The sequence below is a fragment of the Lactuca sativa genome, chromosome 4 (genome assembly GCF_002870075.4).
Source record: "Lactuca sativa cultivar Salinas chromosome 4, Lsat_Salinas_v11, whole genome shotgun sequence".
NCBI lineage: Eukaryota > Viridiplantae > Streptophyta > Magnoliopsida > Asterales > Asteraceae > Lactuca > Lactuca sativa.
Window position 1 is genome coordinate 69754851 of NC_056626.2, and position 72089 is coordinate 69826939.

General features: G+C 37.5%; 1 protein-coding gene and 1 non-coding gene across 2 annotated transcripts; one reads left to right on the forward strand and one right to left on the reverse strand.

The window, feature by feature from the left end:
• The first annotated feature begins 20314 nt into the window (after nucleotides 1–20314).
• Nucleotides 20315–20421, forward strand: LOC111896039 (small nucleolar RNA R71). Its single transcript, XR_002851791.1, has one exon. It is a non-coding gene; the product is annotated as a small nucleolar RNA R71 (small nucleolar RNA).
• Nucleotides 20422–27439: 7018 nt separating this feature from the next.
• On the reverse strand, nucleotides 27440–43472 carry LOC111896002 (zinc transporter 5). Its single transcript, XM_023892034.3, has 3 exons — nucleotides 42852–43472; nucleotides 28041–28190; nucleotides 27440–27842 (listed from the first exon to the last, which is right to left on the reverse strand). The coding sequence occupies exons 1-3, from the start codon at nucleotides 43437–43439 to the stop codon at nucleotides 27537–27539; spliced, it is 1044 nt and encodes a 347-aa protein (XP_023747802.1). The 5' UTR covers nucleotides 43440–43472; the 3' UTR covers nucleotides 27440–27536.
• Between the last annotated feature and the right edge of the window lie 28617 nt (nucleotides 43473–72089).

The following is a 72089-nucleotide window of genomic DNA, read 5'->3' on the forward strand; positions in this document are numbered from 1 at the left end:
ATGATCCCTTATCTTAAATGGCGTACCATCATCTTCTCAGTTCCGAGAGACCTTGAAAGAGCTACGATTGCCGGTCGGTTCCTGAAGTACTGGAGTTATAGTTATTAGACTTATCCAAGTGGGAGACTGTTGGATAAGGTGTCTAAGTCCATAACTATTTCGGGTCAGTACTTGACGCGACCCGGCATGGTCCATTTGGGTTGCATGGCACCATGCAATTGGAAAGACTAAATGAGAGTAATAACACTTGGAGATTATTAATATATTATAAGTTCTAATATATTAATAATATTATTTGATTAGTTTGATCAAGAATTAATTTAGAATTAATTAAGTGATCAAAGGATAACTAATTAAATATATGGGTTGATTATGTAAATCATTCATATCTTGTATAGTGGGCTAAGAGGCTCCATGGATTATCAAGTTGGGTTCCACCCATAGGATGCTCAATGGATGCTCCATGGGAGTTACAAACCCATGGGTCATGGAAATGAAGAGTCATGACACATTAGGGTTTACATGGTGTAACCCTAGATGTGTCAACACTATATAAGAGTCCCATTCTCCACCAAAATCGGTTACACATAAGAAACTAGAGGGCTTGGCCGATTTTAAGAAGTGTGTATTCTCTCAAAAGTCTTTCCAAGAGCATTTGGTGTTGTGTGAAGCATTTGAGGCATCACACTTGGGGTGCTAGGCTCACAAGGTTTCAAGGAACATAAGCAACAACAAGGTAAGTTATTCTATCTTTCATTCAAGTTAAAATTGTTCCCCATGTATGCTAGATAAGAATATAACCTTGGAAATTCAACTTTGCATGATAATTAGACAAACATAGATCCAAGGTTATTAGGGTTGCATGTAAACTTAGGAAGTGTTAGAATGCTCAAAACCCATCAGTGTCGGCTAAAAATTGCTCGATCTAAAATTCGAGTTTTTAGTTGTCTACTGCTAAGCTGAAACTTCGAAAAATCATAACTTCCTCATACGAAGTCAGATTTGGGCGTTCTTTTTATCGAACTTCTCGGTTTAACGAATACTACGACTTTCGTTTAGATTAATAAGGCTAAAAAGTAGTTTATCAAAAACTCACTTTTTACGACATTCAGCACCATGTCGGTTTTGTCGCGAAACTTCGACAAGTCATAACTTCTTCGTTAATACTCGGATTTTGGTATTCTTTATATCCCCGAAATCCTTGTTTCGACCACTACAACTTTATGTAAAGATATCGGGCTTATCTCACACTTAAATTTTGACGCTTATTTTTATTTCTTAATTAATTAAGCCCTAATAATTAAGCATAAAGCACATAATTCACATAATATTCACAAAATTCATTTTCATTTCTTCAAAATGAGTTACAAAGGTTAACCTAGACTATCAACTCAATATAAATTCCTAGGCTAGAAACACGAGTGTTACACCTGTTGGGTCAAAATATGGTTTATACTTTACTTTTCTGGGCATTGTATTTTTGTGTAATAATTGTTGAGTTTTCGGTCTAGTTTACGGCTGAGTTTACGGCCGTAAACACCTTACGGCCGTAAACTCATTTACGGCCCATATGTTTCCGGCCCATATCTAACATGTATAAATAGAGGTGTTAGGGTGAGGAGTAAAGATTGATGATTGATGAACACTAGTAGTTTACGGCCAGAGAGAAACTGGAGCTTATGTGTGTGTGAATCTCTTGTATCCGGATCATAATTCTAATCATATCATACGAAGATTCATATTATTCTTCTCCTTCTTCTCTTCTATTTTATTTTGCATCATCCGTTTGATTGGGATTCCGCACCATCAAACGGATTTGACTGATACACGGGCAGATTAGGGACTTACAATTGGTATCAGAGCCAAGTTGTATCAGTCAAAAGGTTTATTGTTTCATCAAAAAATCAAATATTCAGTGTTTACGATCCAAGTTTACGGCCGTAAACACCGAGTTCTTGGGCCGTAAACTCTATTTGGGGCATTATTTGATCTTATTTTCTAGATATTTTTACGTTTTTGGATAGATCTCGCAAAATAAGGAGGGTTTGTTCTTTGTGTTTTTCATAAAAAAGGGTTTTTGATCGAGTTTTAGAGCTTCAAAGTCGAATTTTCACGTAACCGGAAACTGTTTACGGCCGGAGCTTACGGCCGGCGGCGGCATTGCGTTTACGGCTAGGGTTTCCGGAGATCTCGGTTCGGCAGCGGCTTGCGACTCGGACGTGGCGGCGCAGAGTTTGCGGCCCGGATTGGAAGTACACGGCTCGGCTAGGGAAGCCGGCTAAACAGTAGCAAGCAGCTCACATAGCAGCTTGGAAGTACACGGCTCGGCTAGGGAAGCCGGCTAAACAGCAGCAAGCAGCTCGCATAGCAGCTTCAATTAAAAATTCAAGACGCAACATTGGAGGCGCTGGGGATCGAACCCGCGACCTTCAATTCCCAAACAAGGCGCCTAACCATCTCAGCTAACCAAACTCTTGTGCTTTTACTTCGAAAATTTAAACTTAAACACTACCTGTTGCTTTCAAGTTTCGCCAATTTGACACTTTCTGCCCAAAAACTAAATTTCTTTTATTTTTAAATTCCTTTTTCTTCCAAAATAAAAAAAAAATTAATTAATTTTAATTTTTGAATTTTATTTTTGACTTTTTATTTCAAGTTTGACCTTTGACTTTAAACCTTGACTTTTTCGTTTAACTTTTAAAATTTCAAATTTAGCTTTTCGGTTTGACTTTTCAAGTTTAATTTTTTTAAAAATTTGACTTTTAAGGTTGTTTTTAAAAAATAAAAAATAATAATATAAAAAAAGGGGGCATTTTAAATTTGACGTTTAATTTTTATTTTAGCTTCTAGTTGTATTTTTTTTAATCGATTTTAAGGTCTACGAGGGAACTTTAAAACATGAAAGAGAATCGTCAGGAGATTTTAAGACAAAATTTCAACATGTTCGATTATGTCCCTGGAGAAACCCTCGAAACTCAGTTGCAACGATTTACCACACTCACTACTGAGATGAATATTGTTGGGATCTTTTTGACCAAATCTGAGATAAACAATAGGCTATTGAATTCACTTCCAAAATCGTGGGATATGAACGTGGCCATCATCAAGAAGACAAAAGATCTCAATCGTCTTAGTATTGCTGAAGTAATTGAAGAGCTTGACACTTTAAAGAGTTCTTTAAACCTTCCGGTCAATGAAGTGTCGTGTTCTCATGCATGTGAAGTTTCATGTTCTCAATCATGTGAAGATACGTTTAAATTTCTTCGGGAACAAATTGATTTATTAAAAGGGGAAGTTAAGGACCTGAGATATAAAGGATATCAACTCAGGAAAGGACAGAAACCCCTGAAGGCTGAGTTAGAAGCTAAAACCAAGGACTTTAGGAAACTTCAGGAAGACTACAGTAACAAATGTGAAAACTATGATTATGTAGTCAAACAAAATGCTGAGCTACTGGCTGAAGTTGAATCTTTGAAAGGAAAGTTTGAAACCGCCAAACTTGATGTTAGAAAATATGATTTCTCAAGTGAGGTGGTTGCAAATATGATAGACCAAAGCATGCAGTTTAAAAGGAATCAACACAATGGTCTAGGGTATGATAGTGTACCTCCTCCTTACAATCATAACTACATATCCATCCCTATGAAACAAGAAGAAATTGACAGGGAGGCACATCTTAAATACGGAAAACCAGCTGGATTTGTGTCAAGAGGAGTTATTAATGTTGAAAATATTGATGTTTCCGTTACATGTGCAGGTAAAGTAGCAGAGGATGAGAACAAGGAGAACACTATTGAACAAACAAATGTCTCTTTGAGCTCTGAGTCTGTTGCTTCGAACTCAGCTGCTTCTGATAGACCTGTCGTTGAGAAATACAGGCCTCCAATTCCAGCGCAACAAAGTGCCTGTTGTAAGTGTACATATGGGAAAAGCAAGAGACAAGGCAAGGATACACCACCAGGGGCAGGAAGAGATAACTTCACAGTGAAGAAAAAGGCTTGCTTTCACTGTGGAACACCTGGACACATTGCCAGAAATTGTCCTAATCGCGCATACGTTCCCTACTATGCACAAAGGTGGCAGAACGCACGAAGAGGGAGATACTCCAAAAGAAACCCCTCAAGGTCACGTTCAGACAATGTTGATTGGAACGCACAGAAGGCCAAGAATCAGTCTTCCAAGGCCAAAAATCAAAATCCCTAGGGCAAGGAGGGAATGCCGACCAAGAAGTCCAATCCAAGAGATGCCCCAACAAAACCAAGACCGGCTAGGTCAAAGTCATCTCGAAGATCGGCTTCAAGTGCCAAATCAAGTGCCGAGGCACCCATCGGATCGAAAAAGAAATGGGTTAAACCCAACTACAAATGGGTTCCGAAGGCCCAAACTCCCAAAATTCCTAATCCTTCTAACGTTTCTACATCTTCTGTTTGTGATAAACAGGATATGTCATGGGAGAGAGTATCGTGCGTTGATGACAAAGGTCGACCCAGTTTTAAAATGGATTGGGTTCCAAAGACCAACTAATCCCGCTCTGTGTCGGAGCATCTATGGAGGCATATCATCAGACTTCGGTTTGTTGGTAGTGGCTGCTCCTGGCATATGATTGGGGACATCTCTCAATTGTACAACATTCAGATCTTTGTTTGAGAGTATGTGTCCTTTTGCGGGAAAGGAAGAGATCACACGGGGTTAGTGCTTAACGATGTGAAGAATTTTCGGATCTATTCTGAGATTACGTGTGCTGTTCTCAGACCTTCTGGATGCAGATTCAATCGATGAATTACGGTTTGCGTTTTCTTCTCTATACTCCTAAGTTTTTCTTAATCTGATTCGCTTTAAAGACTAATGTTTGTTTTAGGATAGTTTAAATTTGCGCCTTTACTTTCGTTTCTCTCCTATGCACAAATTTAGGGGGAGAAATAAAAACAAAACAAAAAATTAGAAATTTAAAAAAAAAATCCAAAAAAAAATCCAAAAACATTAGAAAATCAGAAAAAGAAAATGTTGGTTATGAAATCTGCTTGAGGGAGTTGTTTTGGGAAGTGATATTATTAAGTGATAATAGGCATCCTGAGTCTGCGTAACGTACCCGAAGTTGAAGGGTCTATGCTCTGACTTGATGCGTCGGTAGACACGAAAAATTTAAAATGGACTTGACTAGGGAGAGTTGAACTTAGGAAATTTATAGACTTGACAAATCTTGACCTAGTTAGATACATTCAGCCTGACAATACGACGCTTGGATAGGTTGAGCAGGGAGATATATATGGGAATCTACTTGTCACATTAATTGAACCCGTACTTGGAACCGTGGTTTAACTTTTCCTCGATGTGCAGATTTTGTCCTTAATTCTGGTTAGATGGAGCGACTGGTAAATTCCGATAAATTAGGTCTGTAGAATATCATTTTCTTTCTGTATGTCTGTTAGTCATATGTTGTCTCCTTTGCATGACTCCCAATCCGACCTGGTACACAACATATGCAACTCTATTTCTCTGCAGGATATATATATATGTGTGTGAAATATATGTGTGAAATACTTCTCATCTGTTAGCCATATGCTGTCTCCTTTGCGCGACTTCTAATCCGACCTGGTACACAGCATATGCAACCTTCTTCTTCTCAACCCCTCTGAAGTAGTTAGCAATAGAATTCTTTATCTCTTCTCTCTCTGAATGATTGTCTGCTCACCCGGTGTAAGGAGTACTCTGGAAGTTCTTGATGGCTGGGGCATATCAGGAAGCGGGAAACACGTTCCAGTACACTTAAAAATTGAACACATACAGATTGTCTATAGATCTCGCTGCTCAATTTAGGTGGACAACAATATCCCTGGTCGTCGTCAGATGAATGGTCCTTAAGATATAGTATCTAAGGAATTAGGATCAGATATAATTTTTAGGAACTTAAGTTCACTTTGTCTTGTAACAAGTAGTATGTCCTAAATAAGTCACAAATTTTTCGTGTTTAAGTGGACGATAATACCGACGATCGACCAGACAAAGATGTGAATATGGAAGGTACTGACAAGTGGATAAAGGTTGTCTAAAAACTTTGATCCCAAATCTCTCTTAAAGTTAGATATCATTTTATTTTTTTTAATTTGTCATAGTTTCTTCTAATGTAAATATTAGAGGAGAATTAAAAATTAAAAAAAAACAAAAAAAAAATTAAAATCCAAAAATAGTGTTATTTCTGTTTTATTTCTTGTTCAGAAAAATCAAAAATCCAAAAATATTTTTGTTTCTGTTTTAATTTGTGTGCTAAGTTTTCTTTTAGTTTTGTTTTTGTCTTGAATAGTGATTTCAGGTATTGGTAAAGCTCATGAAGTTTGTGTTGAAGATTTCTGAGCAAAAGCCTCGTCCGTGAGCATCGAAGAATTCTCATTCGAAGGAGCAAGAAATGAAGATCATTCTTTCAACATTCAATCCTTCAACCCCAGAAGCAAGGTGAAGCTGTAATTGAAGATTATGTGACGGATTGCATTGAAGCCTCCTCAATCAGTCTGCTACTATTTATGAACTTGCTGAAGTGATCTAGAAGATTTGTTCTCTCTGATGTTCTCTCTGAAGATTCTCAAGCTGAAAGCGCTATTTTTCAAGAATCAGTACGTCAAGCCTCCTCACCCAATGTGCGTTCAATGCCAAATTCTGAAGAAAACCTCAAGTGCTCAAGATGAAGTCAATTATTGAAGATTCATATGTTCATCCTGATGCTGTGAAGAAATCGAAGGTTAATGCTGAAGCCAAGTTCCTAATGAAGATTATCAAGAAAGTCAGCTACTTTTTAGGGGGAGCTTGTTGGGTCATTAAGAAAAGAAAGTTATAAACCAAGGGGGAGATTGTTGGGTCAAAATATGGTTTATACTTTACTTTTCTGGGCATTGTATTTTTGTGTAATAATTGTTGAGTTTTCGGTCTAGTTTACGGCTGAGTTTACGGCCGTAAACACCTTACGGCCGTAAACTCATTTACGGCCCATATGTTTCCGGCCCATATCCAACATGTATAAATAGAGGTGTTAGGGTGAGGAGTAAAGATTGATGATTGATGAACACTAGTAGTTTACGGCCAGAGAGAAACTGGAGCTTATGTGTGTGTGAATCTCTTGTATCCGGATCATAATTCTAATCATATCATACGAAGATTCATATTATTCTTCTCCTTCTTCTCTTCTATTTTTATTTAACATCATCCGTTTGATTGGGATTCCGCACCATCAAACGGATCTGACTGATACACGGGCAAATTAGGGACTTACAACACCAACACCAAAACACTGAACGAAAACACAATTGCCAATAATTACCAAAATGCCCCTGAAAGTCAACTGGTCAACCCTTGGTCAAAGTCAACCTCCTGACTGACTCTACTCACTAAGTCAACCCGCTGACTCGTCGAGTCCCCATGCTCAGAACTTCCTAATCCGCGACTCAACTCGCCGAGTCACCCCGAGACTCGCCGAGTCCCACAACTTTGAGTCCCCTCGCACTCAACTCACCGAGTCCTCCCTTGACTCACCGATTCACGGCTCAACCAGAAGAAGGTTAGGACCTCACGACCAGACTCGCCGAGTCCAAGAACAGAATCGCTGAGTCCAAGGATATCTTCAACCAACTCGTCGAGTTGTTCGACCAACTCGTCGAGTTCCTGCCCATCTTCAAGCAACTCGTCGAGTACACCCTTGTGACTCGCCAAGTTCCCCTAGATCTTAATCCATACAGAAGCTTTCCAGGCCATGCAGATGATCCAAACCATATATCTACCCTTCTAAAACCCATCCATCATGTAAATTGGAAAACTTTACATGAATCCAAAGAGATCTAAGCATATAACACTCTAGGGTTAGGGTTTGGGACAAGATGGGTTCACCAACCACTCAAGAACATGGACTTTAATGCACTCTAGACCTTCTCCATTCCATATCTGAGGTAGCAACCTCAGATCTAACCTCCAAACTCAAAATATCACAAGCTATGCTTTCCAAAAACTCCAAAATGATGAATCTAGAAGAATAATGTAACGCTCTAAAAATTTCAACCAATTTAAACTTTTCAAAAACAACCCAGTTTCATTAAGTTATTACAAAAACGTTTTCAATAAAATTATTATCAGAGTCTTCCCAGAACCACATCATAAAACATAATCATGAGGAGCGGTACGATCACGCCTTTGCCACGGTCTCCTGAAGATCCTGAAAAACATTAAACCACAACTGTAAGCCCGAAAGCTTAGTGAGATACCCCCAAAATACCAACCACATATACCATACACGCACACATGCCATATCATAACAGAACACTAACAGCCATGCACTTCGGGTCTACTGTGTGACTGGTCCACCGCACCGGCCTTCAGTCCACCTGGTCCACCCTCCGAGTCTAGCCATATACATCGAGTCTACAGTGTGATTGGTCCGCCCGCACCGGGCCTTCAATTCACTTGGTCCACTCTCTGAGTCTACAGTATGACTGGTCCGCCTGCACTGGGCCTTCAGTCGGCCTGGTCCACTCTCCGTGCCTCGGCACGTCTGGTCTGCCCTCTTGGGGCCTAGACCCTATCCGGACCGCTCGCTGGGCCTTCGGGATAACCGGTCCGCCTGGGTATGTTGGCCTACAGCAAAAAGCAGCACCCGCCTCAACCCAACCCTAGTCCATCAACCATGTGCACATAAGCATTCAATCGTATCACAAATCGCATCCAATCAAACCGATCTAGCAGATCACATAGCGTAACATCATCCTAATCAGGATACCGACCTAACCGGTCACTTGCATAAACCATCCTAACTACCAGGATGCAACGTAGAAAAGCAATAACATAACAACGATACCTGGATCACAATCCGATAAAGGGCCGGCCTTGGTGCCGTAGACCCTGTCGATATAGTGAGGATAACTCACCTGCAACTGTTGACTGAAGAGATAAGACCAAGCTGCTCTGACCACTGACACGATCTCCACCACTAGCCAACACCAAAACACGGAACTCAAAAAAAATTACCAATAATTACCAAAATGCCCCTGAAAGTCAACTGGTCAACCCTTGGTCAAAGTCAAAGTCAAAGTCAAAGCCAAAGTCAAAGTCAACCTCCTGACTAACTCTACTCGCCGAGTCAACCCACTGACTCGTCGAGTCTCCATGCTCAGAACTTCCCAATCCGCGACTCAACTCGCCGAGTCCCACAACTCTGAGTCCCCTCGCACTCAACTCACCGAGTCCTCCCTTGACTCACCGATTCACGGCTCAACCAGAAGAAGGTTAGGACCTCATGACCAGACTCGTCGAGTCCAAGAACAGGCTCGCTGAGTCCAAGGCTATCTTCAACCAACTCGCCGAGTTGTTCTACCAACTCGTCGAGTTCCTGCCCATCTTCAAGCAACTCGCCGAGTACACCCTTGTGACTCGCCGAGTTCCCCTAAATCTTAATCCATACAGAAGCTTTCCAGGCCATGCAGATGATCCAAACCATAGATCTACCCTTCTAAAACCCATCCATCATGTAAAGTGGCAAACTTTACGTGAATCCAAAGAGATCTAAGCATATAACACTCTAGGGTTAGGGTTTGGGACAAGATGGGTTCACCAACCACCCAAGAACAGGGACTTTAATGCACTCTAGACCTTCTCCATTCCAGATCTGAGTTAGCAACCTCAGATCTAACCTCCAAACTCAAAATATCACAAGCTATGCTTTCTAAAAACTCCAAAATGATGAATCTAGAAGAATAACAGCCCAAGCAACGAAATAATACCTCAAAAGAAAGCTCCAACAGAAGAGAAATCCGAATCCTTCCAAAGCCCCTTGCTCCAAGCCTCTTAACTCTCCAAGATCCCTTCCAAAATCTCTTCTCCAAGGTTCAAATGCTCTCAAATCACTCACAAACACGCATTAGGGTTTTCTAGACTTCAAGAGAGGGTAAAGAGGCTGGGGAGAGGGTATAATGTCCTTTATATAGGGCTCATCCCCCGAAATTAGGGTTTTCTCCACAAAGCACCAACTCGCCAAGTCCAGCCGCCGACTCGCCAAGTTGGCCACTTAACACGCGACCCTACTCGCCGAGTCCACCCATGGACTCGTCGAGTTTCCCGTTCACATTTTCACTTTGAACCCTGAACTTGCACTCCTGAACTCGGGATGTTACAGTTAGATACTATTTTGAGAAAACATAGAAGTTACGGTAATTCCCTAGGATGAAGAGATAACGTATGGAATCATTATGCAAGTCCTATTTTGTTGAGGATTCTGGGACGTAATCATCCTAAGGGGGAGATAATTGTAATGCCCATAAATCCGGTCTTGTCAATTTAGAGACGATAAGCATCAAAAATGACTTTCTGATGGAAGATTATTTATATGGAGTAATATTAACTAAGTTGTAGTATATGTTACAAGGATTATGTACATATAAATAATGCCGAAATCCGAGTTATAACGAAGAATTTATGACCTGTCGAAGTTTCGCAACAGAACTAGCACGACACAGCGCGACGTAAATAGTGAATTTACGTTAGAGCGATAGTTGGCCTTAGAGATCTAAATGAAAGTTGTAGAATATGTTAAACCGAGAGCATGCATAAAAATAACATCCAAGTCTGACTTCGTATGAGGAAGTTATGATTTTTCTAAGTTTCAGCTTAGCAGTATGCAACCCGAATTTCGAATATGAGATCGAGTGATTTCTAGCCGAAACGATCTGAACGAGAATCGAAGATCTCGTCGATAGTAGCCCAACGGTGAAAAGACAGACGAAAATGGATGTCTGATGAAGAAGATATGATTTTCTAACGGAGTTTTCCTGTCCCGACCTACTAAAATAATACAATAAAAGTTAACGTCAAAATTAGCTGACGGAGTCTAAATGAGAGTTGTAGAGCATAACCTCACCTACGTGTGGATATAAAGAATATTGAAAACAGATTTGATGTTATACATGTTTTAAATGATTAAAACTGTATGTGTATTTTATATCTACAAGATAAATGTTGGGTAGAACATGGGTAGATGAAATAGTTGATGTGAGACGAAATAATAAGTGTTTTTGAACTCAACGTGTTCATTAGGTGTTTGGAACTCTATGTGTTCACTTGGTGTATTTGAACTCTATGTGTTCGTTAGGTATTTTTGAACTCCACGTGTTCACTTGGAGTTTGAACTCAACGTGTTCATTAGGTATTTTGAACTCAAGGTGTTCATTAAGTATTTTAGAACTAGAGGTGTTCACTTGGAGTTGTTGAATTAAGTATGTTCACTAAGTTTTTTAGAACTAAGTATTCACCAGATGTTTTGAATTAAGTGTTCACTAGGAGTGTTAGAAATAGGTGTTCGTTAAGTATGTTGAACTAAGTGTTTACCAGTTGTAATTTGAGGACCTTGGCAGTGGTGGACTTTGTGTCAATTCCTTAGGTCAATCCTTAGGAATAAATGAATAATGGATAATTGATTCTTAGGGTAAATCCTTAAGAAATAAAGGAGATAATGGCGATGGGTAATTGGGTTGATTGCTGGATGATTGAATATAATAATTGTATTATTGTGGGTTGAAAACCCTATATGCTCACCAGGCTCCCAAGCCTGACCCACTCAGTTTTATTTGCATTACAGGTAATGGCACAAGAGTATAAGTTGGTGGACTTGACGAGAGAATTTGGATAATAGACCAGCAGTTGTAAATAACTGGTGTAAGGTCGAATTGTTCTGTTTATGCATTTGGTCTGTATCGGAACACGACATCCCGAGGTTTTATTATTTAATGAAAACACATTCTCTTTGAGAAATGTTTTGATAAATTTTATCGTATTTTGTTTTGGGAACGAATTCCGCAACTCTTTTAATCAAAGGATTTCTCTGATTTTATAAAACAAAACATAAATAAATAGGTCTTTTGTAACATCCCAAATTTCGAGTCTAAAAATTTTGTTTTAATTAACTGATTATAAAAACATTCATAAGAAAACTTCGTAACAATATATCATTTTGTAAATCAATGTATCATGTTTGAAAACCCAAATCATATAATAGCAACATGTCAGAGTACAATCCCAGAATATCTCAAGTGCGGAAGTTCAATGCGTGTGTGTATGATGTGTTGCTACCGCGCCAACTCCTTCCCCTTTGCTGAAGAGGTACTTGAAACCAAAACTATAAACTGTAAGCACGAAGCTTAGTGAGTTCCCCCATCGTACCACATACCATACGATCACATTGCATACGTACTGCCGGGAAATTCTGGGGTGCCCGACCTACCCGGTACGACCATTCTGGGGTCCCGACCTACTCATGTCAAGCCATTCTGGGGTGCTGACCTACCTGGTACGGCCATTGTGGGGTGCTGACCTACCCGTCAGTCCTAACAACCGAACTTGGGGACTATTCCCCTCCTACTACCACTATCACCTATAACATATCATGCTAGCATATAAACAAAACATCACATACTGCCAGACATATCTGGGGTGTCTGACCTACCCTTCGGTCCTAACAACCGAACTCTACTACAATCACATATAACATATCATGCTAACATTTAACATATCAGGTAGTAGCAAACCTAGATGATATCACAAAGACAATCATCTAACATACAACTCCTACTGGTGGGCCGACATTGTGGCCATAGACCCACCGCTACTGGAAGGCAACTCACCTCGTACGAGTAGCTGCTGATAATCTGTGCGGGAAACCTCTCTCTGCTGTTGCTCCGGAAATCCTCTGGCTATCATCCCCACAAAACACTCAGTCAGAATCTGATATCTACTCTTAGGGTAAAATGACTATTTTGCCCCTAACCAAGTCCAAGTCAAAGTCAACTTCCAGTTGACCCGACTCGCCGAGTTGGGCCGTCAACTCGTCGAGTCCCTAACCCTTTACCCGTCCTTATCCACAACTCTACTCTTCGATTTTGGCAATGACTCGACGATTTCCTCTTCTATATAAACATCGAATGAACCTTCATCTGACTCGCTGAGTTCTATGAACAACTCGTCGAGTTCACCTTCATCTGATAAACAGGTCATGTCTTCACTCGCCGAGTTGTATGAACAACTCGTCGAGTTCATCTTCTATTATTAGGAGATTGCCTTGGACTCGCCGAGTCTATTCTAGCACTCATCGAGTCCCATGAACTCCAGGTCTAAGGCTAAGTCCAATACGTTGGTTCACTCCTTTGGATCCTCTAACACCCCTCTAACACTCAAATAGGTTCCCTCGAACCCAAACAGAAAAAGGGGAGTCAAACCTTGGACTCGCCGAGTCCAAAGAACAATTCGCCAAGTCGAGGTTGTCCAAGTCTCATTTCTCGATTTCTAATGTACAACACTTGTCCAAAAGATATATCTAGGCTCCTACAATCGATCTAGCACGTAAAGTTACAAACTTTACGTGCATGCATGGGACTTTGAGCTCCAAAAAGGTTACAAAGAAGCTCTTAGGTTGCATGGATCCTTCCATGGGTGCAAAAGCAACCCAAATCTGCCTTGTGACCCCTCCTAGGTCCTAGATCCGAAGTCTTGACCCCCAACCATGCTTGCAATCATGGTTGGTTACCTCATATGGCTTAAAAGCCCTAAATCTTCCCCCAAAAAGGGATCTAACAAATGAGCAAGCAAGGTATAGACTTTATACCTTTCAAAGACTGCAAATGATGTACCAAACTCGAATCCTTCAGTCTCCTCTTGATCCTTCTATGCTCTTCCTTCTTCCTTGTAAACGAAACTACCAACATCACCACAAATGCCTTTAGATCTTCACACACAAGCTCAAGAATGAAGTTGGGTGGCTAGGGTTTTGTCTCTGGACAATGGAGGCTATAAATTAAACCCTAGAAATGAGAATGAGATGCTTAAATAGGGTGCCAAGTCCTGAAATTAGGCTTTCTCAACCCAGACCAGACTCGCCGAGTCAATCTCTCCGACTCGCCGAGTCGGTCACTTAATCCGCGACACAGGTCACGATCCGACTCGTCGAGTTCCTCCTTAGACTCAACAAGTTGACTCCTTTAACTAAGGGCTTTTCTTTCCTTTCTTGGTCTTTCGGATTCTGGGTGTTACATCTTTTCTGGCCGTGATTTTGGGGATGTCACACATTCTCGGACCAACTATTTAAAACAAAAAAAGGGATTAGCTTACTAATGTATGCCAGCTCAAAGTAATCCACCATGTAAACATGCAATACCTAACATATCTCCATAAGGTTCACATCACTAGGGTCAAACCCTACACACACTCTTCTTCTCCTCTCCCTCTCTCTACTTACGGCCATAAGAGCCAAACCACCATCATCCTTCTTCATTTTAAAACACATTATCCTCTCAACTCTCCAAAGAAAGTTCCTTATTTTTCCTCTTAAAAATCATGAATTCGTGTGCTTCAAGAGGTTCACTTCAAGCTTCTCATCAACTTGGTAAGTTATTGTGAAGCCCTATAACTTTTAATCCTAGTTTACATTGGTAATCTCTCCTTAAACCACTCTTATTTCATGATCTATGCTCCTAGAACTTCATAGATCTTGAAAATCTCCTCAAGAACACATCAAGGGCCGAGATCTCCTCATTTCCTCACCAAAAACTCAAAACTTCAAAGCAAAGTGAGTTCATATCCCTTATTTTCGATTTTTACTTTGTTTTGGGGGAGAATACAAGTTGTTTTGTGTAGATCTATGTGTGTATGCATGATTTTGTGTGTTTTCTTTAGTAACATATGTGTTTAAGTGTTGTAAACTTCATGAACTTAAAGATATACTAAAAGATGATGATATTGGTATAACATAACACTTATTTCAACTTATCTTACAAGAAAATGGTTCAAAATACATTTAGGTCACTTGAATCTAAGAAAAACTTCATGAAAGGGGCTAAACTCGACAAAATGACAAAGTATGGGTTATTTATGTAGCTCACGGCTAGTAAGGGGTTCAAAAGGAAATTTTTACTAAACATGGCTAATCTCGACATTTGAGACCTTAAAGGGACCAAAAATGTTAATATTTTCATAAATAGGCCTTATTTGGGCTTCTCACGATTTTGGGCCCAAAAATTATAAATTTTGATCTTTTGTGGGCTTAATTGTCATTTTCGAGAAAGTTGTTAAAAATGTAAATTTTTGATAAAAAGGGTTAAAGTTGTGAAATTATGAAAATTTAGGCCAAAAAGATGAAATTTTCTATAATGGGCCGAAAATGTATATTTTTACAAAAATCAAGCCAAAAATGATATTTTTGACAAAAGTGAGTTAAAAATGTTATTTTCACAAAAACTAGCCTTAAATACAAGTTTTGTCCAAAAAGGGGTCCAAAATGTTATTTTTACTAAAGTTGGGCCTTAATTGTAAATTTTGGCTTAATGAGCCAATAATGTCGTTTTTACAAAAAGTGGGCCTATTATGCCATTTTAGTATATAATTGAACTATTGCTAGCAAAATTATAACAAACAGGCTAATTTTTGTCATTCTCATGTTATTGGGCCTTAGTGGCCTATTTATATGCTTGATAGGTCTTGAATACTATTTATATGTTTATTGGGCCTCATAGACCCTTTAACATGCTCGGTGGACCTTGGATACTCTTTGCGTGCTATTTGGGCCTGTAAATACTTTAAATGTGAAATGGGCCTTAGTTGTCCTTTTACATATATTTTGGGCCCACGTTATAATCTCATTCCTTTCAGGCCTGAGAATGACTTACATGTTTAGCGAGTCTCAGTTGTTCACTTACATGGTTCATTGGGTCTGGAATGTGTTTTATATGTTTCTCTTCGTGTAAATTTGATTAAGGATCTAATGAGACATGTTGGTTGACACCTATTGAGTGTACGATTGTAGCCTGTAGTTATAACCAGAGTCTCTTATAGTGAGAGCGGGGGTTTTGTGTATAAATCTATACAGGGATGACACCCCACACCTAAGCTATTCGCTACAGTTAGACTACACCAGTCTAGGGTGATGAAAACCTTATTCTATTTTTCATCGGCGTCCATAAACGCCAAGACATGAGAAATTGTCATTATCTAGAATGGTTATAACGACTCACTTAGAGGAATTAGCATTATGAAATTTACGGGAGACCATTCTCTTTTCTCTTTGGATTACTCGGTAACATACTCGCCCCGGTACTCAATCTCAGGGGTAGAAATACCAGCATTCTCTTTTACAGGCAACATAGGGTTGTCTGAGAGCATTCTCTTTACACTCTCTTCATTTACTTTTGGAATTCTATTTAACAAAACACGCATGCATTAATACAAGATCGGAAACAAACATACTAAACTATTTTAAGAAAATACAAGATTTTCTTGTGATTACAAAGTTATACAAATAATTTTCTCAAACATGCTTAAGAACTCACCAACATTTTATGTTGACCTTTTTAAATTAAATTGTATTCTCATGAAACCGTTGAAGCAGGTTGGACTGAACAATCTAATGGATGTTTTGATATATTTTGTTTCATCATACTTTAATTATTTTGGCATGTAATATATAAACACAATACTCGATGTAAAAAATGTATGTTGTTATATTACATGTGTGATGATGATGATGTTATGTTTCAATTATATACTATGTGATGATACTACAAAGATGAAGTCACGCACAAGCCCCCGGACGTTTCCGCCATCTGGTTCGGGGGTGTGACAGTGAGTGGGCCTCAACATCTGTAATACTTAGGAAATCGTAGGCTAGGTTGGGGCCAAATGTGATGTGCGTACTCGATTCAGTTTGTAGCCTTCACTGGGGTTAACCGGACTTAGTGATCGTTCGAGCATTGGTTGGTTGAGTTGTCTTTCATTGGGAGTGAATGACTAATGGAGTCGTGTTGGCGGATAGACTATGATTTTGTTATATTCAGTTTTTGAGTCTAAAGCTGATTTTGTTTTCGATGAGGATTTTTTGGTACCGGTAAGTGGTCGGGGCGTATATGTTATGAGTATCTGTGAATGGAACACGACAGATAGATTTGTGCAGTTCAAGTTGTGAAGTCAAGTCATAGTGGGAACGGTTTGGAATGGTTCTGTCTATTTAGGATTCAGACATTGATCAAGGTTTTTCAGTTTTAGGCAAAATGGTTGGACACTCGTTGGGGCTTGTGATTTCTGCTCATTTGAGTTCAACAGCCGTAAGGGTGGGCGGTCGTGCGAGTGGGATGACTTCTCTGATCATATTTGGGATTCAAGAAGTTCAGTCAGGATCGTTTGGTTTGGTAGAGGAGATATTAAGGAATGATTTCGAGGATAAAATCTAATTTAAGTAGGGGAGAGTTGTAATACCTTGTTTCGATTCGTTTCATAATTCGAGGCCGTGACCCGAAGATCAAGTAGCATAAGGATTCGGGGTTTAGGGAAATATAGGTTTAGACCCATTTGGATGTGGGCAATGTAGATATGTGATCCAATTATTCGGGTTTTTGCTTTGGAGTCAAAGGGTAAAATAGGAAAAGTGGTGTTTCTAGCTTCTTTTATGAATTATGGATTTTAGTTCGATGTGTTTTAAGTCAAAAGTAATTATATAGGGTTGTAGATCTTCAACACCTTTCCATGGATATAAAGATTGTCGAAATCAGATTTGAAACGAAGAAGTTATGACTGTTTGAAGTTTGGATAGTTTTGGGTTAAGCCGCGTACACTAGGCGTACATGGGGAAGTGCGTTGGTTGTACTAGGGCACCCCTGAGTACGATGGGAATACCAGGCGTACGTTCGGCGGATATGATCAGTTCCTAAATCCTATTTTCATGGTTTGAGACCTATTTAAGCTCCTTAACTTCCCCAAACCCATTCCATTTTTAGCCTCCACCTCTCCAACACCATCCCATGAAAACCCTAACACTAGTTTGAGCCTTTTGAGCAAAAGAAGGTGTTTTTAAGTGTTCTTGCTGCATCTTGGAGAAGAAGGAGCTTATTGGAGAAGTGTTGTTTACATTGGAGCTAGTAGATCCAGACTTTGTTCACCTTGATCTCTCTTCTAGAGGTATAAAGTTTGAATCTTGATGATGCATTTGTTAGATCTAGCTAGTTCTAGATGTTATGAGCTTTTGGTCATTTTAGTGCATATATAAAGTTTAAATGTTGAATGTTTGTGACCTTGTTATGCATAAAGTTGGAAACTTTATCCATATAAACATCATTGTGATTCAGATCTGAGGGTTGGAGACTTGGAATTTAATGGATTAATTTGAAAAAGATGCACTTTTGGTCCCTTTGATACTTAAAGGCTAGATCTTGGTGGTTTGCACCATTCTAATGGATAAAGTTGGAAACTTTATCCATTATGGAGCTTTTTGGATCCATAAAATGTGATCTTGGTTATTATATCCCATCCATGCAAGAGTTATGATGTCTTAATGGATTAATAAGTTAGGGTTTTGGCTTTTGGACCTTTTCTAGACATGGAAAGTGATAAAGGTGGGAACTTCATGACTTAGAATGATGCTATGGTTCTAGATCTGAGTGTTGGATGAAATAACTTAAGAGATTAAGCACTAAATAGAAAAGTGTCATCTGGCCGAGTACGATGAGCATAAGTTTGAGTACACTGCGCGTACTCGTATGAGGTCCCGTTTCTAAATCGTGAGTATACCATGCGTACGAGTTGAGTACGTTGGGTGTACTCATCCTAAAGTTTGAATTGTTACCTTTGACTTCTATTGACCGTTAACTTTTTACCAAGTTTGACCTGAGGTCAAACATGAGGATTTTGGGCTTATAATTAAGATTTTATCTAGTTATGGTGTTAATGGATTCGTAGGTGCAAGTTGTGCAGAAAATGGATCGTATCATAGTGTTTCAGATTTCTTCGATTTAGGTGAGTCTTCTTATTGTGCTTATGGGTGGAAGGCACCAATGTCGGCCCATTAACTTGTGTATGTAGGATGTTTTTTGTCTTTATGACTCTTGCATGATTGTCTGTGTATATACATGTTGACTAGGTGGGTTTTAGTTGTTGTTATTATTATATGTGATACTATGTATGCTGAGACCTTGAGCAGTCTCCATGATTGCTGATAACCCACAAGGTGTGTTGTTAGCCCAATAAGACTTTGGGTAGTCTCCAGGGTTGCTGATAACCCACATGGCATGCTGTTTGCCACTGAGACTTTAAGTAGTCTCCAGGGTTGCTGATAACCCATACTTGTTTATTTGTGTTGTGCTCTGTGTGGTATTCTGGGGAACTTACTAAGCTTTGTGCTTATGATTTATGGTTTACATGTTTCAGGTTTTCTTATATTGAATGAGGGGCACAACTCGATTACATCGCATCAATGGGGGACTTGTGCACATGATAACTTTTAAATGATACTATGATAAATGTTTTAAGATCTTGGAGTTGTGATTTGAATAAACACTTAATGTTTTAATTGAAATTTTGGGTTGAAAATTGGGGCATTACAAGTTGGTATCAGAGCCTTGGTTTGAGGGATTCAGGCATACACTTGGGTGTGTCTGAACTCAAACTGAAGAATTGGTAAAAAAATTAAAAGAAATTGATTTTTTGAAAAAGGTTTATAAAATAAAAGGGGGTGTGATGCGTGAAATCTGTCGATCTCAAGTAAGTAATTCCCAAAATACCCATACGTGTTTTATGATTGATGTTTGATGTGAGTGTTGGATTAGAGTGAGTATATGAGAATTGCATGCTAGATTAGGGCTAAGGCTTGTTGATTTTTTTATTAGAGCCTGCTGTTCTACCATCATTGCATGATGATTCTTTATCAAAGTTCTTTGTTCATCAATAGCAGAATCAGTAGCCTCGTGTCTCTTTTCTGAAGCTTCCATAAACTTAACTAACATGGTCTCTAGATCGGGTTTTTTCTCAGCTGGTGGCTGCTCCTTTTGGTAGAAGCCTCGGCTTGTTTGCCTATACTTCTCTTCCTTTTTCTTCTTATATTCTTCATATGCCAGCTACTCTTTCTTCGTTTTCCTCCAGTCTTCATCGTACTTGTCCCCACTCGAGTAGCATACTTGAGCCTTTTTATTCCCATACTCATCCAAATTGCAGTCCTTGGTCAAGTGTGGACCATTACACCGCTCGCAACCAACTCTTATAGCTTGAATTGATTGGTCCATTTGTGTTAACCTCCGGTCCATATTATTCAGCATAGCCATCATAGCTACTATTTCTTCAGTTTGTGCACCTCCACCGCCTTTGATTCCATCTTAATTGCCTAGGGTTGTGGTACTCACGAGAGTGCTTCGCGAATTCTTCAATCAGCTCCTTGACCTCCCTTGGATTTTTCTTTGTCAAAGGTCCTTGAGAATCAAGGAGTTGCCTTGTCATAACGTTGACCCCATCATAGAAGATTGACATCTCTTGTTGAACATTAAGATCATGTTGAGGGCAATTTCTGAGCAAGGCTTTCGAAGGCTCCCATGCTTCGTATAATGACTCCCCCGACTGTTGTTCAAAGATGGCTATTGCCTTCTTGAGTTTAGCTATCTTGAATGGTGGGCAAAATTGGTCAAGAAACTGCTCACACATTTGAGCCCAAGTGGTGATCGTACTCGGTGGAAGTGATTTTAACCACTCTTTAGCAGCTCCCTTGAAAGTAATGGGAAGCATCCTAAGCAAGACGATGTTTCTATTGACATTTGGGACATTGAAGTAATCCGCAATGTCATTGACTTCATCTAGATGCTTAAAAGCATCCTCATGATCCTTCCCATAAAATGGGATGTCCTTTAGTGCAGTCAAGATGTGTCCCTTCAGCTCGAATGTGGCAGTGGCAGGTATTGCGGGTTGGACTAAACCGGGACCCAAATCCTCTCGGATCCGTTTCTTGTAATCTCCCATGGACATCTCCTCAATGTTTGCCATTTTGTCCTCTTGCTTGTCTTCAGGCTCACTGGCGAATATTTCAAATTTTGGGTCTGATTCGTATTCGGATTCGCGTGGATTAGAAACTGGACCAAGTTCTTCAACTTTGCTTTTCTCCTTTGGGGTTGAACTTGACTCTTCTGTCTTCTTTCCCGACTTCCTTGAAAAAGCTGATTTTAGTTCTTGCAATGGCTTCTTCTTTGGCGTGTGATCTTCCTTCGCGTTCTTATTCTTATTCTTGTGAAGGGTTGACTTCGGATCCTCAAGTGGTGGCACCAAAGGTGTGTTAGAGCCTCTGGTCATGAACTCCTACAAATTAAACAAAATAACAACGTAAAAACGAACTAAAATAGAAAAATAAACTAAAAACTAAAGAAAACTAAAAACCACAGTTCTCACGTCATGAGGCTATAAACTCATGTCGTGAGTTCTGTAATCAGAAAATTAATCAAACCTTCCTAGAAACTAAAAACAAAATGAATAAAAACCGATAACTACTGAATTCACGTCGTGAAAGGTGCCCTCACGTCGTGAAAACTGAACAAACAGAAAAAAAACTAATACTAATTAAAAAATTTGCTGGATATTAACTTTTTGCAGGTTTTATCCCACAAAAAAGATCGATTAACCTAAAGCAAATAAATAAATAATAAACTAAGTCGTTCCCCGGGCAACGGCGCCAAAAACTTGATGTGCACGATAGTACTGACTAATTTTATAATTTATAACCTAACTAACTAATCAACTAAAATGCACCTAGGCAGTGTACCTAGTCAAATTATAGAATAGTTTGGTAAGTTGGGTGTCGATCACAGGGAACGGTGTTATTAATTAATCTATTTACTACTAAATTAATCTAACTATTAATAAACTAAAATGGGGGGTTTTTATCTAATTTTCCAAGTTTAGATGAACTTAATCTTTTAACAAAAACTCAATCAATAAACAAAGCACTTCTGTTAGTTCGAATCCGCTTTCACTCAATGGTTATACATTAGCTATGACTATTACTGTTGGTGGCCAATTAAGGAAGTATTAGCAATTTAGTTCTATATCTACTAATTATTAATCAATTCATGTAAATCTATTTATGGTCACACAATAGTTAACACAGAATCAATTATTAAATAAGATTGGAGCCATGAAAGATTGATTAATCAAAACATAATTACAGTCATAATATGAGTTCTCTAACACAGCTTAATTTAATGATTCAATTACTAATCTAAGATTGGTTTGATCTTAGCTCCAATAAATTAGTGTTCACTATATTATTAGGTATTTAAGTTCATGCATATTTGTGTTCACTAAATACACAGAACAAGAATTCAAAGCAATCAAATAATTAATTCAAGCATGCTAGGTAAAATCGATCAACACAAGCATATCACCAACAAGTAAAGTTAAGTCTAATGCATTAAAACCATGAGTTCCAGCTTCATCTAGCTAACAGAAGCAGCTAGATTTAGCTGGACATGTTAACAGCTAAACAAACAAACACTATAATCAAAAACATGTTTAAATGTACCAATCTATAAAGACAAATTATGAATTCCTTCTTCCTTGGTGTTAAAACCAACTTCCAGAGCTTCTTTTCCTCTTAATTTCGTCTCCAGGAATCCTCCTCTACCAGCAAAAAGTCTCCCCAAATCGTAATGGAGAAGGGTATATATATCTTCTGGAAAATCATCGTTCACGTCGTGAGCATTTAAACCTCACGTCGTGAACTCGAGGTAATCGTGATCGTCAAGGATTCCTGCACCCGGATGCTTATCTTCTAATTCTTTCCACTCACGTCGTGAGCCATCAACTGTTCACGTCGTGAGTACGTATTTTTTGGGTGTTTTTCTTCTCTTTCAATGCTTCAACCTCCAAAGTTCCATCCTTTAACGCTTTTAGTCCCTTTCTTCAAAATGTCTACTTTTTTGCTGCAAAATATAATTTAACCTTATAAGTATCATTATTCTATGAAAATGACCAAAAAATATATAAAAATGTACTTAAATATTGCCTAAAAATATGTATAAATATAGCAATATCAGTATCATTATGAGGTAGTGACATATAGGATTCAGGATGATTCTAAGGAAAGTACAGATAAGTGTGGAAGGTAGTATTACGCTCGCACTACTGGAAGCATAGGATCCATACTTGAATCAAGCAAAGTCCCGGAAAATTCTAAGGAGCTGGTTGAGGGTAAGAACATGGTTTGGCGCCATGAATCTGTTATAGCATTTTAGGTATTATGAGCTTTTCGGTTATGGCTGTCCGGGAAGAACACAGGTCGGGTGATTGTTTGGGCCTTAGTGGCCATGTCAATTGGGGTTGAATGGTGCAAACCTAGATGAGTAGGTTATTTTAAGGTCTTGGGGGCCTTACTTGAGGGAGTGTCATTCGTAGTCACGGGACTCAAGAAGGGAACGATTGGGATGAATGGCTTGAGGATTCGCCGAGTGCTTATGATGTCATTTTCTATGACGAGGATTTTTTTCTTCCAGTTTTTTGTGTTGGGGGGGGGGGGAGAGAGAGAGAGAGAGAGAGAGAGAGAGAGAGAGAGCATATGATTTTAGAGATTGAAGGACGACCTAGTGGGGGAAATCGGATGGTTGCGGTATCTGTGACAAAGGTGGAAAAGCATGAGAGGATTCTTGGGTTTGATAGCCTCGAGAAAAGTTCATGTGTGGAACGAGAGTCATTTTCGTGGAGACTATACAAGATAAGGACCAAGGTTATGCTTTCCTTGAGTTCAGTTAGAGCGTGTTCTGGCAGGTTGTTCCAGGTGATTACGAGAAGTGAATCGGGAACGATAACTTTCGTTGTCTATGTTACATAACGACTACCGTTGGTCGGTCAATAAACTTCAGAATTTGGTATGTGTAGTTCCACATGGGTTAGTTCAGTAGAAAATTAGATTGTTGGGTAGTTACCATTTCATCCTCGATCGCTGAATGTTCCCGTTTATTGTTAATGAGTGGGAATGCGTAGAAGGTTTTGAGTTGTATAATTGGAGTTCAGTGATCGTGCCAACTTATCAGCATGTTCTGTTTATGATATATCATGGCTTCTGGATACGTTACCCTAAATTGTTGGAATGTGAAATTATGGTCTATAGTAGACTCGGGTTTGTTTCGGTAGTAGGTAGAACATTGAAGTGATTCTCTATCTATTCCAATTGTTGGTTCTTTGGGCTCCTTGTCGTTAGTTGGGATTGTAGAAGGATGTGGAATTATATCAAGGGAAGGTACTTTGGATACGATAATCTTTGTCGATAGTAGTAAAGTGCTTCATCTGGTTTGGGGTGTGAGCACCCGATAATGTTTGGTCATGGGATCTTAGTTCAGCAAGCTCAGTATGGAAGTGGTTGGATAAGGAGAGTGTAGGATGGCTTGGTAATTCAATGATTACGAGTTTATCAGAATGTAGATGAATCCAAGTGAGGGATGGTCACTTGGGACCTCCGGGAGATAATTCCAAGTGCAAGGTATTTTAGAAGTTGTACCCATGTCAGAGATTTGGATTGGTATATCTGGAGGGAGCGCCAAGGTTCCTTGAGGTTGGGAAGAATCCAAGATAGGTTAGGATCGTGAGTGTGGAGCAGACTCCCGTTTGGCCGGTGGGGCTTTGAATGGCTAATCTGGTGGTGCGAATAAGATATTGTTTGATTAAGGATTAACTGGGAATGTCGGTCAACATGGTATCATCCTAAGTCAACTAGGGAGCCAGTTTTGGTTGCGATAGGGTTCAAGGTTAACCAAGGAATAGTGTTCTTTGGTCAGCGATAAGCATCAGAGCAAATGATATGGATTCATAGCTAGGTTCAGGTAGAGGGTTGTGTTAGGATCTCTCTGTTTGTTGTTGTCTGATGAAGGCTTTAGGGTCGGAGGCATGACCCGAACACCTGATAGAGTCCGGTAGGAGGAGTTTTGACTCGCAGTGTTTTCTTTGGTTAATGTACGATTTTGAGAGTGATGTATGACTGCAGAGCAGCGGTAGCATTCACCAGGTTAGTGTGCGTTAGTAGGAGTGATGTAAAACTGCGGAGCAGACGCAGAAAATCAAGAAAATTACATAGAAAAAAATACTTTAAGATATCTAATTTTTTTTTTTTGACTTTTTAGGGTTAAAAATCGTAGGTTTTGGGACACATTCGCTGAAAAATCTTTTGAAAAAAAAATATATAAAAAAATTATTTTTTTCCAACGATTTTATATAAAAAAAGTAGCGATTTTAATTTTTAAAGTCAAAAACAAAAAAGATATCTCAAAGTATTTTTTTATATGCTTTTAGGGTTTTTAAAATTCCTTTTAGTTTTATGCATTTTCTATTAATTTTTCATATATATATATATATATATATATATATATATATATATATATATATATATATATATATATATATATATATATATATATATATTTCAGAATTTAACTGTTTTTGTAACACTTGATTTTTAAAATGTAAGTTGTGTTATGAGTACTAACTATATCCGAATCGCCCCATATACGATTGATATTAATAGCTAAAACATTTTTATATAGAGTAAATTACACGAATGGTCCTTATGGTTTGGGGTAATTTATGCGCTTGACCAATAATTATTTAATATTAAAGGTCTCTCTCTCTCTCTCTCTCTCTCTAGGATAAACACCCCTTTTAGACTACCCCACCCTATTCTTCATATTCTTCACCAACAGCCTCCCTTCCCTTATGTCTATGTATATCATAGAACTTGGAAAAATTGTTTGATTTCAACATATTAATAATCGAGAACATCTTGTCTTTATCTTGGAATTGGAACTGGAAAAACCATTTCAGAGAAGTGAGAAATCACAACAATTTGTGTCTCTTATAGACAAAAGGGGAATAAGTATCTATCTTCGTTCCTTCAACAAATTAGGAAGGGGAAACGAATGGAAGCATGAATCGAAGGGCTCCGATGATGGTTGACCAAATCGCAAGGAGAGGTGGGGAGATCAATCTTCGGCTACCTTCTGTGGGTTTAATTTGCATCATTGTCGGTTGAGAACCAAGGGAACATGTCTCTGTATTCATCTGATCGGGTAATGAAAAAGAGATTGTGGGAGGTTAAAGGTTGCTGAACCCGATGGAAGGAAGCACTTTTGGTGCTTGACTGGACCGAAGAAGGAAAGGGGAACGGTAGCAACGGGGTTGCTGGTGGTCTCAGTGGGTGCAGCGCGGGGTTGCTCAAGCAGCTTCTCGACTACTTGCTTTTGCTCCGACAATGGATCACGAAGGGAAAGAGGAAGGTTGGTCTGAGAGGATCAAGGAAGCAGCAACAAGTCAGGTGCAAGGGAGATGCGAATGAGGTTGTTGCCTTCTTGACTGTCGGAAAACTGCACCTCCGGTGGAGATTTATTAACTAAATCTAAAGAAAAGAGGAAGGGTGAAATAGATCTGCATAATGCTTTTAGGGGGTGTTCTTGGCAGCTTCATCAGCGGACATAAAAGAGAGAGAGAGAGAGAGAGAGAGAGAGAGAGAGAGAGACTTTACTTAACGGCCAAAAGCTAACGGAGTTAGCGAAAATGACCATTTATTAAAAGTTTTGAAACCATAGGGACCATCTGTGAGGTTTTTTAAACTTAGGGACTAAACTTGATATTTTTAAAAACCACGGGGGCCATTTTTGAAGTTTTGTCTTTTTTTTATTATGCTCTTGATCCCTACTATTTGTTTTTGTTACGCGTTTAGTCACTGCCTTACCTAAAAAGACTATTATTTAAATAGGGAAAAATGATGATGTATGTAAGTTAATGTGAGGAGGTGGGGTTAGGGGTGTGTTTATTTAAATAAATTAAAAAAGTTAAGGGCAAAATAGTCTTTTTAGGTAAGACAGGACCAAACACGTAACAAAAACAATCAATAGAGACCTTCCGAGTTAAAAAAACAAGTTAGGGACCTAACACACAAATTATGCTAAACCATAGGGACCATTCGTGTAATTTACTCTTTTATATATCATCTTGTTGAGTGAATAAACAATTTATATATGTACTAAGTAAGGTGATAATAATTCTCAATACGACTCGCGACACGACACGAACCCGATATGAAAATAAACTGATTTGGATTAAGCTTTTCTGACAAACCAACACACGAAATCGCAACCTGCCAACCCGTTTATTATACTGGTCATGTTCGGATGCGCAAATAATCCGCGAGTTGACACGTGAACATGTTTATTTTATTAGATTAGGAAAATAAAATATTAATTAATTAAATGAATGAGAGAGAGAGAGAGAGAGAGAGAGTAAGCACTGATAAGTAATATGTGATATTTAGACTTTTCTCCATTACTCACAAACCTGATTATGACCAATAATCTGAATCTGATTCACAAACCCGAATATAATTCATAAACCTACGAACCTATAAAACTAAACATATTACGCAGGCTAATCCAAGTTAGAGTTTAGCAAGTACCTTTCGGCCATAAACTTTTCTAAATGATAACTAGAAAATAAAGAAAATACAAATGCTTTAAATAAATTAAATGCCATGTTTTACTTTCCCTTATCAAATCTTTTTATTAATACGGAGCTTATTCACCTTCTATTCTTTTTTTTTTTTAATATACATATGTTTTTTATAATTCAACCATTGGCCAAGGAGAACTAATCCAATAACATTTGATGTAGCCTACCCATCATATAAGTATCAAATATGAAATAACTATTCCAAATTACCATGTTATATAAATTATATACATTGTTTATGCCCATTTGGCTAGCATAGACATAAGTCCTGCACCAAGAAGAAGAGAAATATAGGAACCAAATAGAAGGATCTTGTTGTTTTGCATCTTATGATTCTTAAAATCGGGTGAAAGAAGGTCAACAAGTGCCATATAGATTAAGATTCCAGCCGCTGCTGCCATTAATATCCCTTCCACGATAAGAGCAGTGGCACTGTTTTCATTATACGTGTTGCTTACCAATATTCCCATCACAATTCCACTTGGAGTCGTAAGGGCAAAACACACTGCCATAACTGTGGTAGCCAATGACTTAATTTTTGCCTACAAAAATTACACATACTATTTAGGTTTTTCATTTATTGATCAGTTTTTTCCTAGTGAAAACAGTATGAAAATCAGATGTCTTTATTTTAGGATTATTTTTTTTCTTTTTAAGTAAATATAACGGTTATATTTCTACAAAATAACAAATATACTTATTTAAAACTTAATTCTCTTTAGTAAAAGTTGAATCCATACCTGAAATAAGCATCCACCAAGACCTACTCCTTCAAAGAATTGGTGGAAGGACAACGCGGCAAGAAGCGGTTTTATGGTTTTTGGGTTTTTAGAAGCACCCAAAGATAATCCTATAACTATGGAATGAATGATGATTCCGAGCTCCAACACCTAAAAATTAAAAGACAAGAACAATTATTGTTTCCATATTTGACATTTTATCGTAAAACAATAACTTGTAATGTGCGTCTCTAATTGCTCATATGTGTACTACTCAAGTTTTAACAAAAAATTAAGGTATGTGCATTGTGAGCTATCCTTATGCTTTATGTAGTGTTATGGTTCTATGAACATATACAATGTTATGGTTCGTATAATGTTATGGAACTTGGTATAATAAGGTTTAAAAATCCTTTGGTAGAGGTACTTTTAGAACATATATATAAGGTCATGCATGATCTTTATGGACCTCACTATATAACATCCTGTCATATCATTAAATACAATATCTAAATCTCTCATTTTGTAAATGATTTCGTTTCAATAATCTTTGAAAGGTTAATATATAAACCTAGCTTAATTTCTTCATTTATAATTTAACATATATTGAAGGCTACTTTACAATTTGTGACTAATAATTACATTTTATTATTTGCTATTGAATATACTTTTATTCGGTGAAGAATTGTAAATTTTTGTTACAAGAAAATCGAAAACAATACCTTAAAACGAAATGCGTTAATTTTAGTATAAGATGCATGCTATTATAACGTTCTGTATTAAAGAAAATTATATGCAATCTTGTTTCGCATACATGAAACATGCTATACCGGAATAACGAAATGAGGGGCTTCAATTATGTTTGGATTTCCAGAATTTTAATAGAAATAGGTAGCTAGAAATCACTAGAAAAAGTTCTCACACATCATCAACAATAATTCTCCAGCGGTGTTGTTGCAGGGGAAGCGGAGGTAACCGACAAAGAATGGTGAAACGTTCTCCGACATTTTGGTAGGAGAGGCAAGGGGAAAGATAACTCACTTGTGGTGGATGACAACGATGACAACGATATTGTGAGGGCAAAACGAGCTTAAAAGTTAAAATTACGATGAAAGAGAAATGCTAGAGAATATTTGGGGACCACTATATTTATTTGTTTAAAATAAAAAAGTAATTAATAGGTAAATAAAAAATTAAAATATAGAACACAAATTATGCTGATCTTTACCATTTGTTTTTTTTTTTTTTTTGACAAAATTGGAATAATGGTCCCTGTGGTATGTATATTTTTGTGGTTTTAGTCCAATCTCCAAGTTTTTTGGATTTATAGTCATTTTGGAGTGTTTGTATGTGAAAATAGTTCCTTCGAAAATTGAAATGACTATAATACCCTTGGGGTATTTATTTTTCATTTTTCTTAAAATTTAATATTTATTCATTTATTTTAATAATTAAAAAAATAATAGAGGACTCACCCCCTGATCGGTCTATATTTATAGCACAATAAATTGTACTAAATATGTTGAATTGATGCATAATTGTCCAAGAATGACACTACTTTGATGAGTTGTTGAACTTTATATGCAGGTCATTATATACGACTAAAAATGGGTGGAACCTGCAAGAAAAATGAGCAAAATGAAGCTAACAAGTTTGGGAGACGAATTGCTAAAGGAATGAAGAAAAATAGTGCTGAGAAATTTGACCACTCTTCAATGTTGTGATCATATATCAAGATCTAGATCTCTAATTGACATGAAAGAAGAAGTTCTGGAAACTAGACAAAATTTCCTACATGTTTCATGTTTTGCGTTTTTACTGATTCTATCGTTTTCATTACCGAAAACGAGCAACAAAGATGAGGGACGTCCTAGAACGCGTCTAAGACGCCCCCTAGGATGCCTACCCATATTAGACCATTTTTCAAGTGCAAATCAAGGATGACAGAAGGCATGTAAACACCCTGAAGGACGCCCAGACGTCCTACCTGACGTCTAGTACGTCGACGCAGAAAAAGACCCGAAAATCAATTTTTCAGCACCTATTTAAGGGACATTAAACCCTAATCGACTTTGGACTTCTCCCCTGCGATTTTGCCCAGTTTTGGAGGGTTACAAACACATTCAAACCTTCTCCAAACACGTTTTTGATCACTCCAATCCGGTTTTAAGACGAGAAATCATCAAGTTCATAAGGATTCAACATTAGAAGATCATATCTCAATATCTAGATCTCCAATTGACATGAATGAAGAAGTTATGGAAACTAGACAAAACTCCCTACAAATTTCATGTTTTGCGTTTTTACTAATTCTACCGTTTTCATCACCGAAAACGGGCAACAAAGATGAGGGACGTCCTAGAACGCGTCTAAGACGCCTACCCGTTTTAGGCCATTTTTCAAGTGGAAATCAAGGATGAAAGAAGGCATGTAAAACGTCTTGAAGGATGCCCAGACGTCCTACCTGGCGTCTAGGATGACGACGCAGAAAAAGACCCGAAAATCAATTTTTCAGCACCTATTTAAGGGAGATTAAACCCTAATCGACTTTGGACTTCTCCCCTGCGATTTTGCCCAGTTTTTGCGGGTTACAAACACATTCAAACCTTCTCCAAACACGTTTTTGATCACTCCAATCCGGTTTTAAGACGAGAAATCATCAAGTTCATAAAGATTCAACATTAGAAGATTGTTCAACCAAGGATATTCATCATCACCACTACAACTTCAGAATTTCCTTACTTGTTCCTCAAGGTTTTATTGTTTCAAACTTTGATAATCATTGGGTTATAATTGTTTCATGATTTCAAGTTTGTTATTGGATTTTATTATGCATTTTATTCAAGTTATCTGTTTTATGAACTTAATGGAAGGCTAAATCATTGGGTTACTTCTGGGGATGTTTATGACTTTTGGATGAACAAACTTGATTATTGCTTGATTCTAGTTAATTTCAATTGTTATTTTATGTTTCATATGATAATCTTTTGGTAATAATGATTGAAATTGGGTTGTATGAATTTGTTTAATGTCATGATTACGATAGTCTATTGTCAATTCATCATTTGTTCCAAGTTCAAATAGTCTAGGAATAAAGACAAGTGATTGAATCAACATATATTATTCCAACTTATGATATTGAATCTTAATATGGTAATAGGTAGTTGGAAGACACTTTATTATGAGTTCACTAATTGTTCCTAATCCATTTAGACATAAGGAGTAAGACAAGTAGTAGAATGAACATATCATGTGCCCAAAATTATGTGTTACAAGTTAATAAACCCCAATTGCATGGAAGTAACTGAATTAGGATTCTAGGGAAGAAAGTGTGTGAATCTAAACTGTCTATAACTGAATCAGGAGTACTCTAGTTTTCTCATTTAGATTTTCGTCTTAATTAATAAATTTCCAAGCTTTTTATTTGATCTTTGTTTAAATCCTTTTTCGTGACAATTGCTAGGAATACATTATCTGTTCATTATTTTGACACAAAGTTTAACCACGAACTCATCGTGGATTCGACCTAACTTACCATATCTACTTAGGTTAGTTGGTTTATTTTTTACCAAGACAACGACGTCGATCACCTCTCGCTCTCTCTCTCTCTCTCTCTCTCTCTTTCTCTCTCTCTCTCTCTCTGACTTTATAAAGGTCAACCTTCCCCATTGAAGAGGTGCAAGAAATTCTTTCTCTCTAAACCAGATTGGAGGTATGCTGGAAGAGTGAAAGAGACTGAAATGGGTGTTTGTTTTTGAGCTAAGTCGTTGCTGCCATAAACCTCCCTTCCCTCACCATTATTGGAACAAAAAACACCACCACCTCACTTCTCCCCCTTTCCTCTCATTGAATTCTGTCAAGAACCGAAGAGGGAACCATGAGTGGCCAAGAACTGCCACCCTTGACCATCCACTGCCACCGGGAACCACCAAAAGTCATCGCCAGCATCCACCATCATGTTCCCTTGGGCTGCCAACGCAAACCACATCCACCCATTACCACCGTTGTTGCCGGAAACATCCTTCCCAATCCTCCTCTCGTCACCAACTCATAACTTGCCGAAACAGAAACAAAAATGGAGCAGTAGAAGGCCACCGAAGCAGCCTCCTGCCACATATTGTCGCTGCTCGTCACTACAGTCCAGCCACCACCTTCTTCACTACAGTCCAGCCACCACCCAGATACTTTGAAGGTTGAACCATGAATTTGCTCAAGGAAACAACGTTCTAGGGATACAGGACCATCGATCTGATATTAATTATGTAACAATCGGAGTACCAAACTAAAATTGGGAATTGGGAATGACACCAGATGAAGATTATGATATAGAAGAATCTAATTAGGGTTAGAGAGCACATACAAATTAACAATCAGAGTACCAAACTCATCACTACAGTCCAGTCACCACCTTCGTCTGGTCCTCTTCTTCTTTCTTTTTCTTTTTTCTTCCCCCAGTAGATTCTGCCCCCAAATCCCCACATTTTCCCCCATTTTGACTCCTGATCCCTCTTCAGAAAACAATTTAAAGATAAAATTGAACAATTATAGTAAAAAGAACAGCAACAGATTACTTAAAGGTACAAACACTGCCATATATATATATATATATATATATATATATATATATATATATATATATATATATATAGAGAGAGAGAGAGAGAGAGAGAGAGGCATATGAACGAGGTTTGGGTAGGTGGTGGCTTTACACAGGAGAGAGAGAGAGAGAGAGAGAGAGAGATAGAGAGGTGGGCCTCAAATTAGGTAATTATTTTATTTTTCATTTAAATTAAATAGAAAAAGCATAAAAAATATCAGAAGGGCATAATTGTCTTTTCAGTTTACCGAGGGACAAAAAACGCAAAGAAACTAGCTCAAAAGGACCACCAATCCAAAAAGGTCGTGGTTTGGACTAAACCCCCAAAAATTTACATACCACAGACACCATTTTTGCAATTCGGTCTTTTTTTAGTATTTTCACTCATTTACTTTTCAATATCAAAACTAAGAAAATGATTATCTTTCATTAACATTTATTATTTTTTTGTTAAATTTTGTTTATACATATATTGTACTCGTTTTATAGTGAATTAAAAACCATAAATTTTGATATTATATATATATATATATATATATATATATATATATATATATATATATATATATATATATATATAGAGAGAGAGAGAGAGAGAGAGAATTACAAATATAGTCAAAACCGTTAATTACTTTGTAGAAAAATAGCAAAAAAAACTCAAATTACAAAAATAGTCATCAAAATCGCAGATGGATTAAGCTCATCTGCGATTTAACCAAGCCATCTGCGAACGTACAAATCGATAAAGCACATCTGTGATTTAGCGATTTGTACGTTCGTATATAATATATATATATATATATATATATATATATATATATATATATATATATATATATATATATATATATATATATATAGTTTTTTATTTTTCTAGTATAAATAGTGCGTACAGTCGACTAAAATCGCAGATGAACTAAGTTCAAATACGATTTTGTAATTTTTTTTTCAATTTTGACTACGAAATTGATAGGTTTGACTATGAAACAATGATATTATATATAGATTCTTGCAAACAATTATCACTTTTGTTGTTATTTCTTTGGAAAATTTGTTTAAAACCTCTCTAATAGAATGAATGAATATTTGGTTTGCATATTGTCGAAATTATTAATGAAATCGTCCATAGTGCTTCCAGACAGAGAGTTCTCCATCGAAAAGTGTGAAAAATGAAACCAAAAAAATTACGTTTTTATACCTACGAAAAACATGAAATCGGAGATGGAAGGTGAAATCACAAATAGACTACTCCATCTATGAACGTACAAGTCGCTAAATCACGGATGTGCTTTAGCAGCTAATACATTCACAGATGGCTTTGTCAAATCGTGGATAGGCTTAATCCATCTGCAATTTTGATGGCTATTTTTATAATTTGATTTTTTCTTGGCTATTTTCTATAAAGTAATTAACAGTTTTGGTTATATTTTTAATTTTCTCATATATATATATATATATATATATATATATATATATATATATATATATATATATCACTTTGGACTATTCATAGCATAAAAATGGAGTCTTGATGGGTGTTTGACCTCATGCATGGATTAAGACTCTTGGTAAGGTCTTAATGGGTTGTTAGGAACATATGGAATATGCAAAGGCATAAAGTTGCCAAATTAATGCCTTAAGACGTCATAATGGACTCAGATCTAAAGATTGGATGTTGGAACATCAAGAATTAAGCCTTTAATGGATAAATGTGCTTAATCTTCTAGTACGTTGGGCGTAGTATAGCGTATGCAACCCATACAGCTCAGGGACGCAATATGCTACAGGGTTCATCTTGGTTTTCCAAGATTGATATTCGGTCGGGGTACCATCAGATAAGGATTCATGATAAGGATATACCGAAGACAAATTTCAGGACCCGGTACAGGCACTACGAGTTGTGGTGATGTCATTCGTGCTCACCAATGCCCCAGCAGCATTCATGGATCTCATGAAGAGGGTGTGAAGGCACCAAGGCTGGCCTATTTAGTTATTTGTAGTGTTTATTGTGGATTCACTACTGATGTGTCCGGTATGCATGTATATAAGAATGTGCTAGTACTTATTGACTAGATATGTGAAGACCCCACGGGGAGCCCGCGGCAGTTGGATATAAGACCATGTGGGGGAGCCCATGCCATTCCTAGGTAAAGACCATGTAGGGGAACCCATGGCAAGTAGTTAAGACCATGTGGGGGAGACAATGACACACATGAGTAAGACCCTAGAAGGAGTGCACGACTTCCCTATATGTTATGTATGAGTTATGTAGTATGATAGATATTTCTCTGAAATATGATATGCTAGTTGACTTTGTGTTATTTGCATGGAAGACCCCGGGGGGAGCCCGTGGCAGTTGGATATAGGACCATATGGGGGAGCCCATGGCATTCATAGGTAAAGACCATGGGAGGAGCCCATGACATGTCGGTATAAGACCCTGGGAGGTGCCCACGGCATCCTTATATGTTTGTATGCATGGCTTATGTGATTTATGTAGCTTATATAGCTAGTATGGTTTATGTGATTATGTGGATTGTGTGGGGTATGCTCTGAGGAACTCACTAAACATTAGCTTACAGCTTGTTGATTGTTTCAGGTACTTCAGAGCCTAGGGGCAAGGGCAAGGTTTGATGGTGCGACGTGTACTCTTTGGCATTTTATATGGGGACACTTTGATATTTGAAATAAAATGTTGATGTTATGGATTTTGAAAACAGTTGTGATGGAATGTTTTGATTAATTAAAAATGAAAAATTCATTTGGAAATTTTGGTCGTTAAATATATATATATATATATATATATATATATATAGAGAGAGAGAGAGAGAGAGAGAGAGTTAAAAACTAAAAATAAAATACAAAAAATAAAGCTAGCCAATCACATGTGGAGAGAGAGGGTAGAGTACCTTCCCCTCATCCTTTCCCCGTACTACCTAAACGACATCCATGGTGTTGTGTTCCAAGGTGTGGTTCCCTCCCCCACACAACTTTCCCACTACACATTGTTTTGCCTTGCAAGTTTGGTCTTGGTGGTATACTCCAATCTTCACTTTTACTAAAATTTTGGATTTTTAAAATTATTTGTCAATGTGGTTTTCAAAAGTTACAATAGTGGTTCTTGAGGTTGATATCCTTTAAGAGATTCTATTAAAATCCAAAGAAATGATGAAATTGCCCTTTTTCCATGTCCTTGTCTTATATTCCTATTCCTTTTATTTTATTTTTTTATCTTTAAATGAAAGAACCATCAATCATTACCACCATCACTAATATCAACACTACCACATCACCCCCTCCACCACCTGTTGTTTCTAAAAAAACCAACCACCAACCATCATCATCACAAATCACCACCAGTCCCATCACCAATCACCAATCAACACCAACACTATCACCATCACCATCCTTAATCATCACCAATCCCACCACCAGTCACCACCATCTTTATGTCTTTCATTCCCCACTAATATCGTAAAAACTCTCCATCGTATCTGTAGTCTTCGAGGAGTGTAACTGTAACTCGTCTCCACATACTACAACTCCAAAAATGAATTTTTAAGGCCTCACTCCCCCCTTTTCCCATTGTTATAGTTAGAGTAATTGGCATGGGCAATGCCAACTCCCGTTTTTGTAACATTAGACAACGGAAAACGGCATGGTAACGGCCGCACACCGCCCCACCTTTGCTGTTTATAGCCGTTAGTAGCCGTTGCGTTGCCTCCCTTTGCTGCCATAACGAATTGTAACGCCAAAAAATCGATTAAAATTGTCACTTGACCGATGTTGAACGGTCACAAATGTAATATATATATATATATATATATATATATATATATATATATATATATATATATATATATTCAAATTTCCTCACATATAGATATAGACATACATTCATTTTTACCAACACCATTCTTCTCTTTCTCTCATCTTATTATTAAACAAAAATCAACCATTTTCTTATTCAACCAAATATGGAGCAAAACCCGAACACCCCTCCTCCAAATAGAAACACATCCGCTCCACAAGGTTTCACACCATATGAGAGTTATGTGAACCTCCACAACGTTCAAAACTCACCACACATACCATTTTCAGGAAACATTTTCAATCCCGCCTCACCCTCAATGCAATTTCCTACATCAGCCTACTTGCAACAAAACTCAAACCTTCAACAAAATCTTTTTGAAAACTTTAGCTTCCATGCTACAAACAACCACATAAACACCACCCACACAAGAAATGATTGCTGAAACGCAAGGAAGTAGTTAGAAAACTAAAAGGAGAGGAAAAAATAAAAGGAAAGCGATCATTGAAACTGAAGAAGAAGAATCTCCACTATGGTGGACACCATAGTGGCATATCGCAATACCGATATAAAGAGAGTTGGTTTTGGGGACGTGTGCGGGACTTCAAAAAATCCAACTATAGGAAACGATATAAAGAGACTTGGTTTTTGGGAAGTTGTGCTCGGAAAATTTCACAAAATTTTGAAGAAAGACTAAGCATATCACAATACCGATATGCTTAGTAGCGAGTGGACTGCAATTAGTCGGAAGTACACCATGTTTAATGGGACCTACAACAAACTTTCTTCACAAAAACAAAGTGATGCGAATGATTTCGATGTGTTCAAAGTCACAAGGGAGCAATATCACGTCGAAATGGGTCGTGTTTTCGAGTACGACAAATTTGAGATGGTGAGAAACGATCCAAAATGGCTTAAAACGCCAAAATCGTCGTAGGTACAATCGAAGAGGTCGCGTGGGTTGAGTTTGTTTGATGTTTCTGACGCACGAACAAACATTGATCTTAACGCCGACACAAATGACATCCCTGACGACATCGAAAAGATCTCCCCCCTCCCCCCACATCGATCGTTGGGCGCGTCAAAGCAAAGCGTGCTCAATGACATGAAGAAGAAACCGATAGAAGGGCACAAAAGTTGGCGGAAATGAAAGAAAAGTTCGACCAACACAATCTAATTGTACAACAAAAGGTTGAAGTGCAACGTGAGCACTTGGAGTTCTTTCGTAAGCAAGCGGAAGAAAATCAAATGACGGGGGATTTAGCAATTCGTCAGACTTGCGAGAAAATATGAGACCACGACGGGCGCAAGTACTCCGAAGGATGAAGGAGATGATCGAGAATAAATATTTGGATGACTAGTGTATCGTTTTTATGCTTTAAGACTTTTTTTTGCGTTCAATGTTTTTTTTTAGTTTTTAAATGTTATGGTTAATTTAGAATTTATTTGAAATTGCAGGTTTTTTTTATAGATAATATAAAGTGAATAAAAAAACAAATTGGCAACATAAAAGATAAACAAATTGAAAAAAAAAAGAAATTATGAAATGAAAAATAAAGAATGTTATAACATATTGTCAATTTCTTATAACATTATAATGATATGACATGTGAGAAGACACCTTTTGATGCCTTAACATATTATAATAAGAGGTGTTCGTTTGGATGGATCGATTTGATCCGATCCAATCAAATGAATCCAAATTGATTTCGGTTTTCAAAACAATAATCTGAATAGTCTAAACTAAATTAAAATCTGATCCGCTCCGATTTAATTACAATTCGGTTGGATCGATTTTTATAATTCGGTTTTCAAAACCAAAATATTTTAAAACGACCTATAACTTTAATATTACCTAATTTTACACAAGAAACGAAAACAAATTATTTAGTTATGATTTTAAATCTATAAACAACTACTAAGAAGATATATTATGGTTAAGTATATTATAGATAGAGAACAAAAGCAAATTAATGTTTTTTTTTATCGGGTGAAACATTTTTGAACCTATTTGAAAAAATAAACTACAAAATTAATAAATAACTATAGATACAACGTATAAATAAATAAATAATAAATGTTATTCAGTTTTTTTGGACAATTTGGTTCTTATTTTATAAATCAAAACAAATCTGAAATCTAAAATAATAATTCGGTTTTATTCAAAATCAATACAAAAATCCGGATATCCAAATCAAATAATCCAATCTGAATTATCCAATTGAACGATTCGATTTTATTCAAATCATAAACAACTCTAGTTATAATATTTTGTTCACACCCACCAATCTTAAAAAATAAATCTTCAACGAGACCATTAATTAGATTTGTTTTCAACTTTTGGCATCAATTTAACGAGACCATTTATTAGATTTGTTTTCAACTTTTGGCATCCAAATACATATCAATTTTGAAAACTCATGTGGTAGAGATAGGGATAGGATAGGAGAGGCGTATACGACAAACAGCAGGGAGAGTGATGTTAGTCGAATGTCCCACGGGATTGTTGTCTTTTAAAGCTATAGGAAATTACAAATTTATCCCCTTTAGTTTACTAAAGTTTTTTCTTTTTAATTTTGTTCAAAGATAATTTAGTCATTTTACACTTATTTGGAGACCCATTTACGGTACAACAGTGCTAACTTTTGGACTGTAATTTACTCAACGAAGTACACTTTTATATATATATATATATATATATATATATATATATATATATATATATATATATATATATATATATATATATATATATATATATATATATAAAAGCAATGTATTATGGATGTTATTTTAAAATGATAGTGTTGTCATTTTTTCATTGGTTCCATCATATATTGTCTTAATTATTTATTTTCCATATAATCATTCCTTTTATATATATATATATATATATATATATATATATATATATATATATATATATATATAAAAGTAAGGGTAAAATGTAAAAATGTATAATATAATTTTTTTTAAATTATAGAGATGCATCTTGTCAAATTTTAAAGATTTGACTGAAAGTGCGAATCTTTTCAAACCATAGGGACCGAAACTGTAATTTACTCTAAATATTTTTTTAAAAATACAAGGCTGTGGTTAGAAACGTTTCTTTTTAATTTTTGTCTTTATCTCCAATGTTCGCCAATAACAATGATTGATGTACGAAATCTTATAAATAAGATATAATTCAAAAAATAATATTAGTATTCATTTATTAACCTGTCACGTAGGTCCTATAACGAAATAACGTGAATGTTGTCGGATGTGAGGTTTGCTATTTTTTTCCAACTTTTATATCGATGTTATTCTTTTAGACGTTAATTTTAAGAGGACATCTATCAAACATTTGAACTTGTGAAAATGACCCTCTATTGACTATTATATTATCTATATTAATATCAATTTTTTTATTAATTATAATTATAATTGTAAAGCGGAAACAAAGTTACCTTTGACCTTCCCTACAAATCATCCAGATTCTCATCCGACACATACAAACCCGCCCTCACCTTCCCTCATCGTTAGATTTTTTCTGTTTTCTTGAATCGGTTTTTCCCTTTAGACCGAACCAAAAATCGAATTCTATTTCAGAATGGTTCAATTTGAAAATCAAGAAACCCAAATATTTTTTTTTATCTTCCAACATAATTTGCAAAATTTCTAACATAGAAAGCTAAAGTTCTAAACATAAAAGATTTAAAGCTTCTAAGATTGAAAGTAAGATTGAAAGGTGAAATTGAAAATGAAAAGTGAAGTGTGTGTATTAGTAAGGAATTCATGAGGATTATGAGCCTTGAATAATGAATAGTGAAAACCCTAAATTGGTACAATGGTTAAAATGTCTTTTATCCAATACTTTTATTTATTATAAAAAATATAAAATAAAATTTTTAATTAATTAATTAATGCAATTCGAATTGTCGGTTCGGTTTAATCTAAAGCTTATGAGACCTAAATTCAAAATTCAGGTTAGACTGAGACAAAACTAAAACTGAATTTAAATATGGTTTGGTATGAAATCAATTTTAGTTTCATCTAATTTTCAGGTTTTCCGACTCCAGAACAAATAAGACCCCTCGATGTGTACGCTATCGCGCAATACAATATATAAGGTGCCATCGTTGTGTGATGTAAACATCATACCGACCCCCAAAAAATCTCCAGTATACATGTCTTACTTCATCGATTCACCGCACCCTCTCTTTTGAAATTCGACCGTTTGTAGCCGCTGGCAAATGGCTATATGTTGATTTTGTTTTTTCAAAACCACTAAAAATACATTACTTTCTATTGTATTTTTCACACACAAACTATTCTTAATTCATATCGTCTTTGAAAGGCTTTTGCATTCCAAATGTGAATCCAAATAACCCTCAATTTACAGATCATAACAAATTGCAAGCAAATGTTCATCCGTTGGGGCGGTAGTTTTACCAACCACAAATGGATCAATCTATGCTTTTTCCCCAACCCTAACATTTTTATTACCAACAAATAACATAAAAATTTTACATGATGCAACCTCTTAGCCCAACCACATTTCACCCCCCCTCCCCTCTCCTCCCTGAATATGTTCCCTCACCAGAAGTTGATTTTATCTGGGAAACCCAACACGATCCTGAACCGGTACCCTACCCCGAACCCCAAATAGTTCGGGAAACCCAACCCAAACCATCCAACCCCAAAAGACGAGGTAAAGGAAAAGCACTTTCTCGAAAAGAAAAGATGGAGTCTCAACAATCCAACCCCAAAAGACGAGGTAAAGAAAAAGCACTTGCTCGAAAAGAAAAGATGGAGTCTCAACAATGAACCAGATGAAGAGATGGTTTTAGTGCAATCGTTGGTCGATATTTCGGAGGATTCCAAAAAGGTAACGCATAAAAACATGACCAGTTTAGGCAACACATTAAAGAGCGATTTCTTATGGTGATGGCTCGTGACGAGTATCATGCTAAACAAATATGTCACAAAATTCAACGATATTTACAACAATTTGGTAACTTAACGGAAAAGTGGGGAAAACGAAGAACAAATTTTAGAGACAACCCTTAAAATTTTTCTTATTGATAATAATAAGAAGTCGTTCAAGTTTCTTGATATTTGTAGGTTTTTATTCAAGTCCCTGAAATGGATAGACGATTTTGGTAGTGAAGAAGGTGGTTAGAAAAGAACCAAAGTTTATGAGACGAGTTACACTATTTCATCGGATGAACATTTTGGAGTTGACTTGAATGAAGTGGATGAACTCAAGATTGAAGAGGTAGTTTGACCGATGGATTGATATAAAGTGAAAAATAGAGGCTCATCGTCGAGTACACACGGGACAAACATAGAGTTGCTAGTAATTTGGAAATTTATAATTTGAATTTTGAAAGTTGTTTGAGTTTTGAAAATGAGAAGTTGGAAGAGAAAAAGAAAGCTAAAGAGGAAAAACAACGAGCTCGAGAAAAGAAGCAAAAAGGTGGGGATATAGAATTTTTAACAAAACATTTTCATCACCTCACTAAAAACGTATTCGATATAGTCTTGAGGGTTGGAACAGACATAATGAAAAAATATTATAACTAGTGTTTTATCTAAAAAATGTCGTTGTTTTTTTTTATTTGCTGATTTTAGTATGTAATCGTTTTAATTAAATTAATGAATTGTTTTTTATTATTAAATTACATTTTAATCAATTTAAATATATATAAGTTAGTTTCAAATGTTTTCACTATCTATTGTATGCATGTATGCATGTATGATTGATTCTAGACCAATCATTTTAGTTATTTTAAGAAAATAATTAATGCATATTAAATGCTAAATATGTAATTAATATCTATTATATCTTCAACATGTAATATGCATTAATTACTTTATTAAAATAACTAAAATGATTGGTCAAAAATCAATTATACATGCACACAATAGATAGTGAAAACAAAATAACTTAACTATATATATATATATATATATATATATATATATATATATATATATATATATATATATATATATATATATATATATATATATATATATATATATATATATATATATATGATAAAGTATTATATTACATCCATTTATCGATTTTGTGGGATGGAAGAAAATATGAAATGACCATACACGACATTACAAAAATAAGATATACATAGTATGACACCACCAACTTAATTCCCACCCTACCCCTCGTCGTCTTCACTGTCTCCCGATTCGCATCTCTTAATTTCTTTCTTACTCCTAAATTATACAATTATCACATCTATATGTATAAATATGTGCATTTTATACCTTGATTTTTAAGGTTTATGAGCATTTTAGTCTTTTTTTTTCCGAAAGATTTTTTAAATTTTCTGTTACATTAGATATTTTATTAATTTAACAAATAATCAGATACTTTAATTATTTAAAAACTAAAATGAAAACTTTAATTATTTACCTGAGAAACAATCCTATAACGCTTAACTTCGGAATCATCACTCGTCGACAACATCGATCCATGAACATGGCCATGGCTTGCATGCATGTCATCATCCACATGCGCACCATTCACTTCTTCATCTCCCACCACTTTCGCCACCGCAGCCGTCTGAGCCCTAACTTGGTACGCCGCCGCCGAAGTCTCAAACAACAGTGTTGCAATGGTGGCTACCATCGCCACAAACCCAGTGAACGGAAAATCCGCCCAAGGGTGTTCTTTCAAACACGGTGAAGTCAAGCTCTCGAACGCATTCGGAAGTATATGAATAAAACCGGTAGCCAATATGACACCGGCGGCGAATGCTTTCACCAGAAAGAAACCATCTTTCTCAGGACGTAAAGCCGGAAAAAACTTGCCGGCAAAGGGAAGAGAAATGCCTATACAGCCGGCGGTGAGAATGGAAGCAAGTGCTATCAGTTTGTACCTGAGGGCTTTGCTTTTGTCGCCGTTGGTTTCTTCTGGTTCACAAGTGCAATCGGCAAACACTCCGGTGATTATTAAAGTTGATAACAAGAATGCAATAAATATTATTTTATGAAATTCCATTTGGTTCAGTTTGGAAAGAGTTTTATGAGTATTCTTATTATATATAGAGCGAAAACACTGGTTTATCCTTATATGGTAAATCCAAGTATTAGCAAAACAAATTTTACACGAGACATAATTAATTAAATGATAAATATATGGTAATTTTATTGATCAAATTATGGGATATATTTTAGGGAAAACCTCATTAAATTTATTATCTTTTGGCCATTTAGTTCATAACTTCACATATGTTTTTTTTTTAATTTATTTAAGTACCATAAAATCACATTTTTATTCATTTTGATCTTATTACCCGGTAAATATATACCCATTTTCAAAAGTTATATTTTTTTGCCTAAATTTTAAATTTTATTAAAAATTAGAACTTCTTATTTTAATAAATCATCATTTGACCTTCAATTGAGTAAAATAGTTTAGTAATCATCATACAACGAATGAGAAGGTAAACTGGCAACAAGTTGCGCCGCTAAACCATTTTGTATGGCTATGCATGATCTGTTGTAGTTTACTAAGAAGTTCCACCACATTCGACACAAGGAAACCAAACGTATCAAATGCAAATGGTATGAACGCGTATTGATTTTCCATGCACGGTTTCTCATGTTTGGTGACCTTGCAAGCAGCAACTTTTAATGCAACCTGTCCCGTCGTGAAACCCCCGGCCCTCAAACTTACGAGAGGGGATATCCCTATAAGGTCCACACATGCATGTTTCCCTCCAACCCATCCAAAAATCAAAACGTCAGCCGGTCTAAGGGTTGACCTTCCTTCTGTCGGGTCGGTCAAGAAATTCACAGGAGCCTCTTTCTTAGCGAAAACCCCGACACGCTTACATATGTCGACCAAAACATCCCTAACCATATCATGTCTATATTTGAACCCTGGGAGCTCTTTGCAATGAACTGCATGCTCGCCGAAAGAGTCTAAACATGCTTTGCGGCACACTGAACATACCCCATTGGCTAGGAATATTGGAATCATGAGTCGATATCTGAGGATGGTACGATACTCCACCGGAGACATATGTTGGCCAAGCTCATCTATAGGGATAGCTAGAAGAAAATCTTGAGCATGTGGTGCACGTAAACACTGGAAAACTGTTTTCTACCGAGCCGTCATATTGAAATTCATTTCCATATCTTGGATAATTTTAGTAAAAAAGGCACTCGCCAGTGTATTCTGGGATTTTTTTTTTTTTTTTTTTTTGGGGGGGGGGGGGGTGTCCTTAGTAGTAAAACTGCTAAGCTCAATGTCCGGAAGCTAGTTACGAAGAGAAACTAAGGCACAAGCATAATCAAACTTCATACCATAAATGTTACTATCCCGTAAAATTTGGTTCAAATTTTACACTTTTAACCCAGATTTTAAAATTTGCTACAAATTTATCTGAATTTAGTTTTTACATAAATTTTTTTCAAAGTTATGTTTCGAATATGTTTCGTTTGTTATATAAAATCATATTTATACAAAAAAAACATATCTTTCACATAAAAAAACCTTATTTTTTATATAAAACTTTTTTTAAAAAAATATTTTTGTATACGAAATATCTATATAAAAATCTTTTTTTAAAACATTTTGTATGCAAATACCAATTATAAAAAAATTTATTTTAAATACCAATTTATAAAAACATAGTTATTTTAAAATACATGAAAAACGCTTATGTAATGTACGTTATTATACCAATATAAACCTTTAAAAACTTTTATAAAATTTGTATTTATTATATTCATATCCGTTTTTTTATAGAAAAGTATATATACAAACATGTATTATATATATATATATATATATATATATATATATATATATATATATATATATATATATATATATATATATAACCACATAGTTTATAAAAATGTAAATATTTATGTATAAGAATGTGCTTCTATACAAACGGGTCATGGGTAAAGCCGAGTTTTTTTTTGCAAACCGTATATGACCTATTTAATAAACGGGTTGACAGGTTGAAACTCAACCCAAAAATGTTTTTCTTTTTGTCAGTTTCTTGTTGTGCCGCGGGTCGTGTCAATAATTGTTAGGCTTAATACAAATGCATTTATTAAAAAATAGATGCTTCTATATATATATATATATATATATATATATATATATATATATATATATATATATATATATATATATATATATATATATATATATATATATATATATGTGTGTGTGTGTTGGTATACATTTTTTATAAAAAACATATTTGTTTATATGTATGTATTACGTAATTAATAAATACCTATTTTATAAAAAAGATAAGGTATATATGAGTATAATAACGTATTTTGTATAAGTATATTTCTAGCATTTTTATATAACTATGTTTTTATAAATAGTTATTTAAAATAAAAAAAATGTTTTTATTAATACTTATTTTGCATACAAAAAATTTATTTTAAAAAAAGAATTTATATAGGTATTTACATAAAAAATATTTTTTTTTAAAAAAACATCATATATAAAACTAAAGTTTTTTGTTTGAAAACTATGATATTTTTGTATAAATATGATTTTATACAGCAAACAAAACATATTTGATACAAAATTTTTGAAAAAAAATTATAAAACCTAAATTTAGGATGAATTCATAACAAAATTTTACACCCTTCATGAAACGCGGCGCACCTGACAAACAGTGAGGGCGTTTTTGTTTTTGTTTTTTTTTTTTTTTGCTGTCGTTATGATTCAGGTTTTTTCAATCTATTGAGGGTTCTTTATAGTTGCTTTTTGGTTGACTTCCTCCATTGCTAACTCATTTCATTTGGATTAAAGGTGAGTATATTATTGTGGCTTACTATGTACATGATTTGGATGCCTGTATGTTTACTACAAATTCATAACTTTGGTTTATGGGTGAGATATTATAATCTGAATTTTTAATGATGTTTGGCTTTTAAAAATATATGTCATATGGTTGTAAGAAATAATTTAGGAGAAGTGTTATATTCTGGATATAATAAATTGGTGAGTTTATGCATGAAAAGACTGATAGGATCATGCTAGTGGTGATGACTAGAGTTTGTGACATGTAATATTATACATGTCAAGGTACTATTTTCGCATGATAATATGAAGGTAGGGAAATGCATCCTTGTAAGTATATTGTTAAAATGAACGTTCCACCACACACTTAAGTTTGAAATCATGTGGTGAATTTGTAAATATGCCTTGCTTAATAATTGGTGAGTTTTGTCATGTTTATGTTGTTTGGTGAGTTTTTTCATGTTTTTGCTGTTTGGTGAGTTATGTCATGCTAACATGATTATTTATGAGATTTGACAAGGTAAATGCTAGTTGGTGAGTTTTGCTATGTAAAATCTTTAATGGTGGCATTGTTAAAGTGTAATGCTATAAGTGGTGAGGTAAAAGTGTTGCATGTATAACTCATGGATGAGACTTAATAATAAATTAAAATAATGGGATATACATATAGTGGGTAGTAGCCTAAGTTAGGGTGCATACCCTGGGTGGACATTTTGGTGAGACAGAGAGATACAACTATAGTCGGTTCCAATGGTTTTCTAAGAGACAATTCGGACACATGGTCCTAGTATGCAAGGATGGAGTGATGTTGGTGATCTTGGATTCCATGTACAAACATCATGTTTGAGTGGGAGGCATGTTCGTGGAAGTACCTGTAACGTCCCAAAAACCCAGAACCAATTTTTGTATATATTAAGTAAGCATCAACCAAACGTGTTAATCAAACCCATAAGAAAGTCACATATTTTATCACTAATCACCCAAAACACACCAGAGTCAATAAAACGGAAAAATCATGGTGTGTGATGTGATCATCTCGAGCTCTTCCTCTTCGAATTTGAAGCTCCTGAAACATAAATTGAAAATCGAAAAAACAAGGCTTAGCGAGTTCCCCAAAATACCCCACACCATACATACAATGGGCCATGCCCACCATTCATCGGTCCCAGATCGACATCGAGCCCCGCCCGGAACACATGTGTGTCACATGCGATGGGCCCCACCCAACGTACTCATCAGAACCCGCTTGACGTCGGGACCCGCCCGACATACATACAACACATGCAAGAGTCACATAGACAACTAGCATAAAAATAACAATAATTTATGGGCCGACATTGGTGCCTTCGACTCACCAAACGTTGGGAGTTGACTCACCTCAATTTGTTGTGAATCAAATAGATGCTTGAACTGTTGATCTGGAAAATCCCCGCACTATATGATCAAATAATACCCAAGTTAATAATTTATTTATATACCATAACCGAGACTTACTTCACTAATCCCGACTTCTAGGGTAAAATATCATTTTACCCTTCCCTTAAGTGGCCCAAACTCAATGACACTCAAAGCCCAATAATGGCCCAAATCCAAAAGACACTCAAAGCCCAAAACCCTAGAGTCCAAAAGTGGCCCAAAATTAAAAAGAAGTCCACAACACAGAGTACGCCTCGTCTACCTGGCGTATATGCCCTGCATACGTGCGTTGACCCGAAAACGGGCTACTAACCCAGTACGCACAACGTACTAAGAAATATGTCTAATGTACCGGCCAATGAGCCATTCTTCCGCTATTTGACTTAATCTATTAAACCCTTAATGTCCAACCAACATATCTACTTCATTTAAAGGTCTTAAGACATAAAGTTGGCGACTTTACTCTCTTGCATGTCTTATTGGGACCCAACACTAAGCTCTAGGACCAAAACTTCATATAAAGGCCAACAACTCAAACATGGGTGAACTTTAACTCCCAAGATCCGATTTTTATGACTCCATGCACTCCTAAATGCTTAAATGAACAACTCAAATGGTCTGGAGTAGTCCATACTCCATAAAACTAAGGTTTTGGGACAATAATGTGCATAAACATGAAGATAATAAGATCTAGAACAAAGAAATCCAAGGTGTGACCTTTATACCTTCTAAAGATGGACAAGAAGGTGTAAAATTTGGATCTAAGGGCTTGAATGCACCACTCCTTCAAGGAACTTCCTTCACCAGCAAGAACCCCCCAAAAACACCACAATGTCACTAAAAGGCGCAAGAAGAATCCAAATAGGGCTAGGGTGTAACAAACCGTTATTTCAAATCTATGTAATAGTATAGATAAATTTATAGTTCTTTTTAAAATAATAAAGAGAAATTTTTGTATACTATGTGCATTTACATAATCGACCCTCAAAAATGAAGTATTAAATAATCTCGATTAGGATGAACAAAGGATGAACAAAGTGGTAGACATTGTAACAAGGTTTCCAAAAATACTAAGAACACGAAAATCCGAGTTATAACGAAGAAGTTATGACCAATCGAAGATCCGCGACAAAACCAACAAAACATTCTTCTGTCTAAAAAGTGAGTTTTCAATCAAATACGTTTTAGCCTTAACAATCTAAATGAAAGTTATAGAATAAGTTAAACTAAGAACTTTCATAAAAAGAACATCAAAATCTGACTTCGTATGAGGAAGTTATGATTTTTCTAAGATTCAATATAGCAATATACAACTAAAAACTCGAAATAAAGATCGAGTGATTTTTAGCCGACACAACCTAAACAAGAATCGAAAGTCTCATCAATAGTAGTACAACGATAAAAAGACAGACAAAAACGAACGTCAGATGAAGAAGTTATGAATTTTTAACGGACTTTTCCTGTCCCGGCTTGTTAAAAATATAACTTTAAAAATAAAGTCAAAATTAGCCGATAGAGTCTAAATGAAAGTTGTAGAGCATAGTCTCACCTACGCATGGATATAAAGAACGTCAAAAGTTATGAATTTTTGAAGTTGAATATATGTGAGTACGCCCAGCGTACTCGGAAACAAGGCCAGGAACTGGCCACGTTGACACTCCGTTACCCTCTCGCTGCATGAGAACCATGCATGCATACTAGCTCCGATGCGTAACGACTAGGCTGGACACGTACACTACGCCCAGCGTACGCAGTGTACACCCCGCGTACGAGGAGACTTCAACCTCCTATAAATAGGAACCGAGACCTCCGATTTTAAGTGCAAATTTCCAACCTCTCTCCTATATCCACTCACTCTTAAGCCTCTCAAAAATAAATTTATATATATATATATATATATATATATATATATATATATAAGATTTAAAAGGGCTTAGGACTGATAACTCACCTTGGGTCCCTTTTCCTTGTTTGGATGTGGGCTTATAGTATCGGTTATTTGTTCGAATCTCATTTAAATTTTACTTATATATAATTGTATATGTATATAAATCTAAAATTTATTTCATTCAGTTTCGATACCCTTTGTAACATGTTGAGCAAGGGGTTAAATTCATAAATAATTAGTACTAATTTAGAAAGTACATATAAATTATAATAGGTATAATTTATGATACATAGAGCATTAATTCACGATTCAAGTATACTAGAATATACCATTTTACAAGAAATAAGGGTTTGATTCAAAACTAATCGAGGGTATACATCTTTCAAATAAATGTTAAGAATACTAATTCAGGAATATACAATCAATCATTATTTCAGGATGACTGGGTTTTCATAACTATTAGACATGTAACATCTATATGCTTTTTATGAGTCATTTGGTTCAGGTTGTTTAGTTCATTTAAACAACATAGTTAAAGTCCTGACATTATAACTAGAAACTCCAGCTGGGGATCAAAACAATGTGTGTATAGATCTATATTGGGATTGACAATCCCGCACTCAGACAGCTAGCTATAGTTATGTAACGCCTGTGTTTCCCGGCTTGCCACTTTTAGCAATGTAATAGTCTAGGTTAACCTTTGTAAGCCGTTTTGAAATAATAAGATTGTATTATTTGAGTATTATGTGTTTTGTGCTTAATTGCTTAATTATGTGGTTTGATTAATTAAGAATAAAAATAAGCGTCAAAATTTAAGTGTAAAATAAACTTAATATCTTTGAATAATGTTGTAGTAGTTGAATCGCGGTTTCCGAATATATATAGAACGCCCAAATCTGACTTCGTATGAGGAAGTTATGATTTATCGAAGTTTCGGCTTAGCGGTATGCAACCTGTTTTACTCGATTTGAGATCGAGGGGTTTTTAGCTGAAGCAATCTAAATGAGAATTGAAGATCTCATTGTTGGTATCGAAGCGATGAAAAGTTAGGCGAGAACGGACGTCAAACGAAGAAGTTATGAATTTATAACGAAGTTTTTCTGTCGCGTCCTATTAAAAATAAATAATAAAAATAAAGTCAAAATTAGCCGATGAAGTCTAAATGAAAGTTGTAGAGCGTAGTCTCGCCTTTCCGTGGATATAAAGAACATCGAAAACGGAGTTCGTATGGAGAAGATATGAATTTCCAAAGTTTATTAATTATTTTGTATTTATTTTTAATCTTTAATTCCGACATTATCCGAAGGGGAGTCAGCAGTCCGATCCGAGGTACGCCCCGCGTACACGAGTACGCCCCGCATACTCCGAAGAGTGTCGACACTTCGGATGACGCATGCAGTGACGACTTCGGAGACCAGTACGCCCCGCGTACTCCGAGGCTCCAGCCTCCTATAAATAGGATGCGAGGGCAGCCGACCCAATTGCCAATTACTACTTCTGCAAGTCGTAGTGCTGTCCGATCATCTTCTGATCAAGTGAGTGTGTAGTTACTTTCGTCTAACGCATAATTATGAAGTATTTTATACGGAATACGTATTATGTGTATAATTTTGTGGTTATGTGTGTGAATGTGTATTCACTTTCTTCTAACTCATAGATATGATTTATTCTCTATGAGATATGTGTTATGTGTGTGTGTGCCTCATCTGTTATGTGAAATATGTGTTGATTAAAGCATGCTATACAGGTTTTTAAACTATGTATACAAATTGTATAATTTTTATCTACTAATATGTTGGGTAGAACATGGGTAGATAGTTGGTGTGTAATAAACAGATGAGAGGCCTCGTTGTGGTTTGATTTAGTCATCTAGCGGAGTTTAGATGACGACCACATACATTTCTAGATAGTCTTGTGGAAACATTAGCAGGTTCGCCACCTGTAGGTGTTAATGAACTTGGGTGTTCATTCGCTGTACTCCATCCCCCTCATGGTTGCCTTATTTGACTTATATTGCTGAGGTACCCCCGAAGCATGTGTTGTCGCCCCGATGAAATATTCTTAGACTAGGTCCCTTATGTTAGTTGTCTTAGGGACATTAAAGTGAGAATAACGGGAATGGGTAATTGGGTTATTATTGGTTGGTGAAAATTAAATATGATTATTTATTGTGGGTTGAAAACCCTATATGCTCACCAGGCTCCCAAGCCTGACCCACTCAGTTTTATTTGTATTATAGGAAGTGGCGCAAGGGCATGAGATGGATGAACCATCAGTTGTTTTGATTACAAGTCTGCATATGTTTATATTTGTTGAATGACTTGTAATGTATTCGTTTATGCTTATTGGTCTGTATCGGAACATGACACCCCGAGTTTTGATATTAATGAAAATACATTTCTTTTATGAAATGCTTTGGTAAACATTGTTTTATCACGTTTTGTTTTTGGGAACAAATTTCGCAACTCTTTCAAATCAAAAGGATTTACTCTGAAAATATTTTAAAAGCATAAATGAAAATCGGTCTTTTCTGGCCGAGATTTTGGGGATATCACAGTTGGTATCAGAGCATTAGTTTAAGCGAACTAGGAATTTGTAGGATTTCTAGACTTAAACTTAGAATGCTAAGTGAAATTTTGAGATGTGTGTCTGTTGTGTTTTAGACACGAGCACTAGTTTATTTTAGGAAAGTTGCCTAAAATGCTTTATGTGCTAAATGTTATATGTTGCCATATACGATATTATTTGTTCGGATCTATGGTCTGTTGCCGACCGGATCTAGAAACCTTATGTGTGTAGGATTCTAAGCGTACGTCTACGATGTTAGAACTAGCATGTAAACGTTTCGGAGTGATAAGGATGATTTGAATATCTATCGTGATTGAGGATCTAATTTCACCTTATTCGGTGTGTAGATCAAAATGGTGAGAACAAGAAGTGGAGTTGGGAATGCTGATGAAAACAGGAATCAACCACCAGTGATTGAACAAATACCTATCGTAGCAGCAGCACCTGAGCCAATAACCATGGCTGGTGTGCAATTGATGATTCAGGCGATGTTGGATCGTCGGATGGATGAAACCAGACGGTTGCTTCAACAGAATCGTGAAGAACTGTCAATTCGTGTGGAAGAGCCTGAATTAAATGAAGGGCACTCGGAAGGTGGAAACTTTAGTGGGTCTGTTGGTCAAGCCAACCCACCGATAGTTAGGCAAGATAACCACGATGGAAGGAATGATGGAATGGGATGCAAGTACAACGACTTTTTAACTTGCAAACCATCGACCTTTAATGGAAAGGAGGATCCGATTGGAGTTATGGATTGGATCTCCGAAATGGAGCTAGCCTTCATGACTTGTGGCTGCAGAGGCAAGTTGCAGACTATCTATGCCGTGCGTCAATTCCGAGGTGGAGCCGTTCGTTGGTGGAACACTCTAGGGAAGACTTTGAGCCCTAATGAGCCACTGCAATTGTCATAGGCAGAGTTCTTGGTGCAGTTCGAGCGCAAGTTCTGCTCGGCTCAAAATCTATTGGAATTGGAGAGCAAGTTTCTGACATTGACGAAAGGCAGTATGTCAGTTGATGAATACACCAATAACTTCACCGATAAGATGGAGTTTGCCTTGCGTATCGTTCCAGACGAGCTGACAAAGGTGGACCGGTATGCGAAGGGACTCCCATGGGAGTACGAGGTGCCAGTACGTCAGGCACTTACTCTAGAGGCAGCTATCTAGGCTGCCAAGTCTGTTGAGAACATGATTAAGGGGAGAACCACCGACAAGGTTGAGGTTGGTGAGAAAAGAAAGTTTGAGGGAACATCTGGTTCCGGTAAGAAAAGCAAATTTTCGAAATCTGATTCGAAAAAGTTTGGAGGAAAAGGAGGCGAAGCGAAGTGGTGTGATAAGTGTAAGAAAAAGCACTTTGGGAATTGTAGCGAGGATGTAACCTGCTATAAGTGTGGAAAGGTTGGACATTTTGCCAATGAATGTCCGAACAACAAAAGGATGTGTTTTGGGTGCAATGAAGAGGGGCATATTTTGAAAGACTGTCCGAAGAAGAAGGAGGCAGCTAGGCCCAACATTCCACCAAAGCCGAAGGCGAGAGCCTTCCAGATGACACTTGAGGCTGCTAAAGATGAAGCTGATGTCGCTTCAGGTACCTTTCTCATAAACGAATTACCTGCTCAAATATTGTTTGATTCGGGAGCCAACTACTCCTTTATTTCGCATGAGTTTGGTAGGAAGCTAGCTTTGCCTATTGATAGACTAAATAATGCTTTATTAGTCGAAGTTGCTAGTGGCAAGTTTGTACATGTTAGCCATCGTATGAAAAACATCTTAATCGACCTTAATGGGAATAAGTTTTGCGAGGAATTATTGCCTATCGAACTTAATGGTTTCGACATCGTTTTGGGAATGGATTGGCTTAGCGCCAATGATGCCAAAATTTTATGCAAGAAGAAGATAGTTAAAGTAAACCTGCCTGAGAAAGATTCGTTTATGGTGTATGGGGACAAACGCAGAGTGAATTCTGGAATCATTTCCCTAATGAAAGCCATAAAGTGTTTGACCAAGGGATGTACATCATATTTAGCATTCTTGATTGATGCTAAGAAAGAAAAGAAGGTGATGATGAGTATTCCTGTGGTGTGTGAGTATCCGGAAGTATTTCTCGAAGATCTTCCTGGATTACCGCCTGATCGACAAGTGGAATTCCGTATTGACTTGTTACCAGGAACCACGCCAATAACAAAAGCACCTTATTGATTAGCACCGACGGAGATGAAGGAGCTGATGATGCAACTTCAGGAGTTATTGGACAAAGGTTTCATTAGACCTAGTTCATCGCCCTGGGGAGCTCCGGTGTTATTTGTGAAGAAGAAAGATGGAAGTATGAGAATGTGCATTGATTACAGAGAGCTGAACAAGGCAATAATAAAGAATAGATATCCGTTGCCAAGGATTGATGACCTGTTTGATCAATTGCAAGGTTCGAGCTATTTCTCGAAGATCGATCTTAGGTCAGGATATCATCAGCTGAAAGTAAGAGAGCAAGATATCGAGAAGACTGCATTCAAAACTAGATATGGACACTACGAGTTCTTGGTTATGTCGTTTGGACTAACCAATGCTCCGGCAACATTCATGGATTTGATGAATAGGGTTTGTAATCCGTTCCTTGATAAATCCCTGATAGTGTTCACAGACGACATTCTGATTTACTCGAAAAGCCAGGAGGAGCATGGCAGACACTTGCGAGAAGTGTTAGAAGTCTTGAAGAAGGAGAAGCTGTATGCTAAGTTCTCCAAGTGTGATTTTTGGATTCGTGAAGTCCAATTCTTGGGTCATGTGGTCAACCAAGAAGGGATAATGGTTGATCTAGCAAAGATTGAAACTGTGACGAAGTGGGAACAACCGAAAAGTCCCATGGAGATTCGAAGCTTTTTAGGATTAGCCGGATATTACCGCAGGTTTATCCAAGGCTTTTCTTCGATTGCTACTCCGTTAACAGCTTTGACCCACAAAGGAGCTACTTATGCTTGGAGTGATAAGCATAAAGAAGCATTCGAGAAGTTAAAGAAAAAGCTGTGCGAGGCACCGATACTTTCTCTACCCGATGGAGTTGAAGACTTCGCTGTTTATAGCGATGCGTCTGGGGTTGGATTGGGTTGTGTTCTGACCCAAAGAGAAAAGGTGATAGCATATGCGTCTCGACAGCTGAAAGAGCATGAAAAGAATTACCCGACTCATGATTTGGAGTTGGCAGCGGTAGTTTTCGCTCTGAAAATATGGAGGCATTACCTCTATGGCACGAAGTGCAAACTTTTTACTGATCATAATAGTCTCCAATATCTCTTTAATCAGAAAGAATTGAATATGAGGCAACGACGCTGGCTAGAATTACTTAAAGACTACGACTATGAGATACTTTACCACCCCGGTAAAGCTAATGTTGCTGATGCTCTCAGTCGGAAAGTCAATCTTGAAAGGAAAAGGCCAAGAGCGTTGAGAATTGAAGTTGTCTCGACCATTGTGGAAAGTATAAAGAAAGCTCAAGAGGAAGCTTCTGAGAAAATGACCGAAAGGAGGAACGTTTGGGTAAAACGTTGGTGTTTGGTACTAACGGTCATGGACTGAAGGTATTCCAAGATCGTATTTGGGTACCTAAGTCAGGAGGAATTAGGGATCTTCTGATGGAAGAAGCTCACAAAACCATGTACTCAATTCATCTGGGTAGCACTAAAATGTATAGGGACCTGAAACCCTACTACTGGTGGCCGACGATGAAGCTTGATGTTGCAAAGTATGTGGCCGAGTGTGTGACTTGTGCGAGAGTCAAGACACAACATCAAAAACTGTACGGGAGTTTAGAACCATTGCCTGTGCCTATGGGTAAGTGGGAAGACATTGCTATGGATTTTGTCACTAAACTACCCCGAACAAAGAATGGTCACGACATGATTCAGGTAGTCGTTGATCGATTCACTAAGAGTGCGCATTTCATAGCGGCCAAGGAGAAATGGTCTATGGAAAAGCTTGCGAATTCTATGTAAAGGAAATTGTGAGGCTTCACAGTGTTTCGTTAATGATTGTATCGGATCATGATAGCCGTTTCACCTCGAGGTTTTGGAAAAGTCTACAAGAGGAAATGGGTACCAAGTTATGTTTAAGCACAGCTTACCATCCGCAGACTGATGGTCAGAGTGAAAGAACAATACAAACACTTGAAGATATGCTGAGAGCATGTACCTTGGAATTCCTAGGTAATTGGGATGAACATTTACCATTGGTAGAATTTTCCTATAATAATAGTTTTCACTCGAGCATTAAGATGGCACCTTATCAAGCTTTGTATGGACAGAAGTGTCGTACGCCGTCTTGTTGGCTTGAGGCTGGGGAAAAGCAGTTTATGGGACCAGAGATGGTTCATCAAACTGCTGAAAAGTTGAAAATAATTAGGGAAAGATTGTTAGCGGCTCAGGATCGTCAAAAGAGCTATGCTGACAAAAAGCGAAGACCGATAACTTTTGAGGTTGGAGATTCGGTTTTGCTTAAAGTCTCGCCGTGGAAGGGACTTATAAGATTTGGTAAAAGGGGAAAGTTGAGTCCAAGGTTTATTGGACCGTTTAAAGTTCTTCAGAGGATTGGGAACCAAGCTTACAAGCTCGAATTACCCGAAGAACTTAATGGTATTCACAACACTTTTCATGTGTGTTATTTGAGGAAGTTCACGGGAGAAGTTCCCGATATAATTTCAATTTCTGAATTGAGAATTGATGAGAACAAAAGGTTGATTGAAGAACCAGAGGCAATTGTTGACCGAAAGACTAAGAAGTTGCAACGCAAAATGGTTGGGTTAGTGCTTGTCCGATGGAAACACACGAATGGGCTGAATCTCACCTGGGAGACGGAGAGTGACATGTTGAGTCGCTATCCACATTTGTTTGTTGATGTGTGATTCCGGGGACGAAATCATTCTAAGGTGGAGAGAATTGTAACGCCTGGGTTTCCGAGCTTGCCACTTTTAGCAATATAATAGTCTAGGTTAACCTTTGTAACCCGTTTTGAAATAATAAGATTGTATTATTTGAGTATTATGTGTTTTGTGCTTAATTGCTTAATTATGTGGTTTGATTAATTAAGAATAAAAATAAGCGTCAAAATTTAAGTGTAAAATAAACTTAATATCTTTGAATAATGTTGTAGTAGTTGAATCGAGGTTTCCGAATATATATAGAACGCCCAAATCTGACTTCGTATGAGGAAGTTATGATTTATCGAAGTTTCGGCTTAGCGGTATGCAACCTGTTTTACTCGATTTAAGATCGAGGGGTTTTTAGCCGAAGCAATCTAAATGAGAATCGAAGATCTCATTGTTGGTATCGAAGCGATGAAAAGTTAGGCGAGAACGGACGTCAAACGAAGAAGTTATGAATTTATAACGAAGTTTATCTGTCGCGGCCTATTAAAAATAAATAATAAAAATAAAGTCAAAATTAGCCGACGAAGTCTAAAAAAAAGTTGTAGAGCGTAGTCTCACCTTTCCGTGGATATAAAGAATGTCGAAAACGGAGTTCGTATGGAAAAGATATGAATTTCCGAAGTTTATTAATTATTTTGTATTTATTTTTAATCTTTAATTCCGGCATTATCCGAAGGGGAGTCAGCAGTCCGATCCGAGGTACCCCCCGCGTACACGAGTACGCCCCGCGTACTCCGAAGAGTGTCGACACTTCGGATGACGCATGCAGTGACGACTTCGGAGACCAGTACGCCCCGCGTACTCCGAGGCTCCAGCCTCCTATAAATAGGATGCGAGGGCAGCCGACCCAATTGCCAATTTTCTCTCTTCTCTCTCCCGTTTTGCATCGTTTTGCATCGTTTTGCATGCCAGAAATATCCCGAAGCCCCGGTATTGTTCCCGAGCCCCGAGGCAAGTCCCGAGATCCCGAAGATCCCGATAAGTGCGGTTCCCGAGCCGAAGCTCTGCCTGCGAGAAGTTCGATTTTTGTAGAGATCTTCCAGATCTGTTGAGGATTACTACTTCTGCAAGTCGTAGTGCTGTCCGATCATCTTCTGATCAAGTGAGTGTGTAGTTACTTTCGTCTAACGCATAATTATGAAGTATTTTATACGGAATACGTATTATGTGTATAATTTTGTGGTTATGTGTGTGAATGTGTATTCACTTTCTTCTAACTCATAGATATGATTTATTCTCTATGAGATATGTGTTATGTGTGTGTGTGCCTCATCTGTTATGTGAAATATGTGTTGATTAAAGCATGCTATACAGGTTTTTAAACTATGTATACAAATTGTATAATTTTTATCTACTAATATGTTGGGTAGAACATGGGTAGATAGTTGGTGTGTAATAAACAGATGAGAGGCCTCGTTGTGGTTTGATTTAGTCATCTAGCGGAGTTTAGATGACGACCACATACTTTTCTAGATAGTCTTGTGGAAACATTAGCAGGTTCGCCACCTGTAGGTGTTAATGAACTTGGGTGTTCATTCGCTGTACTCCATCCCCCTCATGGTTGCCTTATTTGACTTATATTGCTGAGGTACCCCCAAAGCATGTGTTGTCGCCCCAATGAAATATTCTTAGACTAGGTCCCTTATGTTAGTTGTCTTAGGGACATTAAAGTGAGAATAACGGGAATGGGTAATTGGGTTATTGTTGGTTGGTGAAAATTAAATATGATTATTTATTGTGGGTTGAAAACCCTATATGCTCACCAGGCTCCCAAGCCTGACCCACTCAGTTTTATTTGTATTATAGGAAGTGGCGCAAGGGCATGAGATGGATGAACCATCAGTTGTTTTGATTACAAGTCTGCATATGTTTATATTTGTTGAATGACTTGTAATGTATTCATTTATGCTTATTGGTCTGTATCGGAACATGAAACCCCGAGTTTTGATATTAATGAAAATACATTTCTTTTATGAAATGCTTTGGTAAACATTGTTTTATCACGTTTTGTTTTTGGGAACAAATTCCGCAACTCTTTCAAATCAAAAGGATTTATTCTGAAAATATTTTAAAAGCATAAATGAAAATCGGTCTTTTCTGGCCGAGATTTTGGGGATGTCACAAGTGGTATCAGAGCATTAGTTTAAGCGAACTAGGAATTTGTAGGATTTCTAGACTTAAAATTTATGTTGATACTCTCTTTTCAAATTACTTGTATTCTCAGGGAAACAATAAACAAGTACTCCTCAAACTTTTGAGAAGATGGAGCTATTTTGAGTCATATCTTCTGTCTTTTGTTATATCTATTTTGGTGTCAATATACAGTGATTGAACACATGAAAATATTTATACTTTTTTAATACAATGGTGGTTTGTACTTTGATTACTATAATGCATGTGTTGTGATACTACAAATGAAGTCCTCCACCCCGGACGTTTCCGATGTCTGGTTTGGGGGTGTGACATAGGGTTTTGTGGGATATCTTATAGGGTAAGGAGGCTGATGAGGGGAAAGGTATTTAGTCCATAATCTTGCTTAAATAGGGTCCAAACCCTAAAAATCATAGTTTGTCTTCAGACAACGTACCCCTTGCATACTAGAAGTACACAGAGTATACATACCCATCCTTAAATGTTTCACTTTTCACCCATTGGGACCAAATTTGCAAACTGATTTAATATCAAGGGTTCAAAATAAGAAATACCTAGAATCCGAGTATTACAATTCCTCCCCACTTGAGTTAGACTTTGTCCTTGAAGTCTATTGTCGCAAATCATCTCGTCCTCAGGCTCCCACGTCCACTCCGAGCCCTTTCGGTGTTGCCAATGCACCTTCACGAGATCTACCACTTTGTTCTGTAAGGTCTTCGTCCTCTTATCAAGGATCGCCACCGGTTTCTAAATATAATCCATACAATCATCCAACTGAATGTCCTCTAATGGAAGCACTGCGGAAATTATCAACTAACCATTTCCACAACTGAGAGACATGAAAGGTACTATGGATCTGACTAAGATCCTACGATTGATCCAAATGATACGCAACCCTGACCACCCGGTCTATCACCCTGAAAGGACCAATGTACCTGGGGCCTAGCTTAGCCCGCTTCCTGAATCGGATGACACCCTTCCAAGGTGACACCTTCAGGAGTACTATATCCCCAACCTGGAAGTCCAAGTCTGACCGGTGTCTATCTATGTAACTCTTCTGTCAGCTCTGTGTTGTATGAAGTCTACCGCGAACTTGATGAATCAATTATGTCGTATTGAGTACCACCTGCATACTCCCCATGACCTGCTGACCGACCTTACCGTAACATATCGGGGTCCCACACTTCCTATCGTAGAACATCTCGAAGGGAGGTCGATCAATGCGGGTGTGATAACTATTTTGATACGAAAATTACACCAAAGGAAGATACATACCCCAACTCCCACCAAAATCCAGTACACATGCCTGCAGCATGTCCTCTAATGTCTGAATAGTCCATTCACTATGATCATTAGTCTACAAGTGGAAAGTCGTGCTAAAGTGCAGATGAGTACACAAATCCTCATGGAATCTCTTCCAGAACCTGGAGGTAAACCGAGTATCCCTATAGGAGACCACATAAACCGGGCCCTCTTGTCATGCCACCACTTCCCGAATGTAGATATCTGCCATATTCTCCGCCGAAATACGCTTTTGAATCGAAATAAAATTTGTGCTCTCTTTCAATTAATCCACGATGACCCATATCGAATCCACTCCGCATACCATCCGAGGTAATTTGGTGAGAAAATCCATCATAATCTCTTCCCATTTCCAAAAAAGGACTCCCAACGGCTCCATTTTTCCGTGAGGTTGCTAATGCTCGACCTAGACTTTCCTGCAAGTTAAGCACCTCTCCATAAATCAGGCCACGCCTCGCTTCAAATATAGCCACCAATAGTCAGGCCGAAGATTTCTATACGTCTTCGCTTCGAGATGAATAGAGAATCTCGACTTATGTGCCTCCTCCATCAAAACCTGATGCACACCACCCCAATAGGGAACCCACACCCTCCGATGAAGGGTCAATAATCCCCAGCTATCATAATCGAAGGAAGCCACCTATCCCATTATGCACTCACTCTTCTGGTGGTCTTCCTTCATAGCCTCAACCTGAGCCTCTCAAATATGCTCTAAGAGTGGAGTAATCACTGTCATCCTCAAACACAAATCCCTGACCGGGGTAGCAACCGCTTTGCGGATGAGAGCATCGACCACCACATTGGCCTTCCCTGGGTGATAAATGATCTCACAATCATAATCCTTCACAACATCCAACCATCTATGTTGCGTCTTGTTTAGATTTGACTAATCCATCAGATACCTCGGACTCTTGTGATCCGTGTAAATAGTACAAAAGACCCCATAAAGGTAATGTCGCCAAATCTTATGGTCGAAAACCACCGCCCCCTGCTCCAAATCATGCATGGGATCATTCACCTCATGAGGCTTCTGTTGCCTTGAAGCGTAAGCGATCAGATGACCCCGCTACATCAATACCACACCCAAACCTGTGATTAATGCATCACAATACACTACGAACTTGTAATGACCATAGCAAGCCCGGAAGACCTTTTTCTAAATATCCTCTTCTTTGACCCTCATCTGATGATAACCTAAATGCAGATCAATCTTGGAGAACCAAGATGCACCCTGGAGCTGGTTAAATAAATCGTCAATCTTCGGGAGCGGATAACGATTCTTCACCGTTAGCTTATTTAGATCCCGATAGTTTATACACATTCGATGCGACCCATCTTGCTTATTCACAAACAAGATCGATGCTCCCCATGGTGAACTACCTGGCCGAATAAACCCCTTGTCTAACAACTCCTGCAATTGCGTAGACAACTCCTGCATCTCTGGGGGTGCTAACCGATAAGGTACTTTCGCTATCGAAGCCACACCAGGAACAAAGTCAATCTGAAACTCCACCTGCCTCTCTGGAGGCACACTGGGCAACTCCTCTTGAAACACATCTGGGTACTCCCGAACAAGCGGTACATCATCCACAGTCGTCGTACCCTTCTCCCGGATATCCATCACATAAGCAACAAATCCAGAACAACCTTAGTGAAGGTATGGTCTGGATTGATCTGCTGAACAGGGAGCCAGTCTACACTGAACACCCTCTCCCTGAACCACTAACTCTTCCCCGCTTGGGGTCCAAATACGCACTAACTAATGCTCACAATTAATCATTACCCCATTGGGGCTCAACCCATCCATCTCCACAATGACCTTGCTCTCGCGCAGTGAAACAACCAAATCAATCGGGCACCACTCACTAAACAACTCCAATATACATCCCCGATGAACCCACGATACTTGCATAGGACGATCATCAGCAATCTCAACCTCTAATGCATAATCCATCTCCCCCGGAGCATCAAAAAATCTCTTGTTGAACGCGAGGATGCAAATGATTGGGTAGCCCCCAAATCAAACAAAACTACAGCAGAGATACCGTTCACGAGGAACGACCTTAAAAACAAACACATATATAAGCAGGAATATCAATATAAATAAAAAGATAAGGATAAGATACATACCCGTCATCACATCTGGTGCCGTACGAGCCTCCTCGGCTATCGGCTGAAATGACATGCTCCTCACAACAGGCGCCTCTGCCTTGCCCTGACAACCATCAGTTATACTTAGTGTCGTCAGAGCAAGTGCTAAGACTAGTCCTCCTGCTGCTAAACTCGAGAATTTGGCCTTCTTTATGGACCCTCTGATTGCAATGGAAGAAAATCAGTCAGATACCTGGGTGGTGGTGGTGGTGGTAGTAGTATACATGCTAAAGTGACCCGTCATGTCGTTCTTGAAGCAGCCAAAACCACCCACCTTTCACGCCCCGTCTTGTGTCTTGCTGCTGCGGCCTCGTCCATGTTGGCCCCTCAATATCGAGTAAAAAACCTGGGGCCTCTTGCCCGAACCCCCATAACTCTAAACCTGATCTGGCTCCCTCTTTTTTTTTTTCCATCACCAGGTCAATCTACCTCTCTCTCTCTCTCTCTCTCTCTCTCTCTCTTTCCCCCTCTCTCTCACGCGTGCTACCATATCATCCAATGTATTGCAACTGGATCTGCTCACAAACTATCTAATATCGCTCCTCAATATCTTGTGATATCTCTCCTTCTTCATCTCCTTGTCCACCACATACTGCGGAACCAGTAATGCCCTCTCTCGGAACATAACAATGATATCTGCCATTGTCTCAGTAGTCTGGTAAAGGTCCTGGAACTCCCTCGTCAACTGTTGGACCTCAATCACCAGTGCAAACTCAGCCCAAAACCTCATCATGAAATCCTCCTAAGTCATCGACTTAATCGCCTCGCCTCCCAAGGCGTCTCCAATCTCCTCCCACCAGTCTCAAGTTCTATCTTTTAGAAGACATGATGTAAGCCTGATCTCCCCCGCCCCCACCGGGAAACAACTAGTACGGAAGGCGTTCGTGACATCCGCCAACAAACTCCTGCTCGCAATCGGGTCCTTCTTCCCGAAGAACTCTGGTGCCCTACATGCCCGGAACTCATGGAAAGTCAAAGTGATAGCTCTGATCATCGCCACCATCTTAGAATGAAAAGTTCACAAGCGCTCATCCAGAATCTCCATGATACCCTCTTTGATCGCACCAAAGATCTTATGAGTTTGCTCAAGAATGTTGCAGGTAATCTCGAATGAAATGAACTCCCGCATCTGATAATCCATAATCCATGCCCTAGAGCCCGAACCCGAACCATCACCGACACCAGAACCGGAAACGACACCTGTATCTCCACCAGAATTTCCACAAGTGACCACCATAGTGAAAATAAACTATATAAACCATCAGAATACACTCGGAGAATCCCACACCCAACAAGCTTCCTAGTTTCATCGTAAATTTCTTTGAATTGAGTATGGATCCTATGCTTCCAGTAGTATGGGCCCATACTACTTTCTACATCTATTCATACTTTCCTCAAGGATCGCCCCGAATCCCCCAAGTTACTTTCCTATTAAACCAACAATCCCTAATAAAGCAAAGCTCTCGGCACCAAATCACCTCCTAGGTTTTCCTAGGGATACCACCACACCACTCTCCACTATCAGCTATAGAAGGAACTCCTTCTAACATCCTTTAACTAACTTATGGACATAATTACATATTACTGACACCATATAATTTTTGGATGAAAGGTCTCACACTACAACGGTTGGACTCAGACAAGAGTTGCGCAATAGGGTTATAGATAACCTTCTAAAATGATCTAATATCGGTAATATGTAACTTAACGTATTCACTTACTAGTTAGGTGATGTTAAAGGGGAACTCCTAAAAGCACAAAGCAACCAACATTCGAGCATCGAGTAATCAGAATCAAATCATAATCTAAACATGCCATCCTATCGTCGACTGTTCCAGAATTAGCATGCAAGTCTATGAGCTCAAACAGTGGGCATATAAAGGCATCTCTTCGAGCTAACTATTATACAATCCTTAGAAGATCCTTAGCCCTAATCTATCATGTGCTTCACAAATTCAAAATTCAAAGCATATCATATAAAACGTCTATGAGTATTTTGGGAAAACTTACTTGAGCTTAGTCGATTGCATGCATCACAACCCTTTCTTTCCTTAAAAACTCCTTTAATTTAAACATTTCTTTTTATGAAAAATCTATCAAACCCTCAGTTTGAGTTCAGACACACCCGAGAGTATGCCCGAATCCCTCAAATCAAGGCTCTAATACCAACTTGTAACGTCCTAACAACCCAAAACCAAAAATTTGTTTTTATATTTGATATACATCAACCAAACGTGTTAATAAAAAACATAAGAAAGTCATAGTGTATCAATAATCATCCAAAATACTTCAGAGTCAATAAAATGGAAAAATCATTGGGTGTGCGAAATGATCATCATGAGCTCTTCCCATTCGAACCGTAAGCGCCTGAAACATAAACTGAAAACCATAAGCACACGACTTAGTGAGTTCCCTAAAATACCCCACAGCATACATACAATGGGCCATTGTCGCGTTCCATTGGGCCCACCTGACATCGAACCCCACCCGAAACAGATTTGTTAGTAACGTTCGATGGGCCTTGCCCAACACACTCACTAAGCCCCGCCTGACATTGGGCCCTATCCGACATACATACGACACATAAAATACATGCAAGAGTCATACAGACAACTAGCATACAAATAACAATAATCCATGGGCCAGAATTGGTGCCTTCGACCTGCCAAACACTTAGAAGAGACTCACCTCAATCTAATGTTAATCAAATAGATGCTCGGACTGCTGATTTGAAAAATCCCCGCACTATATGTTCAAATAATACCCTAATTAATAATTTAGTCATAAACCATAACCGAGACTTAATTCATTAATCCCGATTCTTAAGGTAAAATACCATTTTACCCTACCCTTAAGTGGCCCAAACTCAATGGTTCTCAAAGCCCAATAATGGCCCAAATCCAAAAGACACTCAAAGCACAAAACCCTAGAGTCCAAAAGTGGCCCAAAATCAAAAGAATTCCACAACACGACGTACGCCCGCATACCCGGCCTGTACGTCCCGCGTACGTGCATTGACCCAAAAACGGGCTGCTGACCCAGCTGCGGAATGTTTTAAGAAGTAAGCCCGTCGTACAGGCCAGTGACCCGTTCTTCTACTTTTTGAGTTAATCTATTAATCCCTTAACATCCAACCAACAAATCTACTTCATTTAAAGGTCTTAATACATAAAGTTGGCGACTTTACTCACTTGCATGTCTTAATGGGACTCAAAACTAAGCACTAGGTCCAAAAATTCATATAAAGGCCAACAACTCAAACATAAGTGAACTTTAACTTCCAAGATTCGATTTTATGACTCCATGCACTCCTAAATGCTCAAAAGGATGGATTAAATAGTCTGGAGTATTCCATACTCCATAAGACTATGGTTTTGGGACAGTAAAGTGCTTAAACATGAGCATAATGAGATCTAGAACAAAGAACTCCAAGGTATGAACTTGATACCTTCTAAAGATGCATAAGAAGGTGAAGAATCTGGATCCAAGGGCTTGAATGCACCACTCCTTCAAGGAGCTCCAAGGTGTTTAGAAGTTCGCCTAGCGTACTGGCCAGTGAGCCATTCTTTTACTTTTTGAGTTCATCTATTAAGCCCTTAACATCCAACCAAGAGATCTATTTCATTTAAAGGTCTTAATACATAAAGTTGGCGACTTTACTCACTTGCATGTCTTAATGGGACCCAAAACTATGCCCTAGATTCAAAACTTCATACAAAGGCCAACAACTCAAACATGGGTGAACTTTAACTTCCAAGATTTGATTTTATGACTCCATGCACTCGTATGCTCAAAAGGACGACTTAATTAGTCCATAATCCATAAGACTAAGGTTTTGGGACAATAAAGTGCATAAACATGAACATAGTGAGGCCTAAAACAAAGAACTCCAAGGTATGAACTTGATACCTTCTAAAGATGCACAAGAAGGTGTAGAATCTTGATCCAAGGGCTTGAATGCACCGCCCCTTCTTCAAGGAACTTCCTTCACCACCAAGAACCACCCAAAAACACCACAAGATCACTAAAAGGCTCAAGAAAAATCAAAAGATGGGTAGGATTTCATGGAATATCTTCTAGGGTGAGGGGGCTTATGAGGGGAAAGGTCTTTAGTCCATAATGTTGCTTAAATAAGGTCCAAACCATAAAAAATAGGGTTTGTCCCCGGACAACGTATGACCAACGTACTAGAAGTACGTCCAACACACACACCCCTCCCTATAAGTTTCACTTTTCACCCGTTGGGACCAAATTTTCAAACTAATTTAATATCAAAGGGTCAAAATAAGAAATACTTGGACTCCAGGTGTTACAGTACCAGTTAAACCACTCCCGAACGACGCAATTGTTGGGCATAGTCGGAGTAGTGAAGAAGGAGAACACGAGACAATGTCACAGGGTACGAGTTGCACATCACTTAGTGCATTGGGACGTCAGTTCACGTTAGTAGCGAAAGAGGTAGTTTATGGAGGTTAGTGTGTCTTAGACCCTACACATTGTGAGAAAATTAAGTAATTATGTGGTTGAGTCTAAATATTAATTACTATGGGTGAGGTTTAATGTGTAATAAAACAAAGTATAGTGTTTGGTATAGAAGATGAAATGTGGTTATGTGTATGTGTGTATGAATTGTATGAAATATGCATGTTTCTATATCACTGTACTTGGATTGACTCTCTGTGTCAATACTGACACTTGATATGTTGTGTGTTTTCCATGTTTTTTTGAATGGTATATGAAGTTAAAAAGTAGTAAGACCTTGGTGATTTGGGATATACTTTCTAGGGTAGCTATTATGCTTACTATGATACCATTTTAGGACACTTGGTTGAGTTTTCATTACACTACTTTCGAGAACTAAATAGGATGATTTGTTAACTTTGTTTTAAATGGCTGTTTGAAATAAGTAACATTGGTGATGTCTTATTAATAAACAAAATAAGACATCTGCTAATGTATCCTAATTAAAATTGGTTAAAATAAAAGAAAATTTGGGTGAAAAATCACGGTGTGAAACACCCGCAGATTCGGGCTAGACAAATAAGCAATAAAATATGACTTTTTGGATGAAAATCATTTAGAGTAAATAACCTTAACCAAATTTATAGTATATGTGACAAGGATTCCATAAAGAACGTTGAAATCCTACTTTGTATGAATAAGTTATGATTCTTCGAAGTTTCGCGATTAACTGACATGGCTCTACGTATCGTAAAATGTGAAATTTTGAGAAAATAACTTTTAGCCTAAGTAATCTAAATGAAATTCGTAGTAATCGTAAAATTGAGAGCGTGTGTATAGATAACGTCCAAATCTGACTTCGTATGAGGAAATCACGATTTTTTGAAGTTCCGACGTAGTTGTGTTAACACATAAATCAAAATTTTAGATTGGTTGATTGTTAAATCTCTCCAAGAATGTGGAATCTCTCCCAAATCTCTCTCCGTATGTGAAATCTCTCCATGTATGTTAAATCTCTCCCAAATCTCTCAAAGTATGTCAAATCTCTCACAAATCTCTCTCAAAACCTCTTTTGAGTATTATAATCATTTGGGGCATCCCGACACTTGACTTGGTGAAAAAAACCACTCGAAGCGGGAAGATACATTGGAAATTAGCCTCTTAGGGCCGAAGCCTCTCTATAGGGGCCAAACCCTCCTGGAATTGAGGCCACAAGAACTGAACCGAAGTCCTCTTGAGCGGCCGCAACCATCTAGCTGCAGCCACCGAGCCGAAGCCTCCGAGTCGCAGTCACCAAGCCAAAGCCACCGAATCGCATCCGAACTCGCCTCCGGTCCTTCCTGACGAACCCGCATGCGGTACCTCCTCGGACCGCAGCCCCTTCCCCTTCGGATCTACTTCAGCGACCAAAACCCACTTCAGACCTAAGGTTGTTAAGACCGGAATCACCCTTCTGACTTCAGATTTCCCCATTTTCACACGGTTTTCGACCACGACTCCGTTTTAAGCCCGTTTTTAATTATTTTAACGGGGGTTTTTCACCCAAACTCATATTTTGACATATAAGGTCCCATATAATCATAAATTCAACATATTTTTAAGGAAATCCTTATTTAAGAATAAAATCCATTAAGTTAGATCTTGTGGTGGAGTGTTGACTTTGCCATAGTGTTAGACACAAGCAACCACCCCCATACCCACTCCATGACTAACCCACACCCCTCCCCACCATACCTGGTCATTCAATAGTACTTTTCCCACTCATACTCACGTTCTTAGAGCTGGAACATTCACCCTCTAACCTCACACTTCCCTTATTCTCTCATTTTCCTCCAAGGATCACACTCCAAATTCTCTCCCAATTTCTAGACTTCCAAGGCTGATCATCAAGATTTTTCCACTCTTGGTAAGTATAATTCATTCTTCTTATGATTATTACACATCCTCTTACTCAAAATCATAAGAATCTTACATAAAGATCGTCACCTTCATGTTAGGTTCTCGGTTCTTCAAGGCATCTCCTAAGTGTTCTTGAATTGAACACTTCCCTTCTTCAACATCCATCCACTGAAATCACATAAGGTGAGTTCATACCCTTACATTTTCATGTTTTCTTCAAGTCTTAGGGGGGGGGGGGGATACAAGTTAAAACACCAAGAACACAACTAAACTCTTCCAACAGCTTTCATCAGAAAAGTTGGACTCCATTCACAGACTGTTTTCGGCAACTTAAACATTTTATTTTTCAAAACTGTGTTAGGTGCAAATAGTTCAAGGTCTTAGCTTCAAAATGAATACTTGCACATCTCTATAAGATTTTTCTACAATTTATGGTGATTTTTACAAAACCGCCTATCATTTCAAGAACGAATCTGGACCAGTCTATGATTATGGACTTTTTCACACAAGTTGGGGGTCACTAAAAATCATAATAAAATTTATGAACAAACTAGACTCAATTTCCAAACTCCCAGAATTTACGGATTTTGATTTGGACCTTTGATAATTTTTCTATAAATTTTCTAAGAACAACAATAGAAAATGTTAATAACAGAAAAATGCTATCAATTTCATTCCACCTTGTAACTTGTTGAGCAAGGTGTATATCTTTATGTGACCATATATTATTACATTACATGCCATTTTGTCTTGGTAATTAGACATGTATCAATAGAAAAATAGATTTTTACCTTCTCAAGAGTGGCAAATTAGTTTAATGTTATAAACAAAGTTTACAACCATGTGCAATTATTTGATAAACTATGGAAGTATAGTTTATGTTGCTTTTACATTATAAACAATTATGATAAACTATAATAGGTATAGTTTATGATTCATTACATATCAAACTCTTTACCAAAGATTCTCAATTCACATAAATTTGTTAATGAATAAATTTATGAGACACTCGCTTCGTGTTATATTCATGTAACAAAATCAAAAGTCCTGTAAATTGTAACCAGAGTCTCTTGTAGGGAGAACGTGATAGTTGTGTATACATCTATATTGGGTTTGACAAACCCACACCTGAGCTGCATGCAACAGCTAGACCGGCAAGTTTGAGGTGACAAGTGTCATTTAACTTGCAACGCCTTAAGAACGTCGTATCACGAGGTCGTCTGAGTCATAGTATGGTTATAGTAACTCACATGTGGTATTAACAAACACAAGATTTATGGGTTTCACTTCTAAATTTAACGAGTTTATGTCGATTTAAACTTGCATTATTTATATTAAGTAAGGAATATTACCTATACATTTTGGTCTTGGGTTTTAAGACTACATTTTATGTATTAAGGAAAATATTGGATTTTCTAGAACGAACACTACTTTTACAAGAAAAGGTTTTCATAACTACATACAAATGCTTATGAACTCACCAACGTTCATGTTGACACTTTTTCAAAACAACTTGTATTCTCAGGAAATCACTAAATAGGAAATCAAGTGCTTTTGAGGATGGGACGTTAAGACGTCAAACATTTCATTTTTGTCAACATAACGTAATTGATTTGGAAACATGTAAACTCATACAATGATGTAACTCTTTCAATTATATTTATGTTGGTTGTGTTTGCTTTAATCACTATTGCAATGGTTGTTATGATACTATACATGAAGTCCTCCACCCCCGGACGTTTCCGCCATCCTTGGTTTGGGGGTGTGACAAAAGTCAACCTTCAGGTCCAAGTTAACATTCTGGATGACTCAACTCGCTGAGTTGGTCCATTAACTCGTCGCGTTCCCGGGTCCATAAAACTTTGGAGTCTCGATACCACTCGTTGAGTTCTTCCATGAACTTGTCGAGTTCCTCTTGATACAAGTGGGGCTCCCATGGCCATAAAGTTGGCACCTTTATGCCATGGAGTCCCTCAAAGACTCTGGATCTGAAGTTATTACCCCAAAACATGCTTGCATCCATGAATGGTTCCATAATATGCTCCAAAAGGCCCTAAACTACCCCATGAAGAGATCTAGTAAATAAATATTTAAGGTATATATTTTATACCTCAAATGAGTTAGAAATGTAGCACAAACTCTGGATCTACTTGCTTCCTCTAGAACCCCCAACCTTCCTCTTCTTTCTCAAGCTTAAAAATCACCAAGAACACACAACAATGGCTCAAGAACACTCAAAATGGGCTAGGGTTTCATGACTAAGGTTTGGAGGTGATGGAGGCGGATGTTGAGGTCAGTTAAAGTGTTTAAATAGGGTGCAAGACTTGAAAGTTAGGGTTTCACTCTGGAAGCCCTAATCGTCAAGTTGAGGCTCTCGACTCGTCGAGTAGGCTTCAATTCCCGTGTCCAATCATTCGTTCATACTTGATATTTCCATATTTATACCTATTTTTAGGCAATATTTAAGTACATTTTTATTAATAAGTTGGTAATTTGTTTAGAATAATGGTACTTATGAGCTTAAATGTTATTTACAGCCAAAAAGAAGACATTTTGAAGAAAAGGGACTAAAAGCGTTAAAGAAAGAAACTTTGGGAATTAGAAGATTAAAAGAGAAGAAAATCTGGAAAAAGATTATTCACGACGTGAGACTTAAAGAATTCACGACGTGAAGAGTTGGTTCTAGAAGATATGTACGCGGGTGAAGGAATCCTTGACGGGCACGGTTATCTACAACTCACGACGTGAATATCTTATTATTCAGGACGTGAATTTATGGATATCAACAACTATATAAATCCTTGACCATTACGAATAGAGGCAACTTTTGGCTGGAGAGAAGAGTTCCAAAAGGTGATTTTAAGGAGAGAAAAGTTCTGGGAAGAGGCTTTCAACACCAAAAAGAGTGAAGGTCCATAATTTAGTTTATTTTAGTTAATTAAGAACATGTTTCCTTTCAATTCAATTTGTATTAGTTTGTTAGTTTCTATGATGAGCAGCTGAATCTAGCTACTTTTGTTTAGCTAGATGAAGCTTCTAACTTATGAATAGCTCAATTTTTATGGATTTATTTAGTTGGTAAAATTGCTTGTGTTTGATTTGTATTACCTAGCATG

What these genes read in the sequence shown, in the direction of transcription:
- LOC111896002 (XM_023892034.3), bottom strand. Translation starts at nt 43,439, where the DNA reads ATGGAATTTCATAAAATAATATTTATTGCATTCTTGTTATCAACTTTA. An exon ending in GTTATAGGATTGTTTCTCAG is followed by an intron (nt 28,191 to 42,851) that starts GTAAATAATTAA and finishes TTTAATTTTTAG; the next exon opens with GTGTTGGAGCTCGGAATCAT. An exon ending in TTGGTGGATGCTTATTTCAG is followed by an intron (nt 27,843 to 28,040) that starts GTATGGATTCAA and finishes TAATTTTTGTAG; the next exon opens with GCAAAAATTAAGTCATTGGC.